General features: G+C 36.8%; 1 protein-coding gene across 1 annotated transcript; it reads right to left on the minus strand.

Annotated features, from left to right (window-relative positions):
- Positions 1–1,560: 1,560 nt before the first annotated feature.
- Positions 1,561–52,807, minus strand: EEA1 (early endosome antigen 1). Its single transcript, XM_039358121.1, has 29 exons — positions 52,543–52,807; positions 49,450–49,542; positions 44,401–44,528; positions 43,678–43,732; positions 43,500–43,565; positions 42,496–42,535; positions 41,298–41,411; positions 41,086–41,207; positions 38,754–38,909; positions 32,115–32,231; positions 31,119–31,457; positions 29,392–29,541; positions 28,627–28,746; positions 27,472–27,675; positions 26,195–26,395; positions 23,278–23,391; positions 21,403–21,558; positions 18,725–18,864; positions 17,939–18,269; positions 17,383–17,484; positions 16,530–16,724; positions 15,289–15,471; positions 12,977–13,162; positions 12,055–12,186; positions 10,878–11,063; positions 9,744–9,982; positions 8,546–8,666; positions 8,155–8,253; positions 1,561–5,609 (listed from the first exon to the last, which is right to left on the minus strand). Exons 1-29 carry the CDS (start codon positions 52,564–52,566, stop codon positions 5,487–5,489), a joined length of 4,236 nt encoding a protein of 1,411 aa, XP_039214055.1. The 5' UTR covers positions 52,567–52,807; the 3' UTR covers positions 1,561–5,486.
- Between the last annotated feature and the right edge of the window lie 19,282 nt (positions 52,808–72,089).

Consider the following 72,089-nt stretch of genomic DNA (forward strand, 5'->3'; position numbering starts at 1 on the left):
TGAGTTTAGTAACAAATTTATAACCATGATTTAAAAGAACCTGATAGATATTTGACAACCAAGTTAACTGGAATTTCTCAAGTTGAAAATTACTTCAAAGCTACAGGTAAAAATAACCTTATGGCAGGTTAACGGACAATAGGACTTCTGATTTATAAATTAAAATATTTTTATTAAGGAGTTCACTAGATATTATTTATGAATAAGCAATCTAATTGGTAGCATCTAAATAACTTTGGCTGACTTTGACATGCTAATCAAGATCCAACCAAACTGTTCTTTTGGATGGAAGACTATTGAGAAATACGAACATTTAAGGGAGGCTGAAAAGTTGGCGGGGGGGGAGGGGAGAAAATCTTGGATGAAGATAATGGGAAATCACTTCTGTATTGCTTATTTATTCAAAACTCCTTATAACCCACCCATCCTGAATCATTTTAGGCAGAATGAAAAGTGACACAAATACAGTATGTCCAAAAAGTTGTTAAGAGATGAGCATGGCTTTTTTTTAAGGTGGACTGGCAATACAGCACACATTCTATTACTTAAACATACAAAATCCATTATAAATCTTCCATTATGAGAGGTCTTTTTACTTTTTAAAAAATATGATGCATCACTCATTTTATCCATTCCATTGGCAATTAAAGGAGGCTATGGGATGCTATAGTCAAACAATTAATTGAAATGTTTTGGTGAAAGTACTACTAAAAATACTTTCATATGATTTGGACAAGACTAATTAACCTCCTATATAGGCTCTCTAGTTCATAAAACACATCCAATTATGTTATATCTCTTGAGATCTTTCCATTCTGCAATATGTACTTGGCACTACACATTAGGGATATTGGTTCTACAGCCTTTTTAACAATACTAGACAATACACAACCTGTTAGATCATTGTTTCAGAGATATTTCCTTACTGAAACAGAAAACCAAGGGAAAAATAGTGGATGAGAAAGCAACTTCCAATTTCCTGGCAGCTTGAACACAGCTGACTGCTCTTTAGCAGTTGATGATGGGACTGATCTATATGACCTGCAGAAGGCTAGGGCAGAACTGATGTATTGAAACTCCAAGCAGCATTGAAGTGACTATAAATTTGCCAAATTTCAATCCCAGAGAAGTCATGTGTCCCAGACTCTGGATGCAAAGTAAGTCATCTGAACCCCAAGATGGACAGCAAATAAATTTGATAAATAATGATAAATAACTTACCTCAAATAAGTTTGAGGTACCTTGGTTCAAAAAATGTTGCCCTATAATGCACTGTTGCATCCAGTTAAAGTCTACAAGACACAAGAGTTTCAGTGACACCGAGATTGAAATTTTTATACAAACTATTAAATTCAAAGAACTCAGGGAAAATGATAATCACTTAAAATAGCAATATAATTATATGGAATAAAGAAAGAAATTCAATCTTGCCATAGCCAAAATATGAAATAGTTGAAGCCTTCTACTAATATGTGAATTGGAGATGAATAGGTTTGACATATATAGTAGATAACTTTCCATACCAGCAAAAGTGCACCAAAACAGTAATTGCGAATGGTCTATTAGAAATTTCTAATTTTATTTTCAGCCCAATAATAGAATACAAAAGTAATATTTCCATAAGTATCCACCCATTGGTTTCATACAGAATTAGTGATTGCATGGTGTCATTTTTCTTACTACTCAGCTTCCATCACTTTCCAAATGCAGAGTTTAGGAATTACAGTGCATACTGAACTAAACTCTTTAACATTATAAGGCACGACTACATGACTACAAGTCATAAACACACCACTCAAAGAAGGACTTAAGAGAATCCACCTGATAAAAATTGCCATGCAAGACTATCTAAAGATAATGTGAATGTAAGGATCCACTTGAAAAAGAAGTGCAATCTTATGTAGATAAAGCTACCTTAATACATCTGTAATTTAAGATAAGCACAGAAATTCAAGTCTAATTTATACAATATACAGACCCCACCCCAATAAACATTATGCACAATATTCACATCTGCGACCATAATAAGCCAATAGTTAAAAAGAGGCCAATAGGACAATACAATTTGTGGCACACTTCCATTATAGCATAATTTTTCAATTTCTTGTCAAAAGCACTGGAAACAGAGGCTAACTTAATGACATGTAAAGATTAACAGCAGCCAATGTGACACATACAGCTGATATAGATCAAACATTATAATTAGGAACAGTTGTATAATTTAATTTTTCTCCAACACCTATAGGTTTGTATAATTAAAGGAACCAAAAGAGTATTGATTTATAATAACTGTAAGTTACATAAGCACACATACTGAAATATTACATTTTTGGTGAATCAAAATGTTTTAAAATTTGGCAGTAATCACAAATCAAACCTAACATCGTAGTGAGGGAACCATTTTAAAATGGGCTCAACTTGAGTTTTATATCAAGAGGTAGTTAAAATGAAATCTTACATAGTGGCATTCTTCAAGTGGGCTTTTTGTGTGTTTTTAAAATAATTTTATTACAAAAGTGATAAATCCTATACAAGCAGCATTTTGGATAGATTTCTATTACAAAATGTTTCTTTGTGTATTAACCTGATGTAACAATATTTTTTTCTTTCTCTTTGGTGCAAAGAGTTTGGATTTAACCACACATTACAATGTCGGTGGCATGAAAGTTATTCAAATCTGCCACACTAATCAACAACATATACTGTATTTGAAATTTATAAATTCAAAACGCCAATAACAAACCTTATTCATATGGGTTTTAAAGAGATCACAGCAGAAAAACCAATCTCTGCTGAATGGTGTTGTCTATCACACAAACTAGTTTTCTCATGACTGTTTTCTTGTGTGCCTGCTATCAAACAATTCCATACTGAGGCAGAGCAGTTAATGTTAAATAAGGACAGCATTATTCATTTTTTAAATGCTAAATAGAAACTGTGAAAATATACCACTTTTAAGTTTTAAAGAAACAATACAAATACTAACATTTCTGTTCTTAAGTAGGGAATTTTCTTTTCTGTTTATTGCTATGACCTGGAAATAGATCATCTAAATAAATTTTAATGTAATTTAATAACAAATGTTTATATAGGAACAATGAAAGCCATTGAGAACATGAAATGTGCAAAATTGCCAAGTCTACTTTTTCTATTCTTAAAATCAAGCAGTGCCTTTAAAGAAAATGCAAAGCTCTTTAGTATACACTATGTATACTAAAATATGTATCCTCTGTCCATAGAAATTATAGACATAGTATTCCTAAACACAATATGAAATTATTAGGGAATTGAATGAGCACTTAATTAAGAACGTACAATTTTGTAGACCAATTACTACATCACTTCTTGCAAACATTTGTTCCTTCTCTTGCATATAGTGTTGGTTACACTAAAAAGTGCATAGTGCAAGTGACAATGCAATACCTTGCTCTTCCTGAGTTTTCAATTTTTAAACTATCAGATCAACCTCATTTCCTTTCTCTGGGCAAGCTGAACTTTATCCATGTGCGTGTTAATGTATGTAAAACATCTAGGGACTGCAATGAAATCAAATTCCCACTTAAATGAGGAGCAGATAGTTTGCTTGTTTTTAATATCCTTTTAAAAATACTTAGAAAAAAATGCAAATGGCAACACAACCTTGGAAAACAATTCCCCCTTATATATAGGAAGCTATTTCCAAAATGACACCTGCTACAACCCATACAAGCATCATCTTAAAAAATATTACTTCCCCCTTCTGAATCAGTTACTTTATATGTTAATTTATGAGATGAAGAGTTACATATATAATTAATCAATTAAGATAAATCCGAAGATAGCCCCAATAAAATTCAGTTCCTATCATGAATACTTCAAACTTTTTTTCCAATTTACATTAAAGTAATAGTAGTGAATAAAACAGCTGGATAGCATCTGAACTGTATTTCTATTGTAGACTCTATGAATAGCTGACTTAGAAGATTTGACCTCTATACGTTATATTCATATTTGACCATTTGGACATTTTTACCTCATAATGACTCATAATCTTTAAGACTTTTGATCTATCGATCCAAAATTGTATAGTCCACAACTATTTTTCCTCCAATATTTCAGACAAGAAAAAAAAGTGTGTAAGCCCTAGTACCTGTGATTTCATTATTTGGAGATACAAGCAGTAGAACTATAATCTTTTACACGGAAAGCCTTCTCTATCAATATATCTTTATTAAACTAGTTGTGTTACTTTTTTTCTACTTCCATATTCATTTCTATGTCTACAACTGCACTCATCTCCCATGCAAACAGGTTACAAATCCCCCAAAAAATGATTTTAAATATCACCTTATATTTTACTAATAACTATATTTTACTAAACTAGATTTTACCAGTGCATTATTTTATACCAGCACAGTGTACATAGTAGTGTATGTATATCCCAATCTCAACTGAAACAAACATTGTTATTCATCTATTAGTTTCAAAACAGTAATTTTAACTAATTATCAGATGAATAAAATATAACATTACTTTTTAATAAACTCCATAATTAGTGAGACTGTTAATTAATTAACATAAAACAAGAGAAACTACTGAGAATTTAGCTTTCTCTTCAATCTTTACCAGTGCTGAGTTTCATTCCAAATTTTAAGGAGGATTTGTAATAATAATTAAAATAGGGAACATGCACCTTGAAAATGGTGGAATTATAAAATAATAATTATCATAACTATGTATCTTTCAGTACCAGAATTTGAATCTTCCAGGCAATATTTGAGAGAACAGTGCAAACATATTTGAATAGTACAAAGAAATGTAAAGGAGCATAAGAATTTGCATATCAAAGATGATGTAGCCCAACTATTTTCAACAGGATGCAGCATATCCTTAGAGAAGAAATATCAGATCTACACTATAGTATTGGGATTGCTTTTCATTATCTGTAACATATATTGTACAGTGATACTATAGAAAAACAGCTTGACAATCTTGAGAGTTCAAGGCAGCTTCCACTAATTAGACATAATCATAAAAAGGAACTCACAGTAAAAAAAAATTAAGAAGAAAAAAGAGGGGAAAAAACAATAGACATGAAAAGCTGCTTATTTGAGGCTATTAATACCTTATACATTTCTGAACAATCATTAAGTTATACTTATGCAGCAATAATTGAAACACAAAATCCCTGCAAAATTGTTTAAAGGGGTTGTTTTTGAACAAACAAATTAGGATAAAAAAATACATTGTAATTCCTCTATTTTAATTTTATTTACAAGTCATTGGAGACTTATAAACTTGACACAGAAGCTCTCTTTGACCAAAACCAAGTCACAGATAATTTCAACTTCACAAGAAGTACAATTGTTTGACATTACCAGTTAAACACTATACTATAATTTTGTCAATTGTTACAATCAGTGCCCACCCAAAATAGTAGTCTGAGTATTGTACGAAGTGCATAACAGAAATTTTACTCTAGCATAACATGTAAGAGTTGTGAGTAATTATCCTTGTAGATCATTGAAACAGGTATCACAGACACGAACGGGTTTCTTAGAGGAAGGAGTTAAGGCATTCTTTGAGGAACACTCAGCACAGAAAATATTTCCACACTGTCTGCAATGGTGCTGCAAAACAAAAACAGAAAAAGTTATGAACACATGGTATATATAAGCTCAAACTCTATAGCTTGGTATTACATAAATGTTACTCCAATACTTAATTGTTTAAACTTGGCTCATACACCAGTACTAAAATATAAGCTAATATTTGGTTATTGAACAAGTCAAGAGTGTCTGAGTATATTTAGTATTATTTATTAAATTTATATGCCACTCATCTCACTCTGAAAGAGTCTCTGTTCCTAAACTAAGACATGAACCATGCTTTGTTAAGCTTCAGTGACTATATTCAAATAACACATTAAGCCAAAATTAGTTAAATCACATCACATTAAAGCTTTAGTGCTTGCATTTCAAATCAGGACTAAACATCAAACATAAAACCATACAAGGATATTTCTGATGCAATAATTAGCTATGGTTTAGGACATTGGTGGCGAACCTATGGCACACGTGCCAGAGGCAGCATTCAGAGCCCTCTCTGTGGGCACGTGTGCAATTGCCACCAGCAGTTCGCGCAGGTCCATTAGGCCACTGCTGCCTGAAACAGCAGCTCTGCCCAGCACAAAGGAGGCGAAGTGGCCGGCTTGCAAGCTCAAGTAGAGGTGGTAGAACACACCCACACCCAGCAAGCCAAAGGCCAGCTCAAGTGGGGAAAGCCGGATCCCCATTGGCAACATGGCCCCCCAGTCCCAGCTAGGATTGCGTGCCCCCCCATCTCTGCCTGCTGGCCCTGGGCGAATTCTACCATCTCTACACAGGGCTTCCTAGCCGACCGCTTCGCCTTCTTCGTGCTGGGCAGGTCTGCAGCACTGGGCGGCAGCCTAATGGACCTGCGTGAGCGGCTGGCAGCTGTGGTAGGTACCGAGTGAGGAGGCCCAGCAGAGATGGGGGGAGGCATGCAATCCTAGCTGGGACTGGAGAGTCATGGCGCCGATGGGGATCCGGCTTTCCCCGCTCGGGGTGTCCTTTGGCTTGCTGGGCATGGGCGTACTCTACCACCTCTACTCGAGCTTGCTAGCCGGCCACTTCGCCTCCTTTATGCTGGGCAGACCAGGCGCTCTGGGCAGTGGTGGCAGCCTAATGGACCTGTGCGAGCTGCTGGCGGCGCCAGCCCGAGGCAGGGCCCAGATGTGTTGGGTGTGCAAGGGGAACACGCTCCACGCATGGGCCAAGGGCAAGATCTGTGAGGGAGCTGAGGAGACGACCAGCAGCGACCTATTCTCCAACCGCAAGCAAAAATATATGGGACAAAGTAGGCACATCTGGCTGTCTGCATCATGTGCCTCCCCCCTTCCCTACGCCACCTTCTGCTGGAGGGCTGGCCATTGACAATGGGCTGCGGAGCCCCAAAGTGCACTGGTTGAAGGGGCCGGCAGGCTGTGGCTGCTGATGGACACCAAGTGAGCTTACTGCACAACCCAATCTACGATATTTTAAAACACTGAATTACCAGTGGAGTAGTTTAAAAAACCAAGTACACTATTTTTAGAAGTACACGTCTCCTTATTCAGGGACCATATTCCACTCCAATGACTTGGTTATTAAACAAAATGGTCACTTAGGGAATACATGAGAGAGCAAAAGAGCTGAAGTGAAGATCACTGATTCCTCTGCCTTTTTTTTTTCCTTTTCTTCATCTTGTATGGTGAAGAAATTGCTTAAACAAGCTATCTCTTCCTGTCCTGCTTTTGTTCAGCAGTGCAACAATTCCCTAAAAAGTAACAATAAGTGATAGTTCTATAAACTTAATTAGTTGATTAGAACCCTCCCACCACTACTGCCTGAAACTGACCAGACATTAATCACCAAAGGTTTTGCTATCAGGCAAAATTTGATACATTCCTCAGAAAATGATTACCATTTATTACCACTGTATTTGAGAATGATCACTAACCTAATTAGTCACAAAAAGAGAAGTGGCTGTATTGCATGGGATGAATTTAAAACATAACAGTCAGTATATTCCAGGTTTTCTACTAACAATATATTTCTTAGTTAGAATGACAATGGACTGCATAAAATATCTATATACATACATATTGGTGTGCATTTCAGTGAACAGATATAATTCAAAAATAACCAAGCAACAACCCTATTTTTAAAGTTTAACCCAACAGTAATAAGAAATATTTTATCTTTCCTATGTAGCATTGTAAGTAGCAAAAGTTTCTGAAAAAATTCTTATGCTAACTTTGTTAAAATATATATGAAATGTGTTTAAAATGTTTGTATGTTAATAAAATGTTTTTATTTCCAATCATCTATTTCCAGTTAGAATACATGCAGTGGATATTAACAAGAGAGAAATATGTCACTATTCAGGCTAAGCAGGTGTTGTCACCAAGTTTAACTGAAAGCGAGTGAAATTTGGCATTGTTAGCAAACTTCTCCCTGTGTCCAAAAGAAAAAATATATAGTATTTTGAATAAATTTACCCCATACTATCAGAAAAATAGGATATATGAGATTACTTCTTAAATTAATCTTATTAACACGTGATTTCACTTTATGAAAATAAGCCTCATGATATATACCCATACATACATACCCTTCTTATTGTTACAGAGAAACCTTTTCCACAAGCCATGCAATTCTGAACTTCATTGTCTTCAGCCCATTTCCTATTTAATGCTTGCGTATGTTTGATCTATACAAAATTTAAGAAATAGATTAAATCAAAACTTCAAATTGTATGAAAATTATGTAATCAAAATTCAATAAGGCTATTGAAACTTCAAAATCATTCCCTCTCTCCCTGCCACTGCACATACTCAGAGTATTCTAAATCCAAGGCCACTCACTGTTAGACCAGTAGAAGCCAACCCAACCAGATTGCATGTTTTGTTCACATGTGTTACTTACTTACTTATCTATGTAATATGAACAATAATACTAATATTAAATTACCAATTACTGTCTTTCAGCATAAAATAAAATACCTGTAGTGACTGGTTTTCTCTCCCTAGCTCCTGCATGGCTGCAGTTGTATCATCCAGTTTTCTTCGTGCATCGATGAGTTTGCTTTGAAGCTTTTCAATTTCTCCTTCACTTTTAAGGCACCTGTAAAGATAGTAAATAAGTGAATAATCTTTTAAATGCCAAAGGATGGGGAAGCATATTCATAAAGTGTAACTGGGAATAATAAGATCATCCTGATTTATCATGAATAAATAAATAGTATTAAGCTGTTCTTAGATCACTGTCTCTTTTGTTAATTGTTATTATACAAAAATGGCTAACTGAGGAAGGAATGCAGAAATTTCTACGGAGATGAAATATTTCAACATAGTCTCAGGTACCTATCATCTATTCTTTTTATAATGAAACAAATGCAGAAGTGGAATGTAGTAAACAAACAAATCACTTAGTATCCTTTCTATTAGTAAGAAACAGCAATAGCACTTATATACCACTCCAGAGTGCTTTACAGCACTCTCTGAGTGGTTTACAAATGTCAAATTGCCCCCAACAATCTGGGTCCTCATTTTACTGACCCCAGAAGAATGGAAGGTGAGTCAATGTTGAGCCAGTCAGGATCAAACTCATGGCAGTGGACAGAATCAGTCTGCAATACTACATTTTAACCACTGTGCCCCCACAACTTTCTTTAGTCTAAATATTTTGCAAGTTGAAGTAATACTATAGTATATTAGTAGCCTGTTAATTTAAACCATCAATTTCTGTACTATCAATTTGATATTCATAATATTCTTTTATTACCACTATGCTATGGAAAACTGTTTCAACTTGGCTCCAACCAAAAGTCAAAAACAATGCATATTTTGATTAACAAGAGAGGCCATTAAGATTTTCAAAGAGTATGTTGATATTTTGCTATTCAAAGTCAAGTAGAATGTTGTAACAAATCAAATTACACTGACAGATAAAAGTCATAACATGCAATATAGAAAGTTTAGAATTTCACATAATCGTCAAGCTCACCCTAAGATTATGAATTTTAACTGTTATTTAGCCATTACTGTTTTGCTTAGCTTAATATGAATCCTTAGTATTTTTTTAAAAAGTGGAAAAAATTGATTTAGCCCAAATTACATAAAGTTCAGCTTATAACAAAGAATGGAAAAATGTCTTTCCTAATTTAAAATAAACAAGTTGAAAACTTATTTAGCAATTTACCTTTCCAGCAATACTCTTCTCTCATCCTGATTGTTTTGGACAGTGGCTTCAAGAACTGCAATTTCTCCACGCAGATCATCTATTTGTTTTTCTAATTCACTAACCCTTCTTTGGCTGCTTTGCCACTCTTTCTTCACTGTCCCTAGATTTTCATTCAGTGCTGTGATCTGCATATTGAGCTTACACTCAGCCTCTTCATGACTTTTACACTGCTCATCTTTTTTCTTGATCAAAGCTTGCTAAAATAAGAGAAACAATATAACAATTCTCTTTCCAACATCTCAAATATCTGTTCAGGTATCATTCTCGGAAGAAAATAACATTTTTCAAGAAAAGCCTCAAAAGTTTTCCTGTGGAGAAAAATGAATTAGTAGGGAAAACACTGGCTTGGAACCTGAGTTGGCAAACAGAAGGGATTTCATCCAACAAAGATATTCACTAGCTAAAGATAAAAAGCTTGATTTTATTGCTTTTCCTCTATACCAGACATGTCAAACTTGCGACGTCACGTGACGTCGTGCAACGTATCAGGCTGGTTTTGCCACTGCCGGCAATGGGGTGGGTGCGGCTTCCGGATGACATGTCCGGCCTGCGGGCCAGCAGTTTGACACCCCTGCTCTATACCCTTAACAAACACTTCCCACAATGTTTCAGAGTTTCACTGCAGAAAGAATACGTAATCAAGGAAATTGCAGGAGAATCTTAGTTATTTCTTGGAATTCATTATTGCTCCAATTCATGCACAATTAACCAGTATCACAATGTAATGAACACTGTAGCAAAAATATTGTTTTAAACCAAATGCTTCCTAGAAAAACCTACCAGAGTTTATTTTTGAATCCACAACATATCAAGGTTTTCATATACTTAAATCAAAGTCTTCTTATCTATAAAATAAAGTACTGATTGTACATTGCTTGATTAAAATGAATGTGAATAAAACATAATAGTATATTCTGTAAGCAATTTTGCTTTTTACACACTGGCTGTAATATAAAAAGTAAGAAAAAAAGGAATACTGGGATCTCTGCATTTATCATCAAAATTAAACATTTTGGCTGTGCAAATCATTCCATGAATCACTTTACTCATTATGGAGATATACCTCTGGATTTGTTTCTAAAAAATACTGACCAGTTTTGCTTCTATCTCAGCACATTTCATCTTCAGTTCCCCTTCTTTCTTCTTCCACTGATCTTTCATGACTTCCTGGTTTTTCTTCTCTTGCTCCATAGCTGTATTAAAATTATCAATCTTTTCCTGTAATTCTAGTTTCTGTTTAATCAACAGCTGTTTGGCATCTTTTTGATTTGATATCTCCTATTAAAAAAACAAAAATAATTCAATTAAACTAATATATGAATGTGTTATATTATGTTAATGAACAATACTTGAAAATATAAGGCCTTTCCCTTTGCAGAATTTCATCTTTGCACTTATTGCAACCATTCCTAGATTGTAAGGCCTTGCTTGAAGTTATTCATCTCTCAGTTGGATATTGCAATGCACTCTATACTGCCTTTGAAGATTAATTATAAAATCAATTAAAAATAAAGTTTTTAGATTATAAGCATTAGATTATAAGATACACTGGTTTCTTATCGTCTTCCAAGGTGCACGTTATCTGACACACACACACACAAAAACCAGGCTAGATGTCACAGAACTGAGTTACTGGCAGAAATGCCTTTTCCGAGGGTGGGCATGCCATTGGTTTTCTCCCTGAAACAATGTCACCTTTTGACATCAAGACAGTGTGTCTTTTCGGTGGAGGTGCCTACTTTCTGAAATGACCTCTTCCCTCTTTCCCATGGCATACAGTTGGCCCCAATCTTGCACATTCCTTGAGAGAGGGAGTGAAAACCTATGAGCACCCTTAGGTTTTGTGGTCAATATGATTAGAGCTCCAGTTTAGAAGAATGTAGTGAACATCATTCCCAATTGCCAACTAATTGTTAATATTTACTTTCAGTTGGTATTGCTTATTTTGTTTTTGTTATCTTTTTACTGGTTTATTATGCTACTCATAGTCAAATGGTTTTGAGTAAAGCAGCCTATAAATGCTTTACATAAACAAACAAATGAACAAGCAACTAAGAAATTTGCAAGCTTAGGCAGGAAAGAATTCATCGGAGCTGAAAAAATACTTATCAAAACTGGAGGTTAAAAAAGCTCATCTCAAAACCAAGACTGTACCTCAGTGCAGGTCAGCTGCCTTACAACACAATTCTGGAACAATGTTAATGCACATTTTCCAAAGCCTTATATAATATAATCCTAATAAACCTGGAATGTTTATGACTTTATATACCTTCTCAAACTCTTGTTTGCAGAATCTAATTTCATCCCTCAGTTTCACATTTTCTTCTTCCTGTTTGCAATTGATGTTATAGAGTTCTGAGGTTTTCGATTTTTCATTAAACAAATCTTTTTCTTTTAAATCCTTCGGAAAAAGTCAACAAGTATATACTTCCTTAATAAATATGCATATTTACTCAAAAAGGAGCTACTACTTTCAATGAACAGCATTCATTCAAATAAAATCAATGAATTTATATTTTCCATTAATCCCAATGTTACCTCTTAATTTATTCTTTTACTGAAGATTCTATACTTCTTCTTCTTCCAAGAGGTAAATTTGATTATTTCATGGATAAATCTAGCTATTTATGTTGTATAATTTATTGAATTGAATTTCAAAGATACTATATTATTATGTGTTGCTTTGAGACTAGAGAACTAAATCTCTTGACGCAAAAAAAAGATAATTATGCAGTTGATACAATTGGGGCCTGGGGGCTAAAGAAGCACTTGCTGAATTGATGCTAAGTATATTTACCCATGCAGTATGGCTGTATTACTTCTATCCTTCTCATTTGTTCCATTACCTTCTCTTATTGGTATCATCTTTATGATTATTACTTTGACTTATTATTTTGTTATTTTGCACGTACATTGAGAGCTTATGCACTTGAGACTAATTCCTTCTGTGTTTAATCACAGTTGGCCAATAAAGTATTCTATTCTTAATAGCCAAGAAAATCATCTTTCAAGATACTATTAATACTTGAGTACTCTATATTACATGAATATATTACAATTAGTATTGTATCATGACCTCTCCTTCCAACTTCAACAACCAAAGGAAAGGTATTTTTTCTACTTATACTGTAGATGTAGATATACTATTCTATTCATACTATATATAGTTCAAAGGATTAAAAATACATTACCTTATCTTTCTGTATTTCCTGTAACAACGTCTCTTGTTCTTTCAGTTGCTGTTCTTTTTTGGACCCATCCTGTTCCAGTGTAGATCTTATTGTCTTAAGTTCTTTGATCAATTGATTATGATTACTAATTTGATTTCTATTAGAAATCAATTCTTCTTGAGCCAAAGTTAGCTTCTCTTCTGTGCTCTAAATAGAAAGCAAAGAATCACTAACATTCCAGAGCTACTTCATCAGTTACAACTGACAATGTTTTTTTCAATGAAAGATGAATGAATCATCTGTATGAATTATAGTGAAGGTTTGCTAGCAAAATATTAGAAGAATATGTCACTTCAGCTGGCAAAAATGATCCACAAAAATACAACTACAAGCAATGGATGAAAAAAAATTGCTGCACTAATGGGTTTGTTTTTTTCATGTAATCACTTGAGACTTTTGAAAACCCTCCCTGTAGACACAGGTTCCTAGATCATCTGCCATCAGTAAAATACAATGAAATTCTTGAAAATGGAACTAGTCTGATGTAGTGATTAAGGTGTCAGCCTAGAAACCAAAAAACTGTAAGTTCTAGTCTCAACTTAGACATGAAAAACCATCAGGGTGATTTTGGGCCACTCATTCTCAGTCCAATTCTTTATCATTCTGATCGGTGAAACTGAGCTATGGGTTATACAATAAATTATTTATTCTTGTATTAATCCGCCATGCACACCAAACAGAAAGTATATTTTTCCAACATACTTCTCTCCTATATTAGGTGTTTCCAACCATGGCCCATGGGCCACATGAAGCTTTGAAAAGCTAGTGACCTGGCCTCACAAAATCATAAACTTTTAACATTATTATGTGTTTTATATATATTAATTATATTATATATTTTATATGCAGCCCAAGACAATTTCTCTTCACTCAATGAAGCCCAGGTAAGCCAAAGGATTGGATACCCATATTTTAGACAGTAAAGGAGTGATGAATGAACTGATGCAGGATGAGAGTTTATACCTGAGATAAGAAAAAATATGTGAAGAGGACCAGAAGACATTATACTCTTTGCTCCAACAATTTAATTTCTACCAGGTCCTTATTTAAGTAACAAACAACAGTTTAACAAAAGAATAACTAATCAAGGAAATTGCAGGAGAAACTTAGTTATTTCTTGGAATTCATTATTGCTCCAATTCATGCACAATTAACCAGTATCACAATGCAATGAACACTGTAGCAGAAATATTGTTTTAAATCAACTGCTTCCTAGAAAAACGTACCAGAATTTATTTTTGAATCTACAACATATCAAGTTTTTCATATACTTAAATCAAAGTCTCCTTATCTATAAGGGCCTCCGGAGGTCCACAGAAGCCTCCCTTCCCAGGTGGCAGCAGCCCAGAAAAGCCCCCCAACACCCAGATCGGGCCTCTGGAGGCATGCAGAAGCCTCCCCTGGCTTCAGTTCCATTCTCTGTTGCAGAGAACAGAGGCCAAAAACTACTATGAGATCACACGAGATCAGTAGCATGAGATCTCACGTGATCTTCCTTTACTTTAAGCCTCCATTCTCTGCAAATACACCAAAGGCCTGGAGCAGCCAAGAAAGCAAAGGATCTCGATCTTTGCCAGGTGAGTATCCAAGGCCTAGTGCCTAGGGAGACCCGGGGAGGGGGGGAGGGGGGGAATAGCCAGGGTGAATGTTGCAGTGTCACTGCAGTCGTTCATAAGGTTGAATGACTGCCGTGGTGCGGCAACATTTGTAATTAAGGGACTTTTTCATAAACATAAGGGGGCGCTTATCATGTAACTTCGAAAGTTCGCTCGTAACTCAGGGATTACCTGTAGATCTTACTTTCGGGGTATGTCTTATTTTTTTCCTAACACCTGCCTCAAAAATATTTTTAAACACTTCATATAGTCATGTAGCATCACTCCAAGATACATTTCATCCTGCTTATTTTAAAGTTATATTCCCCCATGTACTACTTTTTTTAGGTAAGCAGGACTATAAGTGGTTGTGGAGAATTGACCATGGAAAGTTGGCCATAGAAATTGGCTGAGGCGAGTTGTCCCATTCTGAAGCTAACATATTTTAATAAGGACTGAATATTTTGATTACAGAAAAAAAAATAGAAAACATGGGACAAGGAAAAATAAAAAAGCCTACATACAGTTGACTAGAAAAAAAATGAAGTACAAGGATTCTTTTTTGAAATATGTTGTTAGCCTCAACTGTTCATTTAAGTCCTAACCAAAAGAATCCTTTAACTTACACAAAGCATATACTGAGAGAAACATGTGCAGTCTCAAAACAAAGTCATATACCTTAAGGTCTTGCCGTATAGCCAAGATTTCAGATTCTTTACCATAAATATCTAGTTGAAGTTTTTCCATGTTTTCTTGAGCTTTTTTATGGGATTTCTGCAGTTCTATTATTTTTTCCTTCTGTGTACCAAGGACTTGTTCTGATAAAGTTATTTGCTGCTGCAATTTATTTTCCAGTTCTGCCTAATACATACATGGACAAGATATATTTCTCTTATACGCAGCAAGGTAATTGAGAAAACAGATAACAAGGTCATATATAAATACCATTGCATTTAAAAGTTTGGGAAGCCCTGACCAAATTCTATAACAGTGGTGGCGAACCTATGGCATGGGTGCCAGAGGCGGCACTCAGAGCCTTCTCTGTGGGCACGCGCGCTGTCGCCCCAGTCCTAGGCCTTCAGCTGGGTTTTATCAAACCTTTTTGCTTTAGGCCTCCACCACATGCAAAAAAAAAAAAAGGTTCAATCAATTTCAACTTCTCACGGAGAAAAAAAAGATCTTGCAAAGTTGGAATTGATTGATTGAACTTTTTAGTCCCACCCAATCTCCCATTACCACCGCAGCCACGCCCACCCAATTGGCCACGCCCACCCAATTGGCAACACCCACCCAATGGGTCACACCCACCCAGCACTCAATGATGCATAAGTGGGTTTTGGGTTGCAGTTTGGACACTCGGTCTCTAAAAGGTTTGCCATCACTGTTCTATAATCTAATGAATCTATGGGTGCACAAAAGCAGACACAAACTTTATATGCTAGAAAGCTAAATATTGCTTTTGTCTAATTTATATGCAAATTAGAATGAACACTTACTATTTGTATTCAATTTTTGAAGAAAAAAATCAAAATCTATTTTGTTATCATTCCAGTGATAATAATAAATAAGTAATAATAAAAAGTTGGCCTAAAGAATGCTTACATTTCCATAATTTACTGGTATTTCATTTAAACTCATATTTGCCACTGAGCACCAAATTATTTTCCATGTATAACAACACAGCAAAAATGTTAATAGACCTCCCTTAGGAGAATTATTTCACATGTCTATAAATGATACACGGAGAGAGTAACGCCTCCACAGATCATGCTGTTGATATGATGCCACAGCATCAGCCAAAAATTGTTATTATTATGAAGCAACAAAATATCTTACATCAGACATAACAACATAATGTTATATAACAGCATATAAAACAGCATATAACATAATGTTATTGAAAGATTATATGAATTTACCTTTTCTAATAGGGCTGTTTTTAATTCAGCTTGTTGTATCTCATTTTGTTTTTTCTTTTGGTCAAAGGATTCCTTCAGTTCTTTTACCCTCAATTGGAGCTGTTGTTCATTTTTTTCTTTGTCTTTGAGAAAACCCTGAAGCTGCAGGACTTGTACACGTGCCAAATCAAGCTCTGCTGCTAGCTGTTTGGATATCTAAATATTGAAATGTAGTATTACTTCAACACCACCGATAGAAAATCTCATTTTTTTCTCATGTTATTACTTTATTTTTCTTAATACTAAGTACATATTTTTCAATGAAACTCCACACATTTCTTATACCCATACTAAATAATTTAATCCCACAGCAATAATTCATATATAGTTAAGAGAAAATTAATTCTTCCTTTCCACAAAGTTCTGAGTCTAGCAACCACTACAGGTAGTCCTTCACCTACAACAGTTCATTTAGTGACCATCTGAAGTAACTTATGAAAAAGTGACTTACGACCGTTTTTCACACTTACAGTCCTTGCAGCATCCCCATGGTCACATGATCAAAATTCAGATGCAGGGCAACTAGTTCAAATTTAGGACACTTACAGTGTCCCAGAGTCATGTGATCACCTTTTGCAACCTTCTGACATGCAAAGTCAATGGGGAAGCAGATTCACTTAATAACTGTGTTACTAAAATTAACAACTATAATGATTCACTTAACAACTGTGGCTACAAAGGTTTTAAAATGGAGCAAAACTCATTTAACAAATGTCTCACTTAGCAACAGAAATTTTGGGGTCAATTGTGGTCATAAGTCTAGGACTACCTGTATTTGAATGCCATAGGAGTCATGCTTAACAATTAACATTACCCCATCTTGTTTTTCCAGTAAGTTTTTCAGTTCATTCTGTTCTTTAGCTATAGATTCCGACTGTAATTGAAGTTGATGTCTAGCTTCTTGACAAGATTTTTCCTGTATAAAAAGGAATATTTAATAAGAATTTTCTGTTAAATTATTAAAATACATTACAAATATTACTAATGAACCCTAACATACTTTCAGTTAGTTTGAAGAACTCACAGCAGATTTAAAACCAAATAGATCTAGTAAATACAAAATCTAATCAGTATGTTTTTAAAAGAAAAATTATGAGACAGTGAAACAAAAGGTATTACGTTTAAAGAACATGATGTTTTACCAAGCTATTAAGCAATAACAACATTTTCTTTTCAAAACAGGCTACACGTTTAGGCACCAAGATACACCTATAATAAGCAAAATGGTCAATTAAGTATTTTTTCAATATTTTCCATAGTCAAATGCCATCACCACTAACATATTGCTTTGAATTTTCACTGGTAGCCTGCAAACTGCATGTATATATTGATTACATAGAAAATACTTTTATTTAAAATTCAGGACTCACAATTTCAGCCACGGTTGCCTTTCCTCTCTCTTTCTCTTTCTCCAATGCATTCTTTGCTTCTTCCAAAGATTCATTGCTGTTTGACAGTTTACTTTTGAGGATTTCAAACTCCTTTAATAGAGTATCTTTTTCGAGCTTCATTTTCTTCAACTCATCCGTTAATGTTTCCAACTTTCCATCTAATTCCCTGTGATACTTCAATTTATCTTGATTTAATTTCTCAATTTCTAACTTCAGTTTTTCATTTTCTTCTTCTTGCTTTAATCTTTGTAGGCTTACTTCTTCTAATATATCATTTTTTTTCTGTAAGTCTAATTTAGCTCTAGATATCCTATATAAACACAACATATAAAAATGAAATTATTTCAGGTTCAAGATTACACGATTGAGCATTAACTTTTATATAACACTTTTCAATTATTCAACAAACTTCCTATATTTTTCTCTGTAAAATTAATGCCACTATTTTAATATTATTACTGAACACTGAATATTATTACTGAAATCACCCAGTCACCCTGTAGGGAAGATGAGAGGCCAAAAAATGTAGTAAAATTAAAAATTAATTATTAAATATTAACAATGCAAAAAACATATTTTATTTATTTAAAATAGGTATATAGCCAAACATGTATAATTCCACGCAGATTTAAGCAAAAAGTTAATTTCAACTCCAATAAGGCAGCAGAGTACAAAAGAAAAAAAGATGCTAGAAAATTAGAAACTCTGACACCTTTTAAAATGTGGATACAGGTAAAAGCGGCACATTCAGATAATTTAACATACATTTCTCTCTCTTCCTCTAATTGTTTGCTCAATTCTGCTGCTTTGAGGTTCAACTCCGTGCACTGTTTTCTTTGCTGCTCTAGTTCTTGAAGAGCCTTTTCTTTTTGTCCCAAAACTTCAAAAAGATCAGTTTCAAGTTTCTGTAATGATAATTTTTAGAAAGCAAATAATTACAACTGTATGATAATGATATAATGATAACAGAAAGGAGATTACTTTAATCCACTGTAGTTTTACTTATCTTCTCTGAATACGGACTGTCAAAATATTTCCTTTTGCATGGGTCAAACTGGCCTCTGTAGAGTCTAAAACAATAGGAATTCACAACATTCCAACCTTTCTTATCCTATCCTCCTCTAAATTTTCAGAGACATATCCTTATATCCAGTCATCTCTTCTGGATAAAAATTTAGTTATAGCATATGTCAAAAGCAACACCAGTTGACAATCACTACAAAATATGACCAAATGCTCAGATTGCACAGTATTTCAAAGAAAACCACTTTGTATAAAATTATTAAGTAAAAAAACATCATCTCACCAATCAGTCCTTTGGTTTATGAAGAAACTACAACAGGTTCACTGAAACTAATTTCTCCAGTTAACTGTAATTATAGAAACATAGCTTTGACTCTGATTCTGTATACTTATTAATATGATACAACATATTTTGCCAAGCATTAACCCTCAGCAAGTTTGATCTTTGAATCTGAAACAAAATCCAAATTGAGAATGTCCTCAATATTCAGGGTCAAGGCCAAGCACAATTGTTATATGCTTATCTCCTGTAAACCTTTGGAGAACCTCAAAACTAAATGTGCTAACAGTAATCATTTTCCTTTTTCTGAGTCTAATTTCATTTGCAGTGGGTATTTCTCCAGTGGCTATTTTTTTAGCCCCACACCTAATCTTTAGATTTTTTTAATTAAAATTTTTGTAGATTACTAATATCTTTTAATTTTTTATTTTATTTCTACTCTAATTTTATAACTTAGCTCTATTGCTATTTTTGTTTATTTATTGTTATTCTCTATTTTGCAGAGTTGTACTTAGTCTTTTGATTGTTTTTGTCATTATTTACTGGGTATGCGTGCATGCTTGTTTGCGTCTCACAAATATCATTTAAATGTATGTACAAATTTCAAATGAAGCAATCTTTGTCTTTCTTGCATTTAAAATGTTTTGTCAAACTGGTTGCTGATACTCTTTTGCAATTTCAAATTTCATTATTTAATTGTTTTTCTAATTATTAACTTCAATATCCATAAAAACTTTTTTCCTGATTATAAAGCTTCTCTTAGTATGAAGTTGATCAATGTCTGATTGAATATAGAAATTTATTTTCTAGTTTTCCTCACCCAGTAACAGTAGTAACAGTAGTAGCAGTTATTACTATGATTACAAACTACACACATTTTCCCTATCATTAGAACTAGGAATTTTTTAAACTTTAAACTATTAAAGAACAATTTAAACTGCTTTGGTAAAGGGATCAGAAGCAAATATTCTCCCTTTTTGTTCCTGCTGTTTTGAGTTTGATTATCCAGGCAGACAAAAACAAATATAGTCTTTTGTTGATCAATGGAAATATGACTTCTTGTTAACAGAGTCTACCTGATGAACAAGTCAACCTCAGTGTAGAAGGAAGCAAAGAACAGGCACAAATATGCCATTTACCCCAGACTCTTATGAGCTTCCAGCACATAACATATGCCTTAGCCCTTAAATTTGGTCCTTTATGAACTGAATGTCTACAGAACTCAGAGAGTACACAAGTGCTGCACCTTCTTAAGTTTGTTACTAGCTTGAACAGTATAATAATTAAATATTTCCTCAACACTACAATGTTCATTAGAAGATAACAATACTCTATTGTTATCAACAACAAGGATAAATCTCTTTCTAAAAGCAAAATTCTGCTTCATTATGCGCAAGCTTCACCTACTAATGGTTGCCAACAATCATTGATGGATTAACTTTCCTTTGTTTGTTTTACTGAATGCATCTTTATTTCTCAATGACTAAAATATATTATTGCCTTTTTTCTAGTCTTCGTTTTGCCAATACTTGTCATCTTTCTTCTCCTATCAAGTCTGCTATTTCCCTTAATTTCTATTTCTTGCAATTCTGTTATTTCTACAGTATGGTTGAAATAAAAAGGTAAAAATCTCTCAGTGGTGCAAGGTTCATATCTAGGCATTTGGTGAAGATGTAGGTGATCAGAATTTTTTATAAGAAAAGAGTTAGGCAGAGAAACATACCTTGTTTATAATTATAAAAATTTATGTTAGTCACAGTTCCAATGAAAAATGAAAAAAGGTATACAAACAGGAACCAGCAGAGGGTGGCAAGAATTGTCTGTGACATCTATGATCTAAAAATTGCTGCTATGGACCAAAAACATAACTGGTGCTTTTGTGTTATAGCAAGGATCAGAAAAACACAAATCTTTAGCTTCTCTTTAATAATTTTCCATAGTTAAAGTGATTTGACTTTTCTTGACTTGACCTTAAGATTTTCCTATCTGCTTCTATGTAAAATCAGTTTCTGTTTGAGCCGCTCATTTCATATTTAATAATGACTATGCTTTGCATCAGCTGTTGTACCTTTCTCATCACTTCTCCATATGGACACCAGCCACAATTGGAAATATGAGTTAAAAGGAAAAAAATACAAACCTTATGATGACCTTCCAGTTCTTCTGTTTTTTGCTCTAAATTAAGGTGCTTTTCTTTGTATTCTTTAAGACTGGATTCCAGTTGTATACAGTATTCTCCTTTGTCGTGCAGCTTGGAAGCAACTTGATCCAACTGAGTACTGACTTTTGCTAGTTCCTATTAGCAATAATTTTAAAAACATTAGACAATTTAATACAGTGACATTAGTTTAAGTATGAAAGAAACACTATATATATGAAAATATCCAGTACATAATATAAAAATTACTATGGCTGGATTTGGCATTTTTATCCATTAATTCAGTCTTTCCCAAGGACTTGCGATAGGCAGGGTGTGGATCTTGGTGGTTTTAAAGGTATTGGTGCAGGATGTAAGCTGTTCCAAGTGAAGTTGCCTTTTGTAATCGACTGATGGGGATTTTTTCAATGCCGATGGTGTTCAAGTGCTGCTGCAGATGTTTTGGAATGGTACCCAAGACATCATTCGCTATTGGTAGTATTTTGCCACCACTGATCTACTTCTATATGCAGGTTTTTTATTTTGTGCTTTTCTTCACTTCTTTCTCTTCTATTCTGGTGTCTCCAGGTACTACCATGTTCACTATCCAGACGTTTACATATTTTTTTTCAACAGTTGTTAAATCTGAGGTGTTATGTGGCAGGAGTTTGTCTACTTGAATTCTAATGTCCTTTAGCTTCATTTTCACTTCCTTTTGTCTATGTTGCATCCCACCAGTTCTTGTTTGCTGTATTTTAAACATTTTAAATGGTTTAACATTTTTAATTGTTGTATTATATTCTTTATAATTGGTTACTTGGTTTTTTTATTATATACTGCCCAATCACATATAAGAGATGGACAACTATATAAAATAAATAAATAATCTTCATCAGTGGAGTTAACCACAACATTTACAACAAAGGCAAAATATTTTTTTATGAATATCACTGTACTTAAAACAAAAATTAAAACTATAATTTAGACATGTGCTATGTCAATATATACCACTAAAATTCTGCCCTGTTCTGCCTTCTAAATATATATATATAGCATTCTCAGCCAGTAAGACCATACATTGCTGAGAATTCTGGAGTTGGAATTCACATATCTGGGAAGGACACATGTTGGATAAAGCTACATGGAACTAACTATACAGAATAATTACCAAAAATTCACACAAAGATATTCAAGATGTTCTTTTAATGCAAGAGATTTTTGTACATATGCTACTTACCTGTACAATTCAGATCAAACCAATTATACTCTAAAAAAAGAAAGGCAGTAAACAATATATATGTGCTTCCTGCCAATATCAACATAGGAAAATTAATTCTCAGTAATAAAAAACAAATAGTTTTTCTTAGTGTTTGCTTCACATGGTTGTAGGGTTCAAATTTTTACCCTGAACTTGCCTAATTTTTTATAGTGAAGCTATCAATGCATGGTATGACAAGGAGGCTTGTTTATTAGCCACCTTATCACAGATCCTGATGCTGATTTGTGCTGAGAGGAAGTCACCAAGCTGGCTTCTGCGGCTAAGACAAGACTAGATTGTCAGTCTTCTAGTCCAGAATCTTAATCTCTATACCATGCTGATTCTCAAAAAGAACCATTTGGTTATGTAAAAAAAAAAAAAAAAGATTTATATACCATCTTTCAACAGTCAAGTGGCACTCCCAAAAAACATTTTCCCCAACATTTTACATTTTATTTAGAAATTATATATTTTAAATGTATCATTTGGGCTATCTGAGATAAATATAAAAATAACATCACAAAGTTACATATTTTAGATGACACATAAGATTCACCTTGTTTTAAATAAATCTTTCTTAATTGTGAAGCCATAATATAGGTTCTTACTATTTCTCTCACCTGCTGTTTGTCTTGCAAAGCATTCTGGGCAGTATCCAAATGATTCTGAAGGTCTGCTCTCTGAGCAGCTTTTGCTGCCTCTGCTGACAGAAGCAATTCAGTCTTTGCTTTTACCTAACATAGAATTAAAATATATTCTCTAATATTGATAATATTATATAGTTCTTACCTTGTAAAATGTAAGATTTTCCTAGGGTAAACAATTTACTAATTGTACCACAACATTATCAATGGATAGAAGTTAGACAGACAGACAGACAGACAATGCTGTGATACACTTATTAAATTGTAAATATAAATAATACAATTGAACTAAAATCGACCAGAAAAATTAAATGTTCTACATTATTGAAAAACCACAATTCATTTCTATTCTAAAATATGTCACCAATTATGAATAGTTTAACAAAAGACTGCGAAATACTTGACTTTACTGTTTAGTTATAGTACATTAAATTGCTTTAAAATTTTATCCAGATCTTTGATTCTAAGCTCACTTCAAACAGAGTTAAATTGATATTTACAAAGGCATATTTATAAGGTACCAAAGTCTAAGATCAAAGAACCAGTAGCAAAGGAGCCACTCTTCTCTGCTTGTCTCCCGCAATGGATGGCAGAAGGATGGGCAAGGAAGGATGGGAAGCATATGATTTTGGTATCAGTTATCCTATTAATAAAATGGTCTGATCCCCCACTAAAGATCCACTTTCCTGGAGGGATGTTACATGCACAGGCATTTCCCCTCATCCCCAACACCTTGTGGGAACACCTATCCAAAGCTTAAGCTTTCTGATGTTTGTCTAGTGGCCTTCCAGAAAACCACAGGAATACACCATCTGATTTCTTTCTAACCTACTATCTACATATACAGTCAGGTCCAGAAATATTCGGACATTGACACAATTCGAACATCTTTGGCTCTATACACCACCGCAATGGAGTTGGAATGAAACAAACACAATATGCTTTAACTGCAGACTGTCAGCTTTAATTTGAGGGTATGTACATCCAACTCAGGTGAATGGGGTAGGACTTATAGCAGTTTGCATATGTGCCTCCCACTTGTTAAGGGACCCAAGGTAATGGGACAGAATAATAATCATAAATCAGACTTTCCCTTCTTAATACTTGGTTGCAAATCCTTTGCAGTCAATCACAGCTTGAAGTCTGGAATGCATAGACATCACCAGACACTGGGTTTCATCCCTGGTGATGCTCTGCCAGGCCTCTACTGCAACTGTCTTCAGTTCCTGCTTGTTCTTGGGGCATTTTCCCTTCAGTTTTGTCTTCAGTAAGTGAAATGCATGCTCAATGGGATTCAGGTCAGGTGATTGACTTGGCCATTGCATAACATTCCACTTCTGTCCCTTCACAAACTCTTTGGTTGCTTTTGCAGTATGCTTTGGGTCATTGTCCTTCTGCACTGTGAAGCGCCGTCCAATGAGTTCTGCAGCATTTGGCTGAATGTGAGCAGATAATATTGCCCGAAACACTTCAGAATTCATCCTGCTGCTTTTGTCAGCAGTCACATCATCAATAAATACAAAAGAACCAGTTCCATTGGCAGCCATACATCCCCATGCCAAGACACTTCACTGATGAGGTGGTATGCTTAGGATCATGAGCAGTTCCTTTCCTTCTCCATACTCTTCTCTTCCCATCACTCTGGTACAAGTTGATCTTGGTCTCATTTGTCCATAGGATCTTGTTCCAGAACTGTGAAGGCTTTGTTAGATGTTGTTTGGCAAACTCTAATCTAGCGTTCCTGTTTTTGAGGCTCACCAATGGTTTACATCTTGTGGTGAACCCTCTGTATTCACTCTGGTGAAGTCTTCTCTTGATTGTTGACTTTGACACACATACACCTACCTCCTGGAGAGTGTTCTTGATCTGGCCAAATGTTGTGAAGGGTGTTTTCTTCACCAGAGAAAGAATTCTTCGGTCATCCACCACAGTTGTTTTCCGTGGTCTCCCAGGTCTTTTGGTGTTGCTGAGCTCACTGGTGTGTTCCTTCTTTTTGAGAATGTTCCAAACAGTTGGAACAGCCTAATGTTCTTGCCATCTCTCTGATGGGTTTGTTTTGTTTCTTCAGCCTAACGATGGCTTGCTTCACTCATAGTGACAGCTCTTTGGATCTCATCTTAAGAGTTGACAGCAACAGATTCCAAATGCAAATAGCACACTTGAAATGAACTCTGAGCCTTTTATCTGCACATTGTAATTGGGGTAATGAGGGAATATCACACACCTGGCCGTGGAACAGCTGAGAAGCCAATTGTCCCATTACCTTTGGTCCCTTAACAAGTGGGAGGCACATATGCAAACTGCTATAAGTCCTACCCCGTTCACCTGAGTTGGATGTATATACCCTCAAATTAAAGCTGACAGTCTGCAGTTAAAGCACACTGTGTTTGTTTCATTCCAACTCCATTGCGGTGGTGTATAGAGCCAAAGATGTTTGAATTGTGTCGATGTCCTAATATTTCTGGACCTGACTGTACCTTTTAAAACTATAATGCAAAGTAACTTCTTCAATACACTATCTTCTCAGTACCCTCACTGAGATGAAAAAACTGCAGAGTCATAATGAAGGGGACATTCAAGACCAAGACTTACCATAGCTTATTTCCCATCACAACGAGCTATCAGTTATAAATCTATGGAAGCAAAGGTTTCAATAATCCTCTCACAGCTGTGCCATAGAGGCAAAGGGAAAACCTGCAAGCCCAAGGTTCACTCAGAGTAGTTTCATCACAATAAAATAGTGACATAATATCCAAATGCACCAGTATATACAATGCTTACAGATTTAAACTTTCTGGAGCTTAGTTTGATAGGTGTTACTGGGCTTGTCAAAATTAAATTAGTATTCCTATCCCTTATACTGTACATAAGTAAAAATATAAAGTTAGATCACCTGCAAATCAAGTTGTAATACTTTTTCTTTACTTTCACTTAGCTGATTATGTAGCTCACTGATAGTTGTTTCCAAGGAAAGAACATGATCTTGAGAGGCTCTTAAATGGGATTTCTGTTCCTGCACTTGCTCATGCAAATTTTCTAGGGCCTGTTTATGGCTTTCTGATTGATTCTTCAATTTTTCTGCCAACTGTGTTACCTATATGCAAAATAAAGGAAAACAATAATAAAATGTTGAAATTAAAACTGGCTGTGGTCCGGTCCTGAAATTTTATGTCTCAAGATCTGGGTGTCCTTGGCAATTTCTTTTCAAGTGGTTTCTGCATGTCTGTTATAGATCTGGAACAAAAGATTCCCTCTGGGTCCATAATAAAAGAATATTATCTGGAGAGACCACAGAGTCTGGCTTTCTATCGCTGCTGTCATGCCTGAACAGCATTCCTGAGAGATTACAATGACCCCTCCATCACTGTGTTTTTGAAAAGCAACCTAGACCTAGCTCTTCTAAAAGATATTTTCAGATCACTTCTTGCTGCAAATTATAGAACAAAGCCAGACCCAACAACTCTACTCACTATGTAGGGCAATCCTGAATCCTTCCTTCAGAGAGACCAATCAAAACTGGTCCTGTCTGTTAGAAGGAAAAATAATGGGAAAAGCAAGCTTTGGATTTTTAGCTTCCTTCCAAAAATTCTCATAGAAGAGTTTTATTCCTAACAAACTCTCCACTTCTAAGACTTTGCCTTTTTATCCTTCATTCTTCCACATCTAACCTTAATGTAGTTAATCCCTATGCAATACAGATAGTCCGCAACTTACAACAGTTCATTTACAATGGCACTGAAAAATGTGACTTATGACCATTTTTCACACTTATGATCGCTGCAGCATCTCCTATGGTCATGTGATTTACATTCAGATGCTTGACAACTGGTTCACATTTATGACTGTTGCAGTGTCCTGGAATCATGTGATCCTCTTCTGCAACCTTCTGACAAGCAAAGTCAATTCACTTAACAACCGTGTTACTAATTTAACAACTGCAGTGGTTCACTTAATAAATGTGGCAAGAAAAGTCATAAAATGGGGAAAACTCACTTCACAAATTTCTCAATTAGCAACATATATTCTGGGCTCAATTCTGGTTATAAGTTGAGGACCACCTGTAATAGGGACTTTAGGCAACAAGACACGAACCATCAACTAACAAGATATGTCACTTTTAAAATACTGTCATCTAACTAATTTGGAATTTTTACTTTGAAAACTTCTTACCTGTTCCTGCAAAGCATGGTTCTTCTCCTGTAACTGATTTAGAACTGCTGTTTCTCCTTCACCAGCTTGAATTTTTGCATATAAGTCTTCCCTTTCTTTTTCTAGCAGAGAAATATTCTCCTTACTCTTTTGTAGCAGGGCTTCAAGGTTTTGGATTTTTTGATCTTTATCACCAATCTGACGTAGAACTTGCTCTAAATCATTCTTGGAAAGGGGGAATACAATAGCTAAATTTATCTAGGAACATAATTTCTGCACACTATATTTAAGAGCTCCTGGCCCCCTTTTTAACAAAAACAACTTGAAGCCATTTTTATTCTTCATGTAATTAAACAGAAAGTTGAATCATGAAAGTTAAAAAGTACAATCAAAATAAAATGTTTGGAATGTAGAATATACAAGAGAAAATTAATTTGTTTAAAACATAAAGAAAAGTTTTATTCATTTTTCAGAAAAAATGGGGAGAAGAAAAATAAAAGTAAATGATATATCTCTAAAGCCTACACTAATGAATTAAAGGTATCTGCCACAAATTGTTGCTATCAAATATCAATGATAACAGAACTACATATTATGAAATATATAGATTTGAAGGTCAATTCCTACTTTGAAATGAGCTTCAGAAATGCAGTCACCAATAACAATGCTTCAAAACAAAAATATGTCAAATTCTGAGCCACTTGATATGTCATGCCTAATAAGAGTTCCATTAAAAAAGTAGCATAACAGTCCATTTATAAATCATCAAAATTTTTCTACCAAGCTCCTTATCTTGCAGTAGTAACTATAACCTGCATTTTAACAAAAATATTTCTTCTTGTAGCACAGGGTTCTTCAACTCCCGGGCCACAGCCCATTACCGGGTTTTGAGCCTTTTGGAATTGGGCAGTGGGAGTGGTGGGCGCATGTGCGCATCCCTACTTGCGCAAGCAGCGAACAAGCGCATGTGTGGACACTCCATATGTGCAAGTGGTGGGCGGGCGCACCCACCACTCAATCAAATGGAACTGCGTGCACGTGTGCACTTATCTGCCACTCGTGTGGAACCATCTCCTCTCCCTCCCTGCTGGTCTGCAAGGTGAAAAGGTTGGGAAACTCTTCCATAGCACACTAGCAATATGTTGGGCTTTTTTCTTAGCAGCTAAATTCTCTTACCTGGGCTTCTCGAAGTTTTCCTGTCGTACTTTGCTGAAGATTCTGCTGCTCTTGATGCTGCTGCTTCATTTTGTCTAATTGATGTTGTAATTCGGTTGTATTTGCCGCTTTTTCCTTTAGCTTAGAAAAATAGTCACAGACTGTTGACTGAAAACTGACAAGCACAATTTAGTAGTTTAATAGTTTATAATTTACTCTAATACTGAAGTATTTTACATCAGATGCCTTTTTTATTAAATTAGAAGTCATGTGATATATTTGTCCTACAAGTAGTTTTTTTTTTAAAAAATCTGTCACTTCAACAACTTTTCCAACAAAATCAAAATGTTATAACAACATTATAACAGTAGATGAATATTTCCTATATTACATTAGGCATTTTTCATTAAGAAAGATGCGTAAAAAATAAAGTTCTGTTGTTTCTCATTATCAAGTATTCTGAGAAATCTATAATTTTTAGATACCAATCATTTATTAGGCAGCAATAACAATAATCTTTATAATTCTTACACGTACTCAGTTATATCCAGGCAAAGGTTGGACCCAACCCCCCAAAAATCTTGAGAAACAGACATTAAGTACTCCTAGGATAATGATGAGTACCCTGATCCATTATGCTTAATAAACGATTAAGGAATTTTGGAAGGCACATTTAATTAAAGCAAGCAAAGGGAAATGACAGCATGCAATATGGAGTTTTCTGGTTACTGATTACCAAAAACAAGTTCAATTCAATCAAAATTATGTTCTGCATATAATTCTTACCTGCTCTTCAGCACGTGAAAATTTTAACTGAATGTCAGCCACTTGCTGTTCCTTCTCCATCAGCTTTTCACTAGATAGCTGTCTCTGCTCTTTTAGTCGACCCTGTGCTTCCCCAAGTTGATGTTCTGTTTCCAGAAGTTTATTGTGTAACTGGAAATGAAAACAGTCTCATTTTGATGAACATGCCATGCTTTGGGTTTTTTAAAAAAATTACTGTGCTTGCATACAAATGCTATCAACACATTCAGTTCATGCTTCCCTTCCAATCACAAGTAGACTGCAGCTCAAATAACGGGAGCAGCCTTATATTTTGTTTTCCCAAATCAATCCACTGCAAAATAAAAGTCTCTTCACTAATGATTGCAGATAATCATTAGATTAAAGTCTACTGGTCTAGTCCAGATAGGTAGACAGATGTTTTTCCATTTCCAGTCTAGGATAAGAAAGAATAACTGAACCAAAGTCGCACTGCTAGCTTTCATGCCCAAAAGTAAACTTAAACCTGGATGGTCCAGTACCTTAACCACTATATATTGGCCCTAAGTTATTTGTATAAAATCAATATGTATATTTATTATAATATATTTATATGACTAGATTGTCTTAACTGACTTCAAACCACAGTACAGTCTATTTTCTTCAGACAAGCAAGTTAAACATGCATATCAACCTGCAAGTAAACACAGTCTGCTATTCTATCATGAGATCACCCAAAACATACAAACTGTACAAGTTAATTAATTCACCTGGAAAAACACTAAACTGGAGTAAATAAAGGCTTTTCATGTAGAGCTCTCACAGGGTATGGAAGGGAAGAGATGAACATTATCTGAAAGGCTAGTAGGAAAAGATTAAGGGTTTTGGAAAGAGGGAAAAGCAGCTAGCTAGCAAACTAACTGCTGGGTTTATAGAGTTTTGGCTACTGAAAGAGCTGCGAGTTCCAAGGTGGAGTAAAGAACGCTATGGGTTCTAAAGTGATGGATCACTGAAGATGGAAAAGGACCAGGGTTCAAGGGATCATGTCTAACTTACCAGAGGGAAAAATGGATCTGGGAAAAACCTAAGTTGATTCTGCTGGCCACAAGGTACTACCAGCTAATAGTGATTAATGTTCTTGTTTAACTTTAAGGGGGATCTATTAATATCTATGTACACTTAAATATAGCTTAAATCAGGCAAAAACTAACGTAACAGAAAGCTCCAGAGGCAGGGAAAAAGTTAATTGTTAATTGGCAGAATAATTTTAGTCATAAAGTAATGTTCTGGTTTATTGCAGGTAAAGTTTCTTTGAAATCAAACATAGACGCAGAAGGGAGAAAAACTGTTTCTTAATCTACTTAAGCTAAATGCTACTTTCAGGATAAGTTTTGTATGATATCAAGGTTCTAAAACTGTTTTATTTGAGTTATGTCATTAATTTAAAACAATGGTTTAGAGAAGGTATTTGCATGCTGTAGTTCAGGGGTGTCAAACTGCCTGCCCACAGGCTGGACGCATCATCTGGAAGCCGCGCCCATCCCATTGCCGGCAATGGCAAAACTGTCCCGATATGTCTCGCGACATCACATGACATCGCGAGTTTGACATGTCTGCTGTAGTTGGTTGTTTTTTTAAAAAAAAAATTAGTTCTGTTTAAACTATGAAAAACAGTATAGGAATTCTTGGTCAACAAGTGAAATCAGGTTTTATAATTTATTTGCTTAAGAATGGATACACTTAAATTTTACCTGATTGAGCTCATTTTGAAGCAGTAGGCTTCGCTGTTCTTTTTCTTCCCTTTGTTGTTGTAACTGCTTGTATTCTGCCTTAAGGTGCTGGTTTTTGGCTTCAGCTTCTGACAATTCTTCCTTAAGTTTTTGACTTGCTTCTCCCTTTTCACACAATTCTTTCTGCAATCTCTGTAATGAGCCCTCAGATGCAGAGAGTCTTGCCTGAAGTTGTTGACAGTCCAATTCCTTTTGATTAAGAGTTGCCTGCAGATTCCTTTTACCCAGTGATTCTTCATTTTGTCTTTCTTCTAACAGAATATATTCCAATTCTTTCTTTTTTAATTTTTCCACTAGACTCTAAAATTGAGTTGTGGATACAACTGAAATTATATTCCATTAATTTTAAATAAAATAATAGCTGGATAAAAATGCAAAATTATTATTTTAATATAAAAACATGCATTACTACATAGTATACTACTGAGGGACCCAAAATGTAGCTTTCCATTATTTTTTTGTCATAAAACAATATTCTGAGTTTGGATTTTTATTATTCTACTATACTGTCAAGAAGGACCCTAAACTGAGAAGATGCCATCCCACTTTTCCTGTTGCTTGTAAACTCAGTTGCAGCCACATCCATGTGAGCTTCAGGACAAAAGAGTATGTGTTTGCAAGTATATATAAGTATATAAATGCTGTAAGAATAGAAAGTATGATACCTGCTACATTAGGATCAACTGAAAAATACTGCATGATCTAATAAAATAGTATTTCATATCAATCCAAGGTTCCTAAAGGGCTAGCATCTCTGACTATTTTTTTCAAAATACATGAGACCAAATCCAAGAACAGATCTTGGCTTAATTTTGTCATATTAGAAGAGGTACAAGTCAATAATCTTAATAAATAATCTGAGAGGCTTCATGATTTGTTTAACTGGTAAGACTTTACCTTTAGAACTGAACAAGAACATCAATCTATAGCTTTCAAAACACAAATAATAATTTTTACCTGATTTTTCTGTGCAAATTCATTAACTGAAGTTTGAAGATTCTGGATCTCTTGTACATATGTAGCAACTTCCTGGGGTCCTTTAGCAAGTTCAGCATTTAACTTATTAATGGTAGCCTATGAGGGGAGGATGAAAAAAATTGATTTATACTTTTAATTCAACAGGAATATATTCCCATAAAATAATTATGGAAATCCATAACAAAAGTTAATGTGTCTTCAAAAAAAATTAAAGTTATTTAAATGTATATTATATAAAGTGTATACGGAAACATTGTTTCATATAAATTCTTCAAATATTACTAGTAAAAAAGAAGAAATAATATTACAATTGGATCACAAAACCATGATTCCTGCTTTGTTTATGCTACCAATAAGAAAAGCTACACAAATAATGCAATTTTAACATTATGGCTAAGGATCAGTTACTTGTATTCTTGCCAAATTCAGAACTGAAGGGTTTCCTTTTCTCTATTTCAACTCAGATTGGCAGGAAAAATATAGTGGATGCCATCAGACAATTTGTACCAGTAATTTTCCTGATCCTAGTAAAACATAATTCTGAAACATTATTTGTATCAAACATTTCATGACTCTTGTTAATAGTATTTTCTTTATAAAAACAAGCCGCCTGTTCTCTAAGAGGACTTTCAGGGTCCCTTCCAACTCTTGTTAATTCTGTTCTGGTATTCTATGATCACGTGTATCCATCCCATCAAACCCAAAGTAAGTCTGGAATGGTATAGGATTTCCTGACATGGGGAGAGGGTTGGACGAGAAGATCTCCAAAGTCCCTTACAAACTTATTATTCTATATTATATGTTTTAGACAAAGTCTCGTTTTAAATTTGAAAGCTAAAATTCTAGGTTTGTTCTACAGAAAGAAAAGATGTTAATAATGAATGCCTAAATAGAAATGTTTGAGTATATAAACAGAGTGTTTATATAAACACATAAACAGAGATGTCTATACATGTTTGTATATGCAAACACCTGGTGAAAAACAATTATACAGATAGTCCTCAACCTATTACCACACTGAGCCCAAATTTTCTGTTGCTAAGTGAGAAATTTGTTAAATGAGTTTTGTCCCATTTTATGACTTTTCTTGCCACATTTGTTAAGTGAATCACTGCAGTTGTTAAATTAGTAACACAGTTCTTAAGTGAATCTGGTTTCCCCATTGATTTTGCTTGTCAGAAGGTTGCAAAACGGAATCACATGACCCTGGGACACTGTGACCGTCATAAATATGGATCAGTTGCCAAGCATCCAAATGTAAATCACTTGACCCTGGGGATGCTGCAACGGTCATAAGTGTGAAAAATGGTCATAAGTCACTTTGTAACTTCAAATAGTCACTAAGCGGACTGTTGTAAATTGAGGACTACCTGTACTGTATTTCTTAATGATAATAGGGGATTTCCTTGTATTTGGTGTAAACTATTCTCCTTATTTTGTACATCTTATTACTTTAGATACTCATTGTTATAGAATAAATCCACTAGGACCTAAGAACTGGAACCTGTATTCTCTTACTGTTTCTTTCTATCCATTCTTATATTTAAATGTTACTTTTTCATGACTTCTAAAAATAAGGCTTGGAGAAACAAGTAGAGGCATTTAAAACTGCACTTTATGCACAAAGCGTTATATGTGAGTGAATGTAGCATTTATCAAAAATTCAGTTTTGTAAGATATGTGAATCAAAACAGAAAAAAAAAACTGTACATCCTTCAGAAATCTAGTGGTAACTAGTCAACAAGTTATAGTTGTTCTGAGTGCTTAAATAAAATAAATATATTAGAGTAAAACTAGTATATCAGAACATAATGAGCATAGCTTTATTTTAAAAGTAAATATTAGACTTGGGGTTTGGTTGCAGGACAGGAAAAATATGATCAGTAGGTGAATCATGATTTATGTAATTCATCTGACAGTTCTCCCATGAACTGCTGTACAATAATGGAAAAGTACCAGTAAGAAAAACTGCATGTTATCATTATAACAGAGTCATAATGACAGTTATCATTATAACATGCAAAGTGAATTCCTTCACTCTACAAAAAATTTACTCCTGACCACGACACAACTTCAAACATTAAAGAACTCAATAAAATATAAGAGACAAGATCTTTGTGACTTATTTAACTTGATTTCACATGAGCGTACCAAAGATTGGGACACAAAACTCCGTTTCTTCTTTTATTAAGGAAAAATGAACCTAAAAGGACATGTAAGGGCCAGGCTGTTACAACTGCTCTCACAAGCTACCTTTCTTAAACTACTGTCCTTCAGGCTTCTTCATATGCAGTTTCTTAAGGCTATTTGGGAAATAAAATCTCTTGCCATGAGAGCACTATTTTGGAGAAAACTGATATGCACTTTTGGATCAATCTATTTTTTTTTAATTTTCTGGAACTATATTTATCCAGCATTTTACAGAATTTACTTACTAAGGGATTTCTATTCCTTTCAGCCCTAAAAAAAAAAAAAAGGAGTCCTGATGTGGTTCATGAAACCACCAAACAAATAATAAAACAATTAAATCCAAAAAGAGCAGATCAGAATGTTTTGTTGCAAATTCATTAAGAACAGACAAAATACAGATACTGATACCAATCACATAAAATCACTGGAAATCTAGCTATTTTAATTGTGAGAATGGTTTGTAAAATAAGTGCAAAAAAAGGATTAGTGGCTTGTAAATATGTACACAAATTAGTTCCTGTCTGATTTGCTATTTGTTTGTAGTTATCTTTGAAAAGAGGTGTAAAGGTTAGAGAATTACCTCAAATTTAAAGACCTCCACAGAAAGCAGCCAAAAAAAGAATGATGGGTGAATGGAAAAGAAAACAATGATAAATGTTATTTCAACATTAGACAGAATGTTCATGGATCTCTTAAATCAGTAGCGTGATGCTGATAAACCATGCACATTTAATTGGGACAGACGTCAATGATTTTAAAGCCAATTTAGAAAAATCACAATTCTCAGCAGATTCTACATAAAAACTGTTACGATCAAAAGAAGAAAAATAAACAAGTGTTGCTTTGCGTTTTCAATCAGAAAACATTTGTCTTTGTGAGTGACTAAACCTAAAATCAGAGGTAGAAGGGGCTTTCCTATCTTCTGCTTACCACAGGAATTCAAATTATAGCATCTCCTAGAGAAGGCTGCCTAGCTTCTACTTGAACAAATACAACAAAGGGGAACTCAACCTTAGGTAATGGTTTCAACTGCCTAATTGCTCTTGTTGTTAATGTTTTTTTCTGACATTTAATCAGACTTATCCTGCCTGCTAACTTAAATCCAATATTTCACATCCTATACTCTGCAGTGATGGTAAAATGATCTTGGCACTCTTCTGCATGAAGAACGCTATTACATTCCCCACTCTCAGACTTTTCAAAGCTAAATATGCCCATCTCTTCCATCTATCTTCATAAGACTTAGTTTCTTATCCTCTGGACTAGTTCCTTAGCTGCATTAATTGACAGAAACACTTCTTTCAAGTAAATCACTTGGCTTTCCTTGATCTTCTCTTTGTATGAGCTGGAGTCGGAACGCTTGCTAACAAAGACTGTATAGATCAGCTCACTCAGCCCACAGCTGTCTCCCCTCAGTGTCATTCTCTCCATGTGAAGCAAGCTAAGGCTCAGTCTGGTAAGATTCTTCAAGTCCTGAATCTGAGAACTCAGACTGATCCTTAATGGTTCCAATGATGCAGACAATGTCCGATTTCTCTTGCTTCCTGCAGATATTCTCATCCATGGTCTTGTTCCTTTGTTTGACGATCCTCCTCCTAGAGTTGCTTTTTCTGTCACTTTTTATAGTAATGCCCTTTACTGTCTTCTGATGAATCTTCTTTCTTAGAATCTGAAAATTGGCTATCGCAGCTCCAATCCTCTAATTTTTTCATCAAGAATTTCTAGAGTTTGCCACTTCTATGTTTCCATTTCCTCAGATGTTTGGAAGCATATAATGTGTATTAGACACGGCTGAGAAGCAGTTAAGAACCATTAACCCAAATAAGGAGATTAATATTGAATTGACTGGTTCTACACACTACATTTAAACAGAATGTAGATTGATTCTGGCTTAGTAAGCTTTGTAATCCAGTGATTTGCTTTTAAAGTTTACAGTAAGTTAATATAACCACTTTGGCTTATTTGGCAAGAACAGTCAAAGGAAACGTGTTTTGTACAATCAAAAAACCAAAAGGAACAACCAATTAGGCACAATCTAATGATCATCCATGAATAACAAAAATATTTTACAAATACTGATAAATAAGACAATGTATGCAGAAATCTGCAAAGTTGAATTATCTAAGGATTTTATGTATCCTAACAACCCAATCAAGTATATCAAGCAGGATTATAATTTAATCATGTTACACTTAGCATCAGGGTACAACAATGCAATGTAATAAAGTATGTAGTTATTGGAATAAACACTGCTGAATTCAATATAGACCAGTAGTTCTCAACCTTTTTAGTGCCACGACCCCCAACCGGTCGTGAGTCGAGGACTACTCAACTGGTGCAGCACCATTTGCAGAATGGGACTTTTGGCGGGCTCAGCAGGGCAGAGACAGCCTGGACAATTCCTATTGGCTTTTGAAAGCCAATAGAATTAGACTTTATTCAAGAGAGTCTATTCTATTGGCTTTCAAAAGCCAATAGAATAAAAGGGAGTAGCACAGCTAAGGAAAAGGGGGGAAAAAATGGCGGACTGCGTTGTTTGGTGACCCCGTGAAATGGTCGTTCAACCCCAAATGGGGTCCCAACCCACAGGTTGAGAACCACTGATATAGACAGTCCTCAACTTATGACAACTGGGACCAGAACTTCCATCGCTATGCAAGGTGTTTGTGCCTGATTTTATAACCTTATTGGTGTGGTCATAAAGCAAGTCACTATGGCCATTAAATGAATCACAGTTAAGTAAATCTGGCTTCCCCCATTGAGGAAGTATTAAAAATTACATTAAAAATTGAGGAATAGCGATTCTTGGGTACATACATTACAGTAAAAAAGAAGCGATCACCAGGAAATAAAACACCAAGTGCGATTCCTGGGTACATACATTACAGTAAAAAAGATGCGATCACCAGGAAATAAAACACCAAGGAAATAAAACACCAAGCGATCACCAGGAAATAAAACACCCAGGAATCGCTATTCCTCAATTTTTAATGTAATTTTTAATACTTATGGAAGAGCCGTCCTGCTCGCAGCCAGAAGGTGGGAGAAACTTGCTTGCCGCATTGCTGACAACTATCGTAAAATAACCTTTCTTCACAACTGCATTAGAGAATCACTGAAGGCTGTAAGTGAAGTAAGGATTAGTCGGCTTGGACCTGTTACAAGGTCCATGCGTAGAGTTTAGGCGTGGCTATGCTTATAAGCAGGTTTCCTCACTAGCTAGCTTGTATCCTGACGATGATGGCAGATGCTAGCCATCGAAAGCTTGATTTTATTTATTAAAACCTTGGTGTTTTATTTCCTGGTGATCGCTTCTTTTTTACTGTAATGTATGTACCCAGGAATCGCTATTCCTCAATTTTTAATGTAATATATATATATATATATATATATATATATATATATATATATATATATATATATACACACATACATACATATATATGTCTTTGGTTGTTCGGGTTTTCTCCCGCGTAAAATTGGAAGTGTCTTGGTGACGTTTCAACGAAGTCCCATTCGTCATCTTCAGGCTGGTGCTTTCAGCTTCGTGCTTCGAAGAGCACGAAGCTGAAAGCACCAGCCTGAAGATGACGAATGGGACTTCGTTGAAACGTCGCCAAGACACTTCCAATTTTACGCGGGAGAAAACCCGAACAACCAAAGACCTACATACAAACACCCGCGAAAACCTCAGAAAACATATATATATATATATATATATATATATATATATATATACACATACATACATACATATATATATATAATTTTGCAGAGCTATAAAAGTATCACCTTACGATTATTTTGTCATTATAGTCCTGTCTGACACAACACAAAAATGAATTCATGCATTTTAATGTGCAAAACTGTTTCACATTGATTTTGACAACAATGATCTTGTCAAAGTATTATCATGGATGGCTTCAGAACTTCAAAACAAAACATAAATTGAGTAAGATATGAGTTCTAAAACAGATTATTTATAAGCATGACATTATCCCACCTTCTAACTCAGACATGTCAAACTCACGACATCACGTGATGTCACGCAACGTATCGGGAGAGTTTTGCCATTGCTGGCAATGGCGTGGCTTCCACATGATGCGTCTGGCCCACGGGCCAGCAGTTTGACACCCCCGTTCTAACTGGTAGAGGTTTGATTAACCAATAAAAAAGTGAACGAGAACTGAACTGAACTGAAATGATCTTGAGAACATCCAAGATAATTCAAATTTATCATTATAGTATATCAGTGTTATAACTAGAGAATTTCTAAAAGGAAAAAATGTTATCTTGCAGCAAAAAGAGTTGTACTGTACCACCATTAAATGACTTTCAAATTTTTAATCATATAGCTTTCTACTAATATAACCACATTAAATTATAAAATTATGGCTCATATTCAAATGTTTTGACTAGATTCGTTACCTTTGCATTTGTATAATCTGCTCTCAAATGATTGCACTCATCTTTCAATTTCTCAGATTCTTTCTCACATTCCAAAGTCATCTTATCCATCAATGTTTGAACTTGGACTAATTCCTTCTTTAGAACCGCAACGTCTTCTACCCCAGGTCTTTGAAGCTTTAGAAAACAACAATGTAAAAATCAGTACTACAAAGTTCAAAATGAAATTATATTTGCAACGTGGTTTATAAAATTACTGTGCAAAACCAATTTGTGTGTCTCTCTGTGTGTGTAAATATACTTTCTATATTCCAAAGTCTAGTCTTAAAGCTACTTAATTTTATGAAAGCTGTTACAGTATATTCTAATACAGGGGTATCAAACTGCCGGCCCACAGACCAGTTGCATCATACGGATGCTGCACCCACCCCACCTCTGGCAATGCGAAAAAGTCACGATACGTTGCGACACGTCACGTGATGTGGTGAGTTTGATACCCATGCTCTAATATAACTGAAATACATCTACTGTTGTAGTTCCAAAAAAAAATTCTCAGCTTTCTGCAATTTTAATAATTTTTCTTCAACTTATTTTGTTAAAATACTATGCAGCTAAATCCACTTTAACTACTTAGAGCAGGAGTAGGCAACCTTGGCTCTTTTATGACTCGTGGACTTCAACTCCCAGAATTCCTCAGCCAGCCATGCTGGCTCAGGAATTCTGGGAGTTGAAGTCCACGAGTCATAAAAGAGCCAAGATTGCCTACCCCTGACTTAGAGACATTCAACATAAATATTTTCAACTGTTGATTAATCAATTAATCATAGGGTTAGCACACAATAACTTTTGAAAACCATAGGAGTATGCCCAAAGCACATATTGAGAAACATGAAGTAGTTGCATCTTGTCATAGAATTCCATAGCTGCTATACAAACTAGTGAAAAGAGACATTTAATTTAAAAGTGTTCCCAATAGCTATTCTATGTACCCATAAGCACTCCAAAATACATTATGAAATTAAACAGTTCCTTATCTAGCTTTGACTGGAGCACCAATGAAAGTCTTACATAAAGCAAAGGTCATTTATGTTCTGATCACTACCTGTATTATTGCAACCCAAACTGGAGAACTGTAAAGGCACTTTACATGGACTTTCTTTTAATGACTATTCAAAAACTCCTGTTGATGCAAAAAAGCTGTCCACTTTACAAATGTGCTGCAAACCTAGATTGGTTAATGGGTTTCCAGTTCAATTTAAAATGCTGGTTTGATTTAGAAAGTCTTATGTGGGTTAAGATCTCTTGCAATTAGAATTAATCTGTCTAAAACTTACAACCAAGGAAAAGTTATAGTTAGTCACTTACTCTTGTGAAGTTAGGAGCACTGAAGACAGGAGAAGATATTTTTCCATTACTCTATAGCAGGCATGTCAAACTGCCACCGTGGGCCAGATGCATCATGACGAGACCGCGCCCACCCCATTGCCGGCAATGGAGAAAAAGTCACGGTACATCGCTCAATGTCATGTGACGTCGCAAGTTTGACATGCCTGCTCTATAACATCTACTGTATTATGGAACATACACTTCTCCTGTATGTTTGACTTCCCCAGTGCAAGCAACTGAAGGTAGGCGTCTTCTGGAGAGCTTTTTTAACTTCATTTTTCAAATTAGTTAAAATGATGCTATCTGGTGATTTTCTTCCCTCCATTTTTAGCTTATATGTTGGTATGGGTTTTTTATGTATAGTCCATGTTAGATCATTTATGTGTCATTAAGTTGATGTTGATTCTTAACAATTACATATCTTATATACTATGGACATTTTATCTTTTATTCTGGATATTTAATATATATTTGTAATCCTGTCAAGAATCTTTGAATGTAAATCTCTACACAGTCCTTATATTTAATTTCTGTATTTTAAAATAGTTTCCTCAGTAGGAATGAACTTCGTAATTTATAAAATGTGCACAAATATAAAAATAGCATAATTTATAAAAATACACATATTGCAATTTAACTCTAAGAACAGTAATAATTAAGAATGAGAATGAATAAATAATTGTCTACTCAGAGCAAACTACTATTACCACGATAAACAGGAAAAATATGACAATGAATGGAAAACAAAGAATATTTCAAATTAAAGTATTTATTTTTTAGCAAGGGAAAGAAACATATCCATTACTGTAGCATAGAAGTTGATTCTTTATGTTGCACCAGAAATAAATAATTATAAAAATAAATATCAACTTGTTTTTTTAAAGATCTGTAATTAAAATGATCAAGCTGTAGAAATCATCCCCTTTCAATTAGACAAGGCATGATAAAACATGACCACAAGAATTACCAGCTCTGTGTTTAAATCTTCACATACACCTTTTTGCTTCTGTAACTCTTGTGTCAAATTGGTCACTTTCTGTTCTGCAAGTTCTCGAAGGCTTGTTTCTTCATCGTATTTGGCTTTAAGTTCTGTTGTAGAGAAAGATTTTTAAAAAGGCGTTCCTTCAATTTAAACAAGAAGACGACACTGTATTATGCAATAAGTAGCGGACAACTTACCCACAATCTCAGTGGCCAGTTGTGTTGCTTTCTGTTCAAATAAGTCTTTCATTTGTTTAATATTAAATTTTTCTACTTGACTATCTTCTAATTGCTGTTCTAAAGATTCCAACTCTAAAATAAAAAGTATGATTACTAGGTGAAACTAAAATGATACTTTATAAAAACACACATTTTTAATCAAGATGAATACTGTAAAAATTTTCCTGAATTCTGTCCTGCCTCCTATATTTATCACTACTTAGAGCCCACCCTAATTCCAATGGTATATAGTAAGGAAAGGGAAACAAATTAGCAAAATAATCAAATGATAATAATCGAAGCCAAAATTGATGTCAATCGAATGAGGTTAAAACTTCACTGAAATAATATAGATTTAACTAATTTCCAGAAGGACAGCAAAATGAAGATTGCACGTGTGGTACTTCCGAGGAGGGAATTATTCCATAAAATGGGGACTATATATAAGACCTAGAGTCTCATCCACACCTCAAGTCTCTCATGGGTGGGGGACTCTCAATAAGCCTTCCCTAGATCAGGCAATTTGGCAAGATATTAGCTGATATATCTTTCTGTAGGGCTTTAAAGGGAATGACCAAAGCTGGGCGACCTTGGGTCAATCATTCTTTCTCAGCCACAGTCAGTATCAGGCTCTGCAGCAAGCCAGCTGAGAAAAAGAAAGAAAAGCCCTGTCACATCATGCATGGATAGCTTTGCTGTATGAAGTAGCAAGCACAGCACAAAAACAACCGGACTCCACAACCAAACAGAATAAACACTAAGAAAAACAACTATACATTAATTATGATGCACCAATTGCTTTACAATTATTTGATCTGATAAAAATAGCAATTGCGACTCTAGTACTCAGTAAAAAGGTCACTGAAATCCTTATTTTAACAACATCAATTAAAACAGAAGTAACTTCTACAACAGATAAGCTTTAAGATCAAATTTGCTCAATAAAAAGATTCTTCTTATAAACTATAGAATTATTACATGAATTACTGCATGGAAAAAGAATCTTCAACATTTTAAATTATTTAAAGACTGCATTTTAAATTGAAGTATTTACAATCAATCAATAAATTATTTTATGGATAAACACTTCTTTAATGAGAGATATAGATAAGGAAATCATTTTTCTGGACAACCATGTTTCATAACTTCATGAGACTATTTTTTAAAAGTTTGTCACCTGTAGAGGCAGCAGTTGCCAGACCATCAGGTTTGGATTCCTGAGAAGGAAGGAAGGAAGGAAGGAAGGAAGGAAGGAAGGAAGGAAGGGAGGGAGGGAGGGAGGGAGGGAGGGAGGGAGGGAGGGAGGGAGGAAGGTTATGAGTTACAAGTTTGTAACCATTTGCACAATTACAGTAGAAAATAAAAATATAAAGATCTTAAATCAAGCTTTATGATTGAGAATTCCTGTACTTGAGCACATCACCAAGAGTGTTAGATCCTCTATTAACTAACATTACTATAAGGATCCATCATGTATTGGAAGCTATAATTCACAATGCTGTTTCAGACTGTATCCATTAAAATAAATGAAAACATATGCAATAAATCACAGTTATGTATTGCAAATTGCTTTATCTAGTATTTTTTCCACCAACAAAATTTTCATTATGACAGTTTACATTAACAAATCTGTTTTTAAAGTTATTTTTTTTAAAAAAAAAAATCATCCATTCACTGTATTAGCAATTAATACAAAGAAGATTAAAGGTAAAGGTAAAGGTTTCCCCTGTCCAGTCGTGTCTGACTCTAGTGGGCGGTGCTCATCTCTGTTTCTTAGCCAAGGGAGCCAGAGTTGTCCAAAGGCATTTCTGTGATCATGTGACCTATATGACTATATGCCGAGGCGCACAGAATGCTGTTATCTTCCCACCAAAGTGGTACCCATTTATCTACTCACATTTGTATGCTTTTGAACTGCTAGGAGGGCAGGAGTTGGGGCAAGTAATGGGAGCTCAACCCATCACACAGCATTCAGGTCTCAAACCTGAGCTGTCAGCTTTCCAGTTGACAAGCTCAGTGTCTTCAACCACTGAGCCATCACACCCCCTTACAAAGAAGATTAGCACAATTAAAACTAATTCAGACCACATGCCTTACAAAATAGGTAATGATCTTCATTTCAAGTTTGATAAAAAAAAACTGCTTGCGGAAAGCTTGCTTCAAACATTTTAAAATAATTACTTGCTGCCTCTGCCCATGAACTTTTTCTAATTCTTTCTTCAGCTCTTCAGAGTACCATCGTTCTTCCTGTAGAAAGATAGTTAAAAGAATGGTATGAACTTGGGATTTTGATAACACTACGGTGTACTTTGTAAATTGAAATAAAAAGCTGAATACATAAATAATGCACTCTTCCAACCTTAAGTGAAGTTTGCAGGTCTTGAACTTCTTGCCTCAATAAAGTTATGTCATCACTGAATACAATCCATATTAAAAAGAAGGAAATATATATACTTAAATATTTTAAAAATCACTGCAATTAAATTCAATTTATTTCTGTAAAATAATATATTTAAACATATTTTATTAATTTTAAAAAATAAAATAAAATAAATTGTCCTCATATTAATCAGCAAACAAACATTAAAACAATTGAGACATATGTAGCACAGTCTTAAGCATGTTCCCTGTGAGATAAATCACTATAACTCTAATGAAACTTACTTCCTAATTAAATAAGACTTGGCGTTAGATGTATGGATTCATTCTTTTATATTCCCATACTTTTAATTTAAATTCAATTAATTTAATGAAATTAATATTTCAGTGGCATCAAAATATTTAATCCTTTTTCATTTTTATAAATTAAAACATAATTCTGAGGCCTAGCAAACAAAAAGGGTTTAACTATCTTCATAAAACAAATCTAAGGTAAATCGAAACCAAGATGCTATTCAATTTGCCATATAGTTTAAAGATAAATGCTTTTAGTATTACCAAGTTTCTTTTCATTGAATATATTTTTCTATTACAAGGTAATATATTCCATCCAATATTTAGATTAACCAGTGATTAAAATGAAGTTACAATAAATTATTATTCAATATATAATAAAAAGAAATAAACCAGTATTTATAAGCACCTTTTGGGACTCATGTTAGATTCTCCTGCATGACTTGCATCAATACCAGAATCATGAACTGCTTCATAGTGTTTAAAAAGTTCTTCAGCTGATCCATGAGATTTCATACAAAGAGGACAAATAAATCCCTAAAGCACAAAAAAATAACCAAGTAACAATATTAATATTTAACTGTTGGCTCTTTTATATATTAACAGGTAATTAGAAAACATCATAACAATTTAATTTAGTGTATGAAAATGAATACTACCATATTATAGAAGGAATTGTGATTAAATTTTCTTTAGAGAAGTCTTAAATGCTATTTCATTTTGTAATGTAATTAATTGCAAGAACAAATGCCAGTATTGGGTTTGAACTACTCATCAAAGTTGCTAACAACATGGCTTGATCTGCATGTACAATAATAAAGAATTCTAATGGACAAATGGACAAACTTTCTGGTATACATGGCCTAATCATTTAATTAATATTACGTACAAAACAGCTCTCTTAAACCAGAATTATAATTTAGATTTAGATTTTGAATTTCATGTACAACTCTAGCTTGGAGACAGAGTAAATAAAATACTAATCACTGGACATAATATTAAACAACTTCTAGGATACCTTGTCATTCCCACCATCAAGTGGAAGTGAGTGGACAGTGTACATCAACTCATTCAACTCATTGAAGTACCATTCAACTCAAAGGCAAATACGTCACAGTTAAATACTTCAAATTTTGGAATATTTACACACTGTAGTATTATGTCAAAATATATTTATATATGTGTAGGTATATGTGTGTATGTTTATGTGTGTGTATGTATGTTATTTGATGATATGCAAACAATAGTAGCAGTAGTCCTCGAATTACAACAGTTCATTTAGTGACCATTCAAAGTTATAATGGCACTGAAAAAAGTGACTTAAAACCGTTTTTCATACTTACAACCATTGCACCATCTCCACCCATGGTCAAGTGATCAAAATTCATACACTTGACAACTGTCTCATATTTATGATGGTTGCAGTGACCCAGTGTCAACTGATCCTGTTTTGCTGACAAGAAAAGTCACTGAGGAATCCAGATTCATTTAACGACCATGTTATTAAGTTAACAACTGTAGTGATTCACTTAACAACTCTGGCAAGAAAAGTCATAAAATGGGGCAAAACTCACTTAACAAATGTTTCACTTAGCAACAAAAATTTTGGGCTCAATTGTGGTTGTAAGTTGAAGACTACCTTTATATAAGCTTATAACATAACATTTTGATTACAGATCCTAACATGGAACAAAAATGAGCTATTGTTGCATCTGTGGCATACTAGCCAAAATGTGTCAAACTGATCGATACTGTCCTTATCATTATCAGAGGGTGCTTATAGGTAAAGCATGTACAATAATGGCTATTAACCTAGCATACACGTTTATCTTATTAACAACCATTATATGAAAGTCTTACCCAAAACTATGCATGGATAGCAGATATCAAGATCTATTACTGGTATTACTTGGCATGCAAAAGATTGCAACTTACGTAAAAGAATGTAAAAGAAATAAATGGTAAACGGCATGAATTAATGAATGATATGAGTAACTGTGATGTACTAAAAAGATGTATTAAATCTATGCATTGTTTCAAACCAGTATGACTCTAGGCTGTTTTCAGTACAAACAGCTCTGTTTGTTTTGTATAAAACAAAATAAAATAAAAGTAATAATAAAATTAATATAGTCTTGATACAAAGCACACCACATTTAACTATGGTTGAAAACGAAAATGTGGATAATTGATGTAGCAATACTAGGAGATAATACATTAGCAGGAAAAAAAATTGAGAAAAATCACAAGGTATCAAGATTTGAAAATAAAAACCAGCTGTAATGGCTCCCAGTGGTTATTGGCATACTGGATGTTATACCAAAAATCTTGTACAGCACTTAGAAACTGCGCATGGCAAACTTTCTATCTGTCATTAACAAATGACTGTGCTGATTAGATCAGCACATAAACTATGCTCATTCATTATATTATCCTAAGTTCTTGGGAATAACTCGATGTATACAAAGACGAACACCAGCTAAATAACTGGCTATTATGGTTTCACATTTTTGTGTATATTAATAATAAATATCTCAGCCTTACATCATTGACAAAGAAATTGTGAAAGGATCTCCCAAAAAAAGCCTTTACAACAGCGGTCCCCAACCTTTCCGGCTTGGTGGGCCAGCGGGGGAGGGAAAGGGGATGGTTTTGTATGAATGGTAGGCTTGCGCAGCCCAGTTTGGGCCGTGGCCAGGGGGTTGAGGACCCCTGATTTAAAGATTGCAGAATGACACAAAAATTGAGTTATTCTCATCTTGGAGGTTAAGCCAGATCATAGAAATAATGTTTTACACCACGGGTGTCAAACTCGCCACGTCACATGATGTGTCACGACATATCGTGACTTTTTTCGCATTGCTGGAGCTGGGGTGGGCATGGCCTCCGCATGATGCAACTGGCCCACGGGAAATAATGAGCTAAACAGTATCAAACTTTACACTCCACAGTAAAGTAATGAATGATTAATATAGCAACTCTAATAGTCTCTGCTTGTTAAAAAAAAATGAGACAGAAGTAGTCAAATAAGGTATTTATTGCTAAATACCGGATCTTTTATCATATAATAAAGAGCATCAGGTATGACTTTAAATAGTTCTACCTTGCACAGTAGTAAAATCAAGCTACATTTTTTCCAAACAATCTACTTATATTTTTTTGAAGAGCCTCCATGAACCAATCCAAGGTAAATGATAAACAGGAGTATTACATAAATGTTAGTAATGTGTGAAGTACTTAAAATATTTAAGTTCAGTATTTCATCACATTAAGCAATGAACTAATCTTTTAAGAGAAAGGATGTACATTTTATTTCCGATAAAGATTGCAACTCAATCTGGCACATGAATAAATAACCTTATAAGCTAAATCATAATTAAATCTGAAATATGAAAATCTGTTTAATTGGTCTCCCCTTCAATGTATTTTCATGAATAGAAACAGAAGAATACAAAGATAGACAAATAAACCAATCTTCAAGAGAGATAATCGGCTCAAATACAGTGAGAGGGTTTTGGTTTTTGTAGCATGATTAAAAATAATACAGAATTAAGTTCCTTTCCATTCACTAAATTTTATTTCATATTATTTAATTTTGGAGATTTGTAACTTCAATAGAATTAAAAAAATGTAAAAGGCAATATATAAAGGCAATATATAAAGGCAAGCAATATAAACTATAGCATTTATATTCATTAATTATACTTCACTTTAATGCTTAAAGGAAATGTTTCCAAATGTAACTTTTTTGTCAATTAGCAATATCTCAACTCTCAACCAAAACATCTCAAGCAAAGCTTGATTATATATACTAACCTAATATATAAATATCCTATACATAGTATTACATATAGTGGAATTTTGTAACTATTCCAGCTGTTTTAATTCTTAAAATGTACTGTTTCAAACAATATCACACAAATTTGAAATGCTATTTGCAAAAAAGAAATATTTTTTTATAAATTACACAAACTATTGCTCATACTACAGATATATAAAAATGTAAGTGCAAGAAAGTCAGAAGAAAACTATTACATCAAGCTGAGTTTTATATAAACAAAATAAGAAAAAATAATAATAAATTATGTTCTATTTTTAAAGGCCAAGTTTTAAAGCTACACCTATTCCACATAATATAGCAATGAACAAGAAATAATACAAGATGCTAATAATCTATACACAATTTAGCTTTCACTTTCTATGACAGAGAAAGTGCCACCTTATGTGTTCTTATCATAGATACTTTTCAGAAAAGCTAAACTTAAAATCAAGCTACTGGAGACCACAGACTTTGTCAGGAGGTCTCAAATGGGAATTAGCATCAATACACAGATACACAAGAGATCAGCAAGATCTGATCTCCCAAATGTCTTTGAGCCTTTATCTAGTCTTTCCCAGGCCAACCTGCCAAAATGGGCAGATTCCTATCAAATTGTTACAGAAAATAACGTAACTATCTTGAACTGTACATGTGTGGGTCTGATTGTTCATGTCTGACACAAGCATCCAGAAAGGAACAGCATCCCAGAACCAAATAAATGCCACAGCACTACAAGACAATTCATAAAGCATCTGTCTTCTTTTTTTTCCTATCCCAATGTTTTCATTCTAGTACTATTCAGACATTATCAGTGCTATAATACCCATTTTATACAAAAATGTATATAAGCCTTCTGAAACAGTTGTTTTAGGTATTAACTTAAAATGGTAAGTAAACTAAATACAGTAGATATATTTTATAACGAGTACCACCATTTAAAATAATATTAATGTTTCCTAATGTTTTGAATACATTTTTAAAATTTCTTAATTAATCTACTAGTGAAATGTTTATGCAGGCAAACACAAATATACCATCGGACGTAGCTTCTAAAGAAGCTGAGTCTTTCAAAGGCCATGGCTACATTAATACTTCAAGGTGAGGTGTTTTTCAGGTAACTGCCTTTGTGAAGTAGCTTAATACTTAAAATATTTTTTCACTATTGATATAAGGGGAAAGCAGACATATTTTTGGCAACATTGTTATGAATGGTCAGATTATTTATTTTAAAGAACAATTATTTTCTTCTAGAATATCATCCCATGTATCATTATGGGTATCTCTATTTTTTGCTATATATGCTATTGACTTTGGCAATCATGCTCAGATGTTCCGTTTAATTTTATTTACTCTAGCAAATCTATATAGTTTCCAGACATTCAGACCAGAAGACAGATACATTTGATGCTTAAAATATACAAAATTTTCTGACATCTCTTATGTAAAAAGATATTTCATTTTGATCCCTTCTACTAATAATTCTCAGGCTTAATCTGCCAAAAACTAATTACAACGTAAATATGTCAAATGCAGGATTAAATGCCGTAAAAATCAATATTTATGCAATATTATAAGATTACAAAACCACTTGAGTTACGTCCTGAAAAAATAAATTCATACATTCTTGCAATATAGTACCTCTGAACTACTCTCATTGTTGATATCCACTGCATTTCCAGGGACTGCGGATGAATCAGAATCAGAGCTCTGAGATCCAACTCTGCCTGGAGTCTAAAAAAAAGAGAAAATATATTATCTCTGTCAAGCTGCCTTGCTCTGGGGACTACTGGCAGCAGTAAATTTACTCCCATGGATACTTCTATGATTAGGATTATTCACAAGTATAGGAAGTAGCATTGTAGTGACAATTAATTCTTATAGAAGAAGCCAAATAAAATAACTTGATGCTGAGTTGCAAATTTTCAATTAAAGAAGGCATACAACAAAAATATCCACTACCAATAACTGTGTCTCTTTGCACATATTTTCCTACAGGATAATTCTGTATGACTGTGATGTGAATGTACAGATATACCATACAGTGTGAATCTTAGGTTTAAGACAACAACTTCCTTTGACTACTTGCTTATCTAAATACTCCAAGTTGCATTTAAATACATATGCTGAAAACTGAACTTGTTTAAAATAAATGCTTTTCAACATTCAGATCTTCCACCTATCCTCTAGATCAGGGGTGTCAAACTAAATTTCATTGAGGGCCGCATCAGCATTGCGGTTGTCCTTGGGGGGAGGGTAGGTGTGGAGGTGTGGCCAGGTTAGGCGTGGCCTACTGAGTGGGCATGGCCAGCTCTACATCGTTCGCATCAAGGTTGCCTGTGGAGGCCTGGGCAGGAATGGGACAGATCTGAGGGTCTCTGGCAGAAGGGGGTGGGACCAGGGCAAGCGCCAAGGCATAGTCCACTGGAAGAGCCTGCTGAAACCCTTCCCCCGGAACTCACCAAGCTGGATATGTGAAGTAGGCGAGGGCCATTTGCTGGCCACTTCCAGGCGATGGTGCATTTCTTCATTTCTCACAAAGGATGACACCTCCCCAGCACGCACCCAGGGGGCGGGACCGACATGGCAGGGGCTGGTTCCTCACTGTTTCCAGACAGCCTTGTGGAGCTAAGACTGAATGCGTTTCAGCATAGATGGCCACCACAAAATTGTACATTGGTTCCCGGCCGGCCTGGGCCATTCCCTCACTGTTTCCAGGATGACTTCACGGGCCACATGAAACCACATTGTGGGCCGCATCCGGCCCCCAGGCCTTTATTTGACATGTCTGCTCTAGATTTATGATACATTGTCAGATACAATATTGTCTATATTTTAACAATCAATTAACAGAAAGTAAAGCTGACTACAGATACAACTCTACTTACAAACTTTCAAATTATTGTATGAACTTTCATCAATATAAATAAACTTATCCACAACTCCCAACTAGGCCCCAGAAGTCAGGAGAAGGTACGAAAGGATAAGTTTACAGTGCACCATATATTTATGGGATTTTCCCCTGCCTCCTGTTCACATACTATTCACCGATCTGCACACATACCTCTCACTGACACTTATGTAAGAACTCTACTACTCTTATTTTTATGCTTGTTTGGTCTTATAAACAAACTGGACTTCTGAATAGCCTTTCAGAATGTAACCTGTCTGTAAGTAGAGGAATATCTGTAAAGTAAAACATGAGTCTTCAAGAAAGGTTTAATGAATAAAAAAAATAACTACAAAGATTCCATGGCAGAAGAAATAATGGAAAAAGAAACCCTAAATAGCTGGATTTTAAAAGGAAAAACTAAAAGTACAATTATAAATAAGTCTAATGAGAAAATGGAGGACAGCAGAAATGGCTAATATGACTATATAAAGAGTCCTTTGAAGATGTGACCAAACCTCCTTCAACAAGACTATATTCCACCATGTAAATATGAAGAAAAGGATGAAAGAACAGTATTGAAGCTTGAGTCGTAGAAATATGTCAAGGAATACATATTTAGTTTTAAAAGATTTACATCTCCAGGCTCAAATGAATTTGTTGATTGTTTGAACTTTTATGTATTATATTTGAGAAATCCTGGAGAATAGCTAATATGCCAGATGCTCCTCACCATCATCATTTTAGCCATTGTCTAGCCACTGCAGGATGAAGGCCTCTTCCTCATGTTTCCAACCAATATGGTCCTGAGCTTTCTTTTGCCAATTGGACCGCAATACTTGTTGATGTCATCAATCCATTTTGTTTTAGGTCTCTTTTATGGAGGCTTTTTATCAAGTGGGATCCATTCTGATTGTCTTGGTCCACCTGCCATCAGTTCTTCTTGCTATGTGAACAGCCCATCCCATTTCAATTCTTTTACTCTCTTGATGATATCATATCATATATAATATGGTTAAAATTACATGTACTTCTATTTTGCCATCAATGTTAATGTATATCTGAACAAGACCATCTCAGGAAATACTTACAATACCAGAAGTTACGTGAACCAAATGTCCAACAGCGCCTACAATTGTACAGAGACCTAATCTGCTGTGTTGAATGTCTGTCTGTCTAATTTACCATATATAGCCACCAGTTTCATCAAACAAGTGACTCTAGAAATGCAGAAACAGCCCAACCGCTGTTAACGTTGCCAGGCCTTACAGCAACATTCACAGCACCGAGCCCAGAGGCTCCATCGAAGTCTGCATCCTCCACAGAAGAAAAAGTCCGTTCCCATCTTCATTTCACTCTCCCCATTTTCCCCTATCCAAGATGGAGGCCCATAACTTCTCCCGCCCGCCCGCCTCTCTAGCCCCAGCTTATGGACAATCCCATGAGAAGCCTAATGTCGCCCGCCCTCCACCCGAAACTCCCCGCCTCTCCTTCCACACCAGTCTCGCCTTCGCGTCCCCGAGAGACTCTTTGCTCTCAAGGCTTCTCTCCCACCCTCGGCCACCAAGAAAGAGCCAGGAAAAAAAAGGCCTAACAGAGAAGGCACCCAGGGCCAGAAAACAGGGTAATCGGAAGACCAGCGCCGCTACTCATTGGGAAGAGAGGGAGCGGCCAGCCTCAAAGGCCTGGGGGAAATCAGGCAGGCAGCTGGGCATCAGAGCGCCCACTCGGGTGCTGGGCCGGCTGCAGGAAGTGCAGACGCGCCGCACCGCCCCAGGCAACCAACCCAGGCGCTGCAACAGGGAGCCCGAAGCGTCGCCAGCGTCTCCCCACTGCCCCCTTACCCTCTGTAAAATCCTCCTTAGCATCGCGGCAGAGGTCACGTCCCTCCAGGGAGCGACGACTCCAGATCACCGCGGCCTCCACAGAACCATCTCCAAATCACGGGCTTCCCCCGCCCTCCCGCTCGCTCCGGCCCAACTCGTTCCGCCGCTCCTTGACAGCAGGGAAAGGCGCCGCCAGGAGTAGGGCGGGGAGAGAGGGGACAGAGGGGCGGCCGGAGCCGCGAAGGGGGAGGCGCGCTGTCCGCCTTTCTTTCTTCGTCTGTGGACTGGCGGAGGTGGGGCTTCGCGCTGTCTGACAGAGAGGCGGAGCTGTCGTCGGAGCGCGTTTGAGTCTGGTCTGAGGAGCGAGGAGGGTGAAGGTGGGCGGGCGAGAGAGCGGGTGGTGGCGGCGCTCTCAGTCCTGACAGCGAGGGTCACCTCGTCTTCCTCTCTCCCCTTCTGCAAGGCGAGAGTGTCTCATCTCAGCGCCTCAGCGCCTGTCAATTCCAGAGTTTCCCCAAGTGACTCTTACCCACGTGTCAAGTGCATCTTTCCAGGCATGGACTTGATTGGACACAGACTGGCCTTAACGTTTAGCAGCTCTTCTGGGTCCTTTGAAAATGGATTCTAAAAATACGGCACTCTAAAGGAAACCATTCAGCTCTCCTCGTGATTTTCCAAGCTCGCACACTGATACTGGCGCTGAAATAACCCTGTCGAAATCAAGCTGAACATTTTTTTTCACCATCTCTCACCACGCCAGAATGAGCCTCATTCTTAACTCCAAAATGCAAGGAATCACATATAACATTGTCTTGGAAAACTAAATATTACTTTAATGTTTAGAAGCTTAGAATTCCAACTGAGCTATTTACGGTACGCTACAATTAACCGTGGATTCACATACAGTGCAAACACAGTCATTGACTCTAACAGGATATACTCCCACAGAACTGTAATCAAAGAATTACATCTATGGCAAACAGTAAGATAACTACTTGATTAGCCCAGCTTGCAAAAAAACAATAAAGAGTCCATTCAGGTGAAAATAAATAATCTTACTAATTTTCAGCTCTATTCTGTTCTTATTCTAATTGGCCAAAATGGCAGCACCCCAAACATAATATGACTAACAATTGAAGGATTAATTTTTATTGTCCAAGTGGAAATGCTTCATATGGGAAAGAAGAACACAATTAACATTTTACTAAGAAAAAAATAGAAATTTTGTTCATGGGATTCATTGCTGTTTTTCTTTCGATTGGATCAAACTATAGATACTAGGACTTTCTCAAATCTATTTTTCTATAGTTTTAGTTCATCTTCTGACAGAACAATTAAACCTATTAAACCACAACAAAGCCCTGTATGATTCAACCTTTTTTCCCCAAAGAAACCAAATTAATATTAGACTATAAGCAATACAGGGACAAAGTCTCTCTTTCCACCTCCCCAGCAGGTTGCATCTGTCTGTCTATTTCTATCTGCATCTTGTATCCTGAATATCTCAGTACATCGCTACTATTCCTAATTGCTGGGATGCATACAACAGCATATTGGCTGGCAGCGGTAATCTTTAGATTAGATATTCTGCTTGCATAGGACAATGCCATTTAGAATAATACTGTGCTTTGTTTGCACCCTTTTGATTCCTTGAAAGATATATGGTGGTAGTGAGAACTAGTATGCCCCTATATGGCTTAATATTTTGAAAATCAAGGAGACAAAACCAAGGTGTGTCTACCCAGAGGACTTGTGGTAGAGAAAAGGGCTCCTCCAATTTTTCATTCTATGGGTTCAGCCCTGCCATTACATTATGAATATGTAGTACAGTACAATACTACAGTAGAATGGCCATAGGACCTGCTTAATGCATGTGTAAAGACTGCAGTCATGATGGCAATTGGAAGAATCTTTATTCGCAGTGGTGTCTGGGGGTGAGGTGCTATAGGAGTCAGACTGATGCCCAGAGCAGACTGATACTGCACCCCACCCACAAAGGGACAGAATTTGCAGCACTATATTGCAATACTGCTTTTATCATTCTGATCAAAGCAGTAGCTTTCTATGGATTGCTGCTGATTATTCACTTAAATAGGAGAAACTATGGAGCATTAGTTTGTTGCATATATCTAGGAAGGTGTTTGGCAGTGTTCCAACTGAAACATTGTGAAAAGTGATAATGGGCAACTTTTAAGGTCTATAATGCAACTTTATTCTGGGCAGTAGATTTTTGTTTTTCAGCAGATCATTGAATATGACAAAGTTTAATACTACATTTGCAAACTTAAAAAAATCGTATGATGAAATGAATTGTCTGGAATTATAGAATGTTTTCCATTAATGTGGGGGCAAAATATGGTTACTGAATGCTACAAAAATGATATAATATTAAAGTAAGCATATCTGAGAATGCATGAAACACATAACAAAAGATTCAATAGCAGAGAATAAGACAAGGATATATGATGTCCCCTTGGTTTCTTATACATTGATAATAAATTGTGGTCTGCATGATTTATTTATTTATTTGTATCCTGTCTTTACTGTTTTTACAAATAAAGCATACCCAACATACCTTTCTCCTCCTATTTTCTCCACAGTAACAATTGGCTTGGGTTGACAGAGAGTAACTGGCCAAAAGTCACCTAACTGGTTTTCATAGCTAAGGCAAGACTTGAACTTGCAGCCTCCTGGTTTCTAGCCTGATGCCTTAAGCATTAGACCATGCTAGCTAAATTACTTTCCCCTAAATATATCAACATAGCATTGCAAGGAAACCTCATGCTTTCTTTAGAATAAACCATTAGAAACACAGCCCTACTTATTTTTAATCACATGGTGACTTACATATGGAGGGTTAAAGAGACACCAAAGAAAGGTGAAAGGTTACTATGAAAGAATTGGGGGAAAATGCACAGTGGATCATTATTAATTTGTCTTAGCTCTGATTAAATAGCTGATATTAAAATTTGCAAAAGCAATAATTAGACACCATATATAATATAAAAATATATAAATATTTTTAAGATTTAACCTCTAAATTCATTTTATTTCTAACTGAAACATTGTAGAAAACTGATTAGGAGCCATAGTGGCAGAGTGGTTAAATTGCAGTATTGCAAGCTAACTCTGCCCACAGCCAGAAGTTCAATTCTGACTGAGCTGGTTGACTCAGCCTTTCATCCTTCCAGGATCGGATTATTGGGGGTAATGTGATGACATTTGTAAACTGCTCAGAGAATGTTATGGGGTGGTATATAAGTCTAAGTGCTATTGCTAAGTATTATTTTGTATTTCTTTTAAGCTGCTAAACAGGCCTATCCCAAATTCAATTGTGTCACAAAGTTGGAAGAGAGAATGAACTTGTTTTTTATGAGCTACTCAATAGATACTCTTCACATTTGTATTGCCTTATATAGATACGATTAACTGAAATTAGTGTTATTAATTAGTTGTATTCTACCATACAATAACAAATGTTCACTGGATGGTTTACAGGTAAAAAAAAAAGCCATAAAATACAGTTTGAAAATAAAATTAAAAACAGCACAAGCCAGCAATGTTTTTGGAAAAACAATAAGAAAGAATAAAAGAAGTATAACAGAACTAAAAAAATAATAAAAATATATAAAACCTAAAGGTATTATTGTCTCTTGTGAGCCATCTTGGAAAATCTACAAGCTAACACATAAAATTTTATCTGTTATTTTTTTATTATAATGTATGATAATGTGTATAGAAGGTGTGTCAGACCTACCCCAGTCCGATCCTTTAGGGAAGAAAAACTCTCAACTCCATTTGGTTGAAGTGAAAAGTACTTTTACTAAGAGATGATGGTTGCAGTAAAGTCAGGCGGAGTCTGAGTTTTCCACACATCAATGCAAAACTATTTCCTTCATTCTGTCCCTCCCCGCATGACCAGTCCAACCCTAGTCAATGTGAGGCCGCCAGGATGTTTCGGGAACACTGAGGTGTTTGGGCTGGTAACTTTCCACACTCAGGGCAAATGACCTTGAAGATGCCTGACACAAACTGGTTCCACTTTGATCTGCTTTTCTTTAGCTGTCATTTCCCTTTCCTGAATTCCCACAGAAAATGTATACAGGTTTATTGCTCATTTGTCCCCCCACCATCCCTCCCCCTTAGTCCTTTGATGACAGGACTCCAGCAAGGCACCAAGCTGAAGATGGTACCTTGACATAGTGGCTTTCATACTGTAAATCAGCGGTTCTCAACCTGTGGGTCGCGACCCTTTTGGGGGTCGTACAAGCCTTTCACAGGGGTCGCCTAAGACCATCGGAAAACACATATTTACAATGGTCTTAAGCAGAGCTTGTCAACCGCCTTCTCTCCCTCCCCCCCTCTGCTCCGCCTCACTTGTTTGTGGAAAATATGCTGCTTGGCGGCAGTCTGCACAAACTCTACCAAATGTGCCCTGCAGGGGTGCATGAAGAGCGCAGGCACAGAGCAAGGCCCCGCCCTCCCCAGAGACTCATTGGGCAGCAACCGGATGACTTCTCGTGCACGCAGGTCAGCAAAGGGGAGGCCGCCACAGCACCCAACTCCTGCGCCCGTCAGCTGGTGACTCCCGAACTTGCGCTTGTCAGCCGGGAGGTCTGGCGACGGCCACCGGTCTCCTTTGCCACCCCGCCCGTCCTCGACTCCTCCGCCCATTCATGTTGAGCCCGCCGGGGCTTGACAGGGAGAGAGGGAGGGAAGGAGGAAGGGACTCCTCCTCCTCTCCTAAGCTTCAAAGCACGATCGGCTTCCCAAGGGTGCCACAATCCTCACGAAAGCGGGAGAGGGAGGGGAGAAGCAAAGGGGGTGAGAAAGCTCGTGGCGGGCTCGAAGGAGCACCTGTCAGCATTGGTGACGAGAAATTCCCCACAAACCCAGGGAAGGGGTGGAGAAAAGGAGCCCCCTTTGGGAGGAAACCACCACCTTCTTCTCCTTGGCTTTGCGCTCTTCTGTTTCTCGGCAGCTGGGCTGGCAAGCCTCTCCTGGCTGGAACTTCCTTTCCTTCCCTCCCTCTTGGTCTCTTCCTCCTTCCCTCCCTCTCCCATTGTCCCTTCCTTCTTTCTTTCCTTCCTTCCTTCCTTCCTTCCTTCCTTCCTTTCTTCCCCTCCCTCTTTGTCTCTCCTTCCCTTCCTCTTTCCCCTTGTCCCTTCCATTCTTCCTTCCTTTCCTCTTGTCCAGGATCGGAGCGAACCTCTACAGCTGATCCGCACTTTTGCAGAGCAGCCAAGAAGCAGGTCAGCTGTAGCAGCTCTCCTTGGCTCCTGCCCACCAAACTTGCTCAAGCTTTGCTAGCTTACTAATTTAGCAGAAGCGTGAATCAGCTGTAGCCCGGTGCTGATACTGGGGCTTCTGCTAACTTAGCAAGCGGCTTGTTTTCTGGTGAAGCTGAGCAAGTGAGCTGGGTGGAGCTATCCTCTGCCTCTGGCAGCCTGTCCCCCTCCCCTTGTCCCTTCCTGGGAATGGAGGGGGGGGAGGAAGGAAGGGACGAAGAGGGGGGGAAGGAAAGGACAATGAGAGAGGGAAGGAAGGAAGGAACAATGGAAGGGAGGGAAGGAAGGAAGGGACAAAGAGGGAAGGAAGAAAGGAAGGAAGGAAGGAAGGAAGGAAGGAAGGAAGGAAGGAAGGAAGGAAGGAAGGAAGGAAGGGACTAAGAGGGAGGGAAAGGAAAGGAAGGAAAGAAGGAAGGGACAATGGGAAAGAGGGAGGGAAGGAGGAAGAGACTAAGGGAGGTGAAGGAAAGGAAGGAAAGAAGGAAGGGACAATGGGAAAGAGGGAGGGAGGAAGAGACTAAGGGAGGTGAAGGAAAGAAAGAAAAGAAGGAAGAAAGGAAGGGACAATGGGAGAGAGGGAGAGAAGGAGGAAGAGACTAAGAGGGAGGTGAAGGAAAGGAAGAAAAGAAGGAAGGAAGGGACAAGGGGAGAGAAGGGAGGGAAGGAAGGCAGGCACCCACCCCAGTCCCATCCCAGAGACCCACAGATTTCCCCCCCACAGGCACTCTGCAACCTGAGTGATCAGCTGGCCACGCCCCCTGGCCATTGATCATGTGACTCTGGGACACTGTGAACGTCATAAGTATGAATCAGTTGTCAAGCATCCGAATGTAAATCACATGACCCTGGGGATGCTGCAACAATCATAAGTGTGAAAAATGATCATAATTCGCTTTTTCAGTGCTGTTGTAACTTCAAACAGTCACGAATTGTTGTAAGTCGAGGACTACCTATACTTTCCCATTTTTTCCTCTCTTTTTTTGGTCAAGTTTTTGATACCCCCCGGCCAGCTGGATGGGGGGTTGGGGGTCACCACAACATGAGGAACTGTATTAAGGGGTCGCGGCATTAGGAAGGTTGAGAACAACTGCTGTAAATAAAAATCTCTTGGTGAAGATTAAAACTGTTTTTTCTTGATTGGTTCAAGCAATTTCCTGCCACTGATTTGGGAAGTAGTTATTCCACAATTTCCCAAGCTAAAATTACTTTAGCTTCTTTCTTTTTTAAACTTAGCAATATAGTCATCATCATCTCACCATCATTTGGTCGTTGTCATTATAATTAGAAATTAGAAAAATATCTACCCAACATTTGAATCTTCTGTCTGAATATTACAAACCTACAATTTTTTTTTTTGATAGTTCAGTCACCATAGGCTTTACTTTTCTATATGTGTTTTCTTTTATTCGATTTTTTTTCAGGGATGTGTTTAATCAAAATTTTCTACAGAGGCAAAAAAAAGTTATCATAAGTTTTACTCAGTCTCATGTTTTCTTAATATTTTCAAGAGTTTGCAATAGCTTGAGGACCATTGTCTTGGGCCATTTAGTGCACTGCTCTTTCCAAGGATATGAATCTAGAAATAATAGAGATATTTATGGGAATACCATATTAGTTCAGCATCTGGATGCCCCAAAGTGTGGATCAATAATTACAATGGCAGGCAGAGGGTTTTAGCCCAACCCAACATAAATGATAAAAAAATGTTCCTTCTTCTTTTGTCAAGTTTGTTGGAAATCTGATTTCTCCCGCTTTTATTTATCCCTCTATAGTACCTATCTAAAAATATTTTACTGTTACGTTATGCAATACATCAGACTTCTCCTCATATGCATATACTTACACACAGAGAACTGAAACACCATTGAAACTAGGAAGCAAGAAGGAAACCGCCTTATTTTTGACAATGCTATAATATACATATTTCTATCTCTTTGTGGCTTTAGGGTTATGTATGAAAATCCTATGTCACATGGCAGTACCTGCTTCAGGGAAGTTGCCTGGATAGCTCCTCAGAGAAGGATAAAATGATCTGTCATTGCACCGATTTTGCACTCCAGTGTATATTGTAATCCCTCCTGAACATCCTGTGCTGACAATTTGGCAGCAATACCTGTGATTGACACACATGGCAGATTTCTGGCTTCATTTTGAAGACATCCAGTATCCCTGTATTTAATAATAGACACAATGCCCTTATCCACATCGACTAACACCTGCATCAGTCAAGTTCTCACATTCTTGTTCAGTATGTTTGTTTTCACCACTAAATAATCTATTCCACAATCTCATCTCAACCATTCTATCACTGAGTATAGATAATTGCCTGTCGGCCCTTTATTCTACATTTTTTGTCATTTTCGTTTTTCCTCTTGCCATTGGATTACATTTAAAAGATAATCCCTTTTTCATCAGTTTCCACATCTTCTTAAAGTCTGATATTATACAACTAAGAGCAATTGTCACCATATGAGTCGATCGGGAAAAGTTCAAAATCCATGTCTACATGATAATTCTATTAAAATTCAACTCATCTCCTGATCATGACATATCCATTCTTGTGTTTTGTAATTGTCTTTCTCCAGGGTATACATTTTAACTTCACAATCTATGGATATTTCTGGGATTTTCCTGGTGGTCTCCATTCAAGGTCTGCTCATGGCTGAATCTATTCAGGTTCTCAAAATCAGCCAAAGTTAGCTAAAGCTGCCACCTAGTTTAGCCAAACTTTTATTACAGTCAACTAAACAAACACAAAAATGTGAAAAACCTTTTGAGTTCTCCTGGATATTGTAAAAGATAGAAGGAAAAACAATGTTTCTATTAGTTCAATTATGTAAAACCATCTCTATAAATTTTCTTCTTTGTTTCAAAGACATTTTATATTTACAAACCATAATAATAATTTTGCTTATACTGTTGGACAATTGAATGAAATGCCAAGCAAATATTATTATTGGCTTCAGAAAAATGATTTTGAAATTCCTAGAAATATCAGCAAAGTTGCCAGTTATTTAGTTTTATTTATTTCTTTCCACAAGGGGGCACCATCTGGATTTTCTCCTTCAGGGAACAAGTTATCTAGGCTAGTCTTTGTGAAAAAGTCATTTTAAAGCATCATTTTCCTAAACCGGCATATGAAAATTAGAAAAAACAAATGCCAAAACTCCACTGGATGACATAACTATATATTCTAAATGCCAGCATACAGCATTGCACATGGGGATGACAGCATTAAATAATGCAGATGTATATTTATATTTGTTTCAAAACTGAAAATACAAAAGGAGATAAGCAAGAATGCAGTTTCAAACAATATAATGAATTTTTAACCACATTTTCATGGAATTGACTTGTTCCCTGTTCAAGAGATGCTTATCCCTTCATAGTTATGTTGAAGGCTTAAGTGTAAACATTTTTTAAAAACATAGAAAAGATTAGATTTTTTTTTTAAAGTTTCAGGTTAATTTCCAAGGACAAAGACAAGATGAGATCACTATAATTTTAGTTAGTCACTTAAGAAGGAAATCTTTACACGATTAAAAAAATTCTAAGTATAAAAGCTGATTTGTTTTATAATTTAACAGCAATTAATTCTGCCTAGTCTGAAATAATTTTGGTATATGATACAATAACTCTATGAAAATTTCTCGGTGGCATTTTTCATTTTAAGTTGAGAGTGAACTCTTTATGTTTGTACAAACCTATCATCACAGAATTAGAAAGTTGGAAGGTTGTTCAGATCATCAAGTTCAACTCTTGCTTTGTGCAAGAATCCAAACTAAAGTATCAGTGACAAGTGGCTGTCCAGCCTCTGTTTGACTTCTAGGAAAAAGAAACCTCTACTGCAGGGCTTTTCAACCAGTGGTACGGGTACCACTTGTGGTACATTGGCATCTGGCAGGTGGTACGCGACCATCCTAGAAAAGTAGTGGGGGAGGGGAATGAGCTGAACTGGTGGCAGCACTGCACAAGCCTGAGCAAGAGATGGTGGGAGCTGCAGGGCTGTCAGGGCTCAGCCGAAGCGCCAGGATCAATGCCGCTTTCCAGCTGATCAGTGCTTCTTTGGGGCTGTCAGGGCTCAGTGGAAGCACCAGGATCAGTGCCAGGCTTCAGCTGGAGCTCGGCGCTGATCCTGGTGCTTCGGCTGAGCCCTGAAGAAGCACCGATCAGCTAGAAAGTGGCACTGATCCTGGTGCTTCTGCTGAACCCAGAAGAAGCGCCGATCAGCTGGAATGTTGCAGCATCTCCAGGGTCTTGTGATTTATATTCAGATGCTTGGCAACTGATTCATATTTATGACGGTCACAGTGTCCCACGGTCATGTGAAGTGACCAAAACTTGCTGCAACCACCCAGCAGATGGGGGGAATAAAAACCAAACACCCTCCCACCCCAACCCCACTGCCAATCCTCAACAGAAATGCTCACAACGATGAAAACCTTGGACAGGAGGAAGAGTGCCACCAGGTGGGCAGGCAGGTGTCTTGCTCGTCTGTGGCTTGGGGGGGCACTTTTTCACTGCCATTGTAACTTCTATGAGTCACTAAGCGAACTGTTGTAAGTCGAGGACTACCTGTACTTTATCACTTTTTTCATTTTTTTTTTTTTCGGTCATCAAGTTTTTGACACCTTGCTAGGCGATTGGTGGTACTCGGATGTTGCCATATCCTAAAAGTGGTTCAATGGGTGTAAAGGTTGAAAAGCCCTGCTCTACTGTTAGGAACCCCTTTATGGATTACTGCCTTGTCGTGGCAAAGGGGCTTGCGTAACTCAATGAAGCTATAAGCTATGCCGTGCAGGGCCACCCAAGACGGACAGGTTATAGCAGAGAGTTCTGATAAAATGTGATCCACTGGAGAAGGAAATGGCAAACCACTCCAGTATCTTTGCCATGAAAACCCCATGGACAGTACTAAAAGGAAAAAAGATATGACGCTAGAAGATGAGCCCCTCAGGTCGGAAGGTGTCCAATATGCTACTGGGGAAGAGCAGAGGGCTAGTACTAGTAGCGCCAGAAAGAATGAAGCGACTGGGCAAAAGCCGAAAGGACGCTCAGCTGTGGATATATCTGGTGGTGAAAGGAAAGTCCAATGCTGTAAAGATTTTTTCTCCATAGGAACCTGGAATGTAAGATCCATGAATCAAGGCAAGCTAGACGTAGTCAAAAAAGAGATGACAAGAATGAACATCGACATCTTAGGAATCAGCGAACTAAAATGGACAGGAATGGGTGAATTTAACTCAGATGACCATCAGGTATACTACTGTGGGCAAGAATCCCTCAGAAGAAATGGAGTAGCCTTCATAGTCAATAAAAGAATAGGAAAAGCAATACTGGGATACAATCCTCAAAATGACAGAATGATCTCAATTCGAATCCAAGGCAAACCATTCAATATCACAGTAGTCCAAATCTATGCCCCAACCACTGGTGCTGAAGAGGATGAAATTGACCGGTTCTATGAAGCCCTACAGCACCTTATAGAATTAACACCAAAAAATGATGTCCTTATCATCATGGGGGATTGGAATGCTAAGGTAGGAAGCCAAAAGATAACCGGAATAACAGGCAAGTTTGGCCTTGGAGTACAAAATGAAGCAGGGCACAGGCTAATAGAATTTTGTCAAGAGAATACAATGGTCATAACAAACACTCTTTTCCAACAACCCAAGAGACGGCTCTACACATGGACATCACCAGACGGTCAACATAGAAATCAGATTGACTATGTGCTCTGCAGCCAAAGATGGAGAAGCTCTATACAGTCAGTAAAAACAAGACCAGGAGCTGACTGTGGCTCAGATCATGAGCTTCTCGTTGCAAAATTTAGGCTTAAATTGAAAAAAGTAGGGAAAAGCACTAGGCCACTCAGGTATGAACTAAATCATATTCCTGATGAATATACAGTAGAGGTGACAAATAGATTTAAGGAATTAGATCTGATAGACAGAGTGCCTGAAGAACTATGGATGGAAGTTCGCAACATTGTACAAGAGGTAGCAACTAAAACCATCCCAAAGAAAAAGAAATGCAAGAAAGCAAAATGGCTGTCTGAGGAAGCTTTGCAAATAGCTGAGGAAAGAAGGGAAGCGAAAGGCAAAGGAGAAAGGGAAAGATACACCCAACTGAATGCAGAATTCCAGAGAATAGCTAGAAGAGATAAGAATGCCTTCTTAAATGAACAGTGCAAAGAAATAGAAGAAAACAACAGAATAGGGAGGACCAGAGATCTCTTCAAGAAAATTGGAGATATGAAGGGAACATTTCATGCAAAGATGGGCATGATAAAGGACCAAAATGGCAGGGACCTAACAGAGGCAGAAGAGATTAAGAAGAGATGGCAAAACTACACAGAAGAACTATACAAGAATGAGCTTAACATCCCAGATAACCACAATGAGATGGTCACTGACCTCGAACCAGACATCCTAGAATGTGAAGTGAAATGGGCCTTAGAAAATCTGAGCAACAACAAAGCTAGTGGAGGTGACAGTATTCCAGCTGAGCTATTCAAAATCTTAAAAGACGATGCAGTAAAAGTGCTACACTCAATTTGCCAGCAAATTTGGAAAACTCAACAGTGGCCACAGGATTGGAAAAGGTCAGTTTACATTCCAATTCCAAAGAAAGGCAATGCCAAAGAATGTTCAAACTATCGCACCATTGCACTCATTTCACATGCTAGTAAAGTTATGCTTAAAATCCTACAAGCTAGACTCCAGCAGTATGTGGATCGAGAACTACCAGAAGTACAGGCAGGATTTCGAAGAGGCAGAGGAACTAGAGATCAAATTGTCAACATACGCTGGATCATGGAGAAAGCTAGGGAGTTCCAGAAAAACATCTACTTCTGCTTCATTGACTATGCTAAAGCCTTTGATTGTGTGGATCACAACAAATTGTGGCAAGTTCTTAAAGAGATGGGAGTACCAGACCATCTCATTTGTCTCTTGAGAAACCTATATGCGGGTCAAGAAGCAACAGTGAGAACCGAACACGGAACCACTGATTGGTTCAAAATTGGAAAAGGAGTCCGGCAAGGCTGTATACTGTCGCCCTGCCTATTTAACTTATATGCAGAGCACATCATGAGAAAGGCAGGGCTAGATGAATCAAATGTTGGAATTAAGATTGCCGGGAGAAATATCAACAACCTAAGATATGCAGATGATACCACTCTAATGGCAGAAAGTGAAGAGGAACTAAAGAGCCTCTTGATGCGGGTGAAGAAGGAGAGTGCAAAAGTTGGCTTGAAACTCAACATTAAGAAAACCAAAATCATGGCATCCGGCCCTCTCAATTCCTGGCAAATAGATGGGGAAGAAATGGAGGTAGTGACAGATTTTATTTTTCTGGGCTCCAAGATCACCTCAGATGGGGACTGCAGCCAAGAAATTAAAAGATGCTTGCTCCTTGGGAGGAAAGCTATGGCAAATCTAGACAGCATTCTAAAAAGCAGAGACATCACCCTGCCAACAAAAGTGCGTATAGTCCAGGCCATGGTTTTCCCAGTTGCAATGTATGGCTGTGAAAGTTGGACCATAAGAAAGGCTGAGCGCCAAAGAATTGAGGCCTTTGAACTATGGTGCTGGAGAAGACTCCTGCGAGTCCCTGGGACTGCAAGGCGTTCAAACCGGTCAGTCCTAGAAGAGATCAACCCCGACTGCTCTTTAGAAGGCCAGATCCTGAAGTTGAAACTCAAGTAATTTGGCCACCTAATGAGAAGGAAGGATTCACTGGAGAAGAGCCTAATGCTGGGAAAGATTGTGGGCAATAGAAGAAGGGGACGACAGAGAATGAGATGGCTGGATGGAGTCACTGAAGCAGTAAGTGTGAATTTAAATGGACTCCAGAAGATGGTAGAGGACAGGAAGACCTGGAGGAATGTTGTCCATGGGGTCGCGATGGGTCGGACACGACTTCGCAATTAACAACAACACTGTTAGGAAAATTTTCTTTAATATTCAATCCAGAATCTGTCTTTTAGTAACTTCAATATAATTTTTAATCTAATTTAAAATGGACCTCTGAGATGATATAGAATTGATTTTGATCCTCTTTTATGGAATATTTCTCCAGGTGGCTAAAGAATTTTATCTTATCATATCTTCCTACAATCTACTCAAGGTGAAAAATTTCCAGAACTTATTCCAGTGTGATATTAAATTCTTCTTATTGGGTATCTTGTTCATCATGCTGAAGCTGTAAAAAATGTGTACTGATGAAATCAGAGAGATTGTCTTAAGCTGTTATTCTGTAGTAGCTATGTGGTGACAAAATACAGAATCTCATTTAAATATAATTATAAAACACTCATCTACATAGAGGCACTCAAAATAGCATTAGCAGTACAGATGTCCTTACTTCCATAAGTTTGCAATTTAAATACGAAGTTGAAAGGGAGAGATTGTGGTATACAATTTCTAGAGAGAGAAGCAGTACAACTTGACAACTGAATGTTACCAGAGCAAAGGAAATGGAAGAGTTAAATTTAAAGAGAAGGTTTTATGATCCATCAGCTGGTGATGTTGCCAACTGATGTATTGGAATAGGAATGGAGGAGAGCCAAATTTTGGAGAAAGCTAAACAGTTTAGTCATGTATATACTAGCACAGGGGTGTCAAACTCAATTTCATTGAGGGCTACATCAGTGGGTGCGGCCTACTTGGTGGGCGTTGATGGAGCAGGTCTGGCCTACTGGGTGGGCGTGGCCAGCTCTACATCATTTGCATCAAGGATGCCTGTGGGAGCCTGGGCAGGAGTGGGACAGATCTGAGGGTCTCTGGCAGAAAGGTGTGGGACCAGGACAGAGCCCATCAAGTTGGATATGTGAAGTAGGCGAGAGCCATTTGCTGGCCATTTCCAGGCGATGGTGCATTTCTTCAGTCCTCACAAAGGGTGACACCTCCCCAGCATGCACCCAGGGTGTAGGGCCGACACAGCAGGAGCTGGTTCCTCGCTGTTTCCAGATGGCCTTGTGGAGCTAAGACTGAACGCGTTTCAGCATAGATGGCCATCACAAAATTGTACATTGGCTCCCGGCCAGCCTGGGCCCAGGCTAAGACAGCAGGGGCCGTTTCCTCACTGTTTCCAGGTTGGCTTCGCAGGCCACATGAAACCACTTCGCAGGCCACATCCGGCCCCCGGGCCTTGTGTTTGACATATCTGTACTAGCATATGCTTTGTTGTTGTTGTTGTTAATTGTGAAGTTGTGTCCGACCCATCGCGACCCCAGGTCTTCCTGTCCTCTACCATCTTCTGGAGTCCATTTAAGTTCACACCTACTGCTTCAGTGACTCCATCCAGCCATCTCATTCTCTGTCGTCCCCTTCTTCTATTGCCCTCAATTTTTCCCAGCATTAGGCCCTTCTCCAGTGAGTCCTTCCTTCTCATTAGGTGGCCAAAGTATTTGAGTTTCAATTTCAGGATCTGGCCTTCTAAAGAGCAGTCAGGGTTGATTTCCTCTAGGACTGACCAGTTTGCAGTCCATGGTACTCGCAGGAGTCTTCTCCAGCACCATAGTTCAAAGGCCTCAATTCTTTGGTGCTCAGCCTTTCTTATGGTCCAACTTTCACAGCCATACATTGCAACTGGGAAAACCATGGCCTAAACTATACGCACTTTTGTTGGCAGGGTGATGTGTCTGCTTTTTAGTATGCTGTCTAGATTTGCAATAGTTTTCCTCCCCAGGAGCAAGCATCTTTTAATTTCTTGGCTGCAGTCCCCATCTGAGGTGATCTTGGAGCCCAGAAAAATAAAATCTGTCACTACCTCCATTGTATGCTACACATCAGAAATAATGTTATACCTAGTGTTATCTCTATCCATTGTGGAGATCACCACTGTATTTTCTTGAGAGTAGTTCAGGACACAGTGCAGGGTCTTTCCTCAACCACCAAATCTGAAACAGCAGCTTCCATTTTAAGGCCCTTAAAGTGCCTTCAAAGGCAAACACATTGCCCTCCCCAGTGCATTTTTCAACAAACCTCAATCCAGAGGGATTTCCCCATGCTTCAGTTATAGAAGAAAAACATACTTTTAAATTAAGAAAGGAAAGATAACCAAATGATGCCTGTACTTTATCCAGCCACAATGCTTGCCAGTCATAAATGCTCCCATTTATGAGATTTAAACTTCATTTTATAATCAGGGTGGATTATTCATTTGCTAGAACCACCTTATCAAAGCTGAACAATTCTGATTTGGTCAATTCCTAGATTTCAGATTAAGAATCCTATGTTTTTTTACAGACTTATGGGGAAAAGTAGATAGGATGAGGGTGAAGTTTCGTTCTCTGAACTTGTGGGTTGGTTTCCGAATGTTTCATTACCAGGCTAGGTAACAACTTCAGCGGCTTTTAGGGGATGTCTGTGCCAGTGCTCTTCTATTTATAAGGGCTTCAGATGTGGGTGTGTCAAGTGAGGGTCTTGTGATGAATCATCAGAGAGAGGCTGGTGATGGGTCTTGTGATGGGGAGATTACATCAGGTCAGGGTCATTGGAAGACGAACTGCTGGGTGGGGGGGTGAGGGGCTTGAGGGTTGGTACTATCTCCAGATGGTTGTGCGATTGATTTGGATTCTGAGGGGTTTGTAGGCTGGTTGTAGATCAATGTATCTGTTGATGGACTGGCTTGTAGAGTACCAGGCTTCAATGAACTCATGAGCATGGCGGGTGGCAGCGTGGCCCATGATTTTAGTGTTGTTCCAATTTAATTGGATAATAAACCTGTACCTAAAGCAATGTACTTGTGAATAGTTTGCTCTAAGAATGTAACACCTATTTTCTTCCTGGTCACTGACTGAGTCCATAAATGATATTGGTATTTGTTTTTTATTTAATATGTTATGCAAACCTAGATCCTGTGCTTTGGGTAAATCATGGTTGTTCAGTTTGTTAAGTCATAGATGAAGATGGCCATAATTTGTCATCTGGCTTGGTTTTCAGAACTTTATCATTTTGGCCATTCTTTTCTGAAATTTCTACAGCTTCTTCATGTCTCCTTTAAAATGTTGTGCCCAGGACTAATACACTAAATGAAGCTAAATGAGTTTCAAACGCAATTAAAGAACTACTCTCGAGTGCATCATTTGTTAATAACAATAATAATAATAACAACAACAACAACCCAAGACGGCACTGGCTCTTTTAGCTGCTGTGTACACATGATCAGCCATTAATATCATTTTTATTTAACATATTACATCACGTCAAGATCATCCTAGTCCCTAAGTGATAATTTTGCAAATGGTTAGGATTTTTAAAAATTTGTTGGAAGCTATTAAAACTTAGGGAAGGTTCCAATATTTATACAGTATTAGGAATACGCAAAGTGTACAATTTTGAAACATTCTAAGCAAGAATTTTTAAGTCTCTTCTTTAGAATGAAAAACAGCTATGTTCAGCATTAGAGAAATTGTTTCAAAATTGAAGCAAAACATTTAGAATGCTTCTGTTTCAACTTTGAAACTTTTCTAGAATAAAGTACTCAAAGAGTCCATTTTTTATTCAAAGTACTTGTTTCATACTAAAATTAGGATGATTTATGAAACTACATGCTTAAAACAGCTCAAAATGAAATAACAATAACAACAACAATAACAATAATAATAATAATAGAGAAAGTCATAGAAAATAATAAAATTAAACTGCTCTGGGACTTCAGAATTCAAACAGACAAGCACCTGCAACATAACACCCCAGACTTAACAATTGTCGATAAGAAAGACAAAAAAGTCTGGATAGTGGACGTGGCAGCGCCTGGAAACAGCAGAATAGACGAGAAAGAACTGGAGAAGATAACAAAATACAAATACCTACAAATAGAAATAGAAAGACTGTGGCAAAAGCAAGTAAGGGTAGTACCAATAGTCATAGGCACCTTGGGTGCAATCCCAAAACAACTGGAGCACCACTTGAACACCATTGGCATTGACAAATTCGCTATTAGTCAATTGCAAAAGGCGGCCTTACTAGGAACTGCTTCCATCCTGCGACGATATCTGTAATACCATCAAACATCAACATCTGCCTATCCCAGGTCCTGGGTAAGGACTCGATAGGTAGACAAAATGCCAAATCCAGTCTGAACATCTGGCTGAATGTGCGATGATCCATAATAATAATAATAATCCCCCAGTGAGGCACTACCCCCCCCCCAGTGAGGCTCTACCTTGACGTGGTTGTGGGGCTTGTGTACTCTGGGGAAGATGAGAGCTATGCCAGAGGTTCAACCATACTGGACAGGTCTCATCAGAGAAGTCAGACAAAGAGTGTCTCTCCCATAAAAAATATGGTGAGACGTAAATTTCAGAATGCCATACCAGCTCGGATGTCGCCCGGGTTAACAAGGTCCACACTAGATATTGGAGTTCCTGGATATCTGGTGAAAAATGGGTTACAGGACTCAGGACTGTTGGCTGAGAAACCAGGGCCAGCAGCTGCAGAACTACTGGAAGAAAAGGTGTCTACCTGTCGCAGATACACAGTGATGGAAAACAAAGAAACAATGATCTGTTACTACAGATCAAGTCCAACAACAACAACAATATTAATAATAATAATAATAAAGTTGGAAGGGACCTTGAAGGTCATCTAGTCCAGCCCCCTGCTCAGGCAGGAAACCCTATACCATTTCAGACAAATGGCTGTCCAGTCTCTTCTTAAAAACTTCCAATGTTGGAGCATTCACCACTTCTGGAGGCAGGTTGTTCCACTGGTTAATTGTTCTAACTGTCAGGAAGTTTCCCCTTAGTTCTAGGTTGCTTCTCTCCTTGATTAGTTTCCATCCGTTGTTTCTTGTCCTGCCTTCAGGCGCTTTGGAGAATAGCTTAACTCCCTCTTCTTTGTGGCAGCCCCTGAGATATTGGAACACTGCTATTATGTCCCCCTCGTTCTTCTCTTCATTAAACTAGACATACCCAATTCCAGCAACCATTCCTTATATGCCTCCAGACTCTAATCATCTTTGTTGTTCTTCTCTGTATTCTTTCTAGAGTCTCAACATCTGTTTTACATCATGGTGACCAAAACTGGATGCAGTATTCCAAGTGTAGCCTTACCAAGGCATTGTAAAGTGATATTAATACTTCATGTGATCTTGATTCTATCCCTCTGTTAATGCAGCCTAGCACCGTTGGCGATTTTGGCAGCTGCAGCACACTGCTGGCTCATATCTAAGTGATTGTCTACTAGGACTCCGAGATCCCTCTCACAGTTGCTACTATTGAGCAAGTTTCCACCTATACTATACCGGTACATTTGGTTTTTCTTGCCTAAATGTAGAACTTTTCTTTTTTTACCGTTGAATATTTGCATATTCATATAAATATTTTCCTGCTTCAGAAATTAATGTCCCCTGTTCAAAATTGTTTATATTTTTTGCTGCAAGAACAAAAAAATACAAATTCAGCTCTTTTATTGAGAGGAAAGGTTATCTGTAAGGCTTGTTTTCCTAATCCAGACAGTCATCCCATTTTCACTTTGACCCTTTCAGTGCATAGAATAATTCCCTCTTGAGGAAAAAAAGGAGGCAAATTACTTTCTTTGCATTTTCTCATTCTCTTCCTAAGATTCTGTTTCCCCAGACCCCATATATTTCCCAATTGTCTCTCCCAGCCTAATAGACATTTCAGGTTACTTCTCCCTCTCTCCACTGTTATTAACTTCTACATCAGGCGAAGTTTCCCATCAGTGCAGAATTAATACCATCAATAAACTGACGATTCCCAATTATACATTTCCACTCTAGGCCTACCAACTGATGCTCTCAGGGTCCTTTCCCAGTATCTGGAGGACTGGAGGTCTTGATGGGCTTCAGCTTAATCCTAACAAGATTGAATTGGTTTTGCGGTCCACTGACTATAAGGACTCTCTAGTTTATGTCTAAATGAACTTATGCACCTCCAGAGAGAAGTGATACACACCTGGTCTTATAACTCCTGATAGAAAAGCAGGTAGTAGTCATTGCTAAGACAGACTTTGTGCTAATCCACATTGTACATTTATTGTTTCCTTTCCTGAACAGCTCTACTCACAGTCATTCACCCCCTAGTTGTTATGTTCCAGCCTATTGTCGTCCTTGTTAACTTCACAAGGACAAAACCCCTGCTACTACAATAGGCTGGAGACTTGCAAATAAAAACAAAACCCCCTTTTAATATTGTAGACAAACCTGTCAAATACAGCAAAGTTAAGTCCAAAAAAGCACGATGAAAAACAAACAAGAAATCACAAGAGAAGTCATAGATCAAGATTCCAAGACGGGGTTTTCAAA

This window comes from Crotalus tigris, unplaced genomic scaffold, assembly GCF_016545835.1.
Source record: "Crotalus tigris isolate CLP2741 ecotype Arizona unplaced genomic scaffold, ASM1654583v1 scf7180000019004.2909048, whole genome shotgun sequence".
In the NCBI taxonomy this organism is placed as follows: Eukaryota; Metazoa; Chordata; class Lepidosauria; order Squamata; family Viperidae; genus Crotalus; species Crotalus tigris.

Excerpts from the sequence above, each read along its gene's own strand:
- EEA1 (XM_039358121.1), bottom strand. The coding sequence starts at position 52,566 with ATGCTAAGGAGGATTTTACAGAGG. Across the intron at positions 42,536-43,499 it reads TTCATGGGCAGAGGCAGCAA|GAATCCAAACCTGATGGTCT; the intron begins GTAATTATTTTA and ends CTTCCTTCTCAG. Across the intron at positions 8,667-9,743 it reads AGAAGAGTATTGCTGGAAAG|GTGCCTTAAAAGTGAAGGAG; the intron begins GTAAATTGCTAA and ends CTATCTTTACAG.